The sequence below is a fragment of the Arachis ipaensis genome, chromosome B5 (assembly GCF_059453495.1).
Source record: "Arachis ipaensis isolate K30076 ecotype BB chromosome B5, ASM5945349v1, whole genome shotgun sequence".
Lineage (NCBI taxonomy): Eukaryota > Viridiplantae > Streptophyta > Magnoliopsida > Fabales > Fabaceae > Arachis > Arachis ipaensis.
Genome location: NC_142440.1, coordinates 76,526,071 through 76,598,159, shown reverse-complemented (window position 1 = coordinate 76,598,159; position 72,089 = coordinate 76,526,071).

The window sequence follows — 72,089 nt, the reverse complement described above, 5'->3', positions numbered from 1 at the left end:
GTATGAACCCTCATCCTAAGAATTGGAGCATAACCATGATCAAAGGCTAGATCAAGTGCTCTCAGACATCTATGTGGAAGGAGCACAGTGCAAAAGGGATTCCTAAGGCAAGCCTGTCCAACTAAGAAGGCCTGACCTCAAGCCCAAAGCTAGAGGATGGTTGGAGTTTATCCAACGCTCTATCATTCCTACTAGGAATCGGTCCAAAGTGACCATAGACCGATCCATCATGATCCATTGCATCATGCTCGGAGAGGTGGTGAAAGTACATGAGGTGATACCTCAAGAATTGTACAAAGTGGCAGACAAGCCTTCCACCAAGGCAAGGTTAGCTTTCCCTCGTCTTATATGTCACCTTTGCAATTCAGCTGGAATTGTCATAGAAGGTGACATTCCTATTGAGGAGGATAAGCCCATCACTAAAAGTAGGATGGAGCACACTAGAGAGCCGGCACATGAACCACAACATGAGCATGTGGAGCCGTATCAATATGAGATCCCTGAGATACCTCAAGGGATGTATTTTCCTCCTCATAGCTATTAGGATCAATGGCACACTTCTCTTGGAGAACTAAGCACTAACATGGATCAGTTGAGGATGGAACATCAGGATCATTCCAGCACCCTCCATCAAATAAGAGAGGATCAAAGAGCCTTGAGGGAAGAACAAAGAGTTGGGAGGGAAGAACAACAGAGATAAGGGCGTGACATTGAAGAGATCAAGCACTACATTAGATCCTCAAGGAGGAGTAATAACTGCCATCACTAAGGTGGATTCGTTCTCTTAATTTCCTTTTCTTATGTTACTTTTTTTTTCTGTTTTCTATTATGCTTTATTGTTTGTTCTCTTGTTCTTGTGGCATGATCATCTATGTCTTAAAGTAATAAAATATTCTATATATCCCTCACCTTACTTAAAAGAAAATTTTATTTGAAAATAATTGAGAGATACATGAATTTCGAGTTTTATAATAAGAATAGTTTAATTATTTTGATGTGGTGGCACTACTTTTGCTTTCTAAATATATGAATGAATAGTGCATATTTGAAATTGAAATTAAGAATGTTGGCTATTGAAAGAATGATGATAAAAGTGAAGTATTATTGGTGATCTAAAAAATCTCAAAAATTGATTCTTGAAACAAGAAAAAGTAGCAAAAAGAAAAAGAAAAAGAAAAAGCATGTTGCAACAAAAGAAAAAAGAAAGAAATATATATTCATGCGAAAAAAATAAAAAAATAAAAAATAAAAAGAAAAAAAGCCAATAGCCCTTTAAACCAAAAGGCAAGGGCAAAAGGATCCAAGGCTTTGAGCATTAATGGTTAGGAGGGCCTAAAGGAAATAAAATCCTAGCCTAAGCGACTCAACCAAGCTGTCCCTAACCATGTGCTTGTGGTGTGAAGGTGTCAAGTAAAAAGTTTGAGACTAAACTATTGAATTAAATTGACACTCAACTATTGAATTAAATTGAGAATTAAACCTTCCTCCACGTGAAAATCCTCTACTTGAGCCACGACCACTTCTTCCAAAAGTTCCTCTTTCAAAACCTCTACCAAAGGAAGAGGTTTATGTGAAATTTGATTGAATGATGCCATAGTTTTTCTAAATATTTTTAGCATATCTTCATTTCTAAGAAGAAGTGATTCAACTTCAAGAAGTGTGATAGAATCTGATTTTGTCATAATAGAAGAGAGAAACAAAGCATAATCTTCACTAATCCCTTCAACAATGGCTTCAATGTGATATTCAGCGGAAAGGACATGGCCACTTGAAGCTAAAGAATCTACTACTTGTTGAATTTTCTTCAAATACTCTACTACTGTAAGCCTTTCTTTCTTAATGAGCTTCAGTTGAGATTTCAATTGCTTTACCTGAATTTTGAAACTTTAAGCAAAATGCTGCTAAATTTTTTCCTAGAGTTGATATGCATAAGTTCAATTAAGCATTTGGTTTTAAAAGAAAGATCCATAGAGGTCAGCAACCATGTCATAAGATAATGGTCTTTGACCTTCCAATCTTTATAGGTCTGAGATATTGTTCCAGCAGTTTCTTCAGTTAATAAGTTAAATTTTGTAGGAATTTTTTTTTAGTGAAGAAGATCGTAAAGTCCATTTGCTCCATTTTTGTGTAGTGGCAAGCTGTTGTCAAGCCTTGAATGTGTTCTTGTCAAGTTTGTCAAGAATTGGAGTAGAAAGAAAAGGTTTAGAGGGGGAAGTATTAGTGGAAATTGGAAATTTAGGCCATGGATAAAAAAATAGCTCTGGATACCATGAAAGAATCTTGAAATACAAGATATTAAAGATAGAAGATGATAAACGACAAAAACAAAGAAAGGCAGAGAAGTGAAAGTATAAAAAGAGAAATCGAAAGATAATGTAATGAACTTGTAACAGCTTGTTATTGTGTTGTTACAGTTTTACCTTTGTCAACTTCAAACCGATATATTAAATTGCATAAATTAATTTTTTTCGTAGGGTTTCTTATAAAAAAAAGTATACAGTGATTGTTTCCCTTTTCTTGACGTGGAAAAAGGTTATGTTGGGAAGGAGAATAAAGTCATCAATGCATATACCTCCAAACCAAAGTATGTATGTTTAGAAATAAGAAAAAAATAATTACTCATAAAGCTTTGAATAAGGATGCATATATTCTGGAGATGATTAGCGTTACAAATGATGAATGATAGAATAATTCAAAAACCATAGTATATATAGTACACATAGTACATATACAAAGTTATATTAATATGTTTGTTCATTCCTACCCAAAACATAAAGAGGCCGGGCGTGACGAGGGAGGTTCAACCCCACTTATCTAAATAAATAACTACCTCTCCTAAACCTCTCCTACTATCTATATCCTATCTAGAAGGAAGATCTCAATAACTTCCTAAGATAAAGAGAATAGTTATCCACCAATAAAGGTGGATCTACTTTAAAAGGTGATTAACCTTTCTACTATAAATATTCTGACACCCCTCAGGTATATTCAAGTCCTAATCTACTAAAAACTTACTTAAAACCCTTGCTAACTTAAGCATCGAAGTCTCTTACAGGTACCACCCCTACCTTCTCATGAGGAACTCGGACGACGGCACCTCGGCATCAGAACAATTCGGATGCTACATCAGAAGGAGTCTGGACCTCATGTTCAGGCCCGAATCCCCATTTCATGTAACCCCTGTAAACATTGGCATCGTTGCTGGAGACCTGGAAATCTACATCCGCATATAGCGGACGATCAATACGAAGACAGTCAAACGACGTCTGAGTCAGAACTGGAGTACCATCATGATGACTTGAAGCTAGCATTACCTCCACCTTGAGAAAGAACGAATGCCCCCCACGGGAAAGGAATGTTGGGAAACCCTCAACCACGGCAGATCCATTCAGAGGTTCACCTTCCCGAAGACAAAGAACCTCCTCATCTAACAGAAATACTAGGATTAGTTCATGACCACTTTGAGTGATTAGAAAAATTCGAACTAGAAGCTAAACGACAACGAAAAGTAGAATGGAAATTACGAAGGGAGGTATGACAAAAAGAGCTGGAGAAAAAGCTCTTAAGATTGGAGGTCGACCTCTGAAGACGGAGCAATCAGGCAGATCAAGAGGAGAGCCCATTGGGAGGAAAAAATCCGTTTGTTGAAGAAATCATGTGAGCTAGGGTTTTTAGAAATTTTAAAACATCCGACATGGATCTCTATGATGGAATGACCGATCCGAGGCACCAACTCAGTAATTTCAAGAGTCGAATGTACTTAGCCAATGCCTCTGTTGCGACTCGTTGCAAAGCCTTCTCGACAACTTGGACCAAAGCCGCAATGAAGTGGTTTGATAACTTACCTCCCAGGTCGGTAACTTGCTTTGATGACCTGGCGAGGAAGTTCCTTACCGAATTTTCAATTCAGAAAGACAAAGTAAAGTATGCTCCAAGCTCGCTAGGGGTTAAATAGGAAGTCGGAGAGACATTCCGAGATTATATGGAGAGATTCAATAAAGCCTTCTTGGAATACAAACTTGCCTACTGAAGAAGTGATAATGGGATTAGTTAATGGCCTTAAAGAAGCGCCGTTCTCAAAATCCATATCCAAGCGACACCCGACTTCCTTAGCTTGTATGAAGTACAAGAGCGAACAAAAAAATAAATTAACATAGAGAAAAATCTCTGACTTAGACAACCTCCCCCAAGGCCCAACCTGTCCTACCCAACTCGGGAAAAGGAGAATGAAACTAAGAAAAAATAAGAGTACAACTCGGAAAAATCTTGAAGGTATCATAATTACACCCTACTCCGAGTCTCTTTTGTGGATTTCTATAGAGAGATATGCCAGAGTGAGAAACTTTCTCCCCCTCTCCCAATGAAACATAAAAAGGCTGGAAGTCAGACAGAATACTACGAGTACCATAAGCTTTACAGAAATTCTACCAATGATTGTTATGATTTAAAGAATGTCATAAAAAATTGGCCAGAAAAGGTTGGCTAGACAGATACTTGGCTGAGAGGTCAGACAACCAAAGAAAAAGGAAGAGAGATGAAGATGGGGGTTGGCAAGAACACCCCCCACAAACTTCTGAACGACATATATACATGATTAATGGAGGGTTTGCTGGAGGAGGAATCTCAAAATCCTCATGAAAAAGGCATCTTAAAGAGGTGTACCAAGTCGGAGAAGATAACAGAACTCCTAATTTATCAACCATTTCGTTCACTAAAGAAGATGCTCGTGGAGTGACACCTGGCCACGATGACCCAGTGGTAATAACAATAATCCTCACAAATGTAAATCTTCATAGAACTCTGGTGGATCAAGGGAGTTCGGCAGACGTATTGTTTAGCCTACTTTTGACAAACTCAGGCTAGAAGAAAAGGATCTAAAGGCATACCTAGATAACCTCTTCCGGCTAGAGGACACGCCAATCCAACCTCTTGGATTTATCTCCGTATACACCACCTTTGGAAAGGGCACGAAGTCAAGGACGTTAAACGTCGACTATATCGTGGTCGACATTATGTCAGCATACAATGCCCTAATAGGTTGGACCTCTTTAAACCGCTAGTAGTAGTCGTCTTTACACCTCACTTGTGTATGAAGTTTTCCACTGCAGAAGAAATTGCTACCATAAAGAGAGATCAAAAGTTGGCACGAAAGTGTTATAATGAAAGCCTTAATCTAAAAGGCAACCCGGGTGGAAAAGAAGTCAACACTATCGAGCTCGATGGTGTTCAAACTCGGAAAGAATTATGCCCCCAACCTGGAGGAAGGGTAGAAGAAGTGAAAATCAGAGATCATCCTAAAAAGACAATGAATATAGGGGCTAACCTAGAAAGAGGTCTGAAAGCACAACTCGTTGATCTCCTACGAAGAAACTCTGACCTCTTCGCCTGGAAAGCCTTCGACATGCCTGGTATAGATTTTAACTTAACTAGCGGCTCAACAGGCACTTGCTTTTCTATTGTTTTTAAGAAATTAATTTTATTTTTTTAATATATTATTCGTTCTTCAAATTTATTTGATCACTATTTTTTTATTTTAATATTGATGTGATTTTATTTATATCATAATTTAGTATTAGTGTTAATATATTATTCACCTTTTAAATTTGTCAAATAAGTATTTTTTTTTTCATCATTTCAAAATTAACGTAGCCTTAGTTATATGATTTTATTGAAATTAAAATTACTATAAAAAAACTTTTAAAATGCTAAATTATAAAAGCACACATTAAAGATATGTATATGTTATCGAAAAAAAATATAGTTAAAAAAAACGACAAAAATGTTATCCTAATTTGATATCAATAATTATAAAAAATTATTCAATAATTAAAAAATAAATTATAAAAAAATAAAATATTTTAAGTTATTTAATATTTGTAAGAAATATAAAATAAATAAATTTAAATTAAAAAATAAGGAAAAAGAATTATATTGTTATTATGTGTAACTATCGTGCCTGTTGAGCCGCTTTTCTATTGAGTTTAAGAAATTAATTTTATATTTTTATTTTAAAATTATAAATTATAAATTTAATAATAATTAAAAATAAATTATAAAAAATAAAATATCTTAAATTATTTAACATGTAAAATATTAAAAAAACAAATTTAAATTAAAAAATAAGATTAAAAAAATATTAATTTGCTATCATGTGTAATAAAATTAATATAAAAATTTACTGATATTATTTAAAGATTAGTTATTTATAAATATTATTAAATTTATTTATTTTTTCAATCCTATTTAATTAGAAGCAAATTTAAAAATTTATATCCAAAACATTTTTTATCTCCATCCATAATTCTAATAGATAAAAAATATATTTTTTCAATTTTACCTTGAACTTATTTAATTATCATTAATTTTATTATTTTTTAAGATTATAAATTTTTATTTTAATTATATTATCTCATCATATTATACACTATCGTTTCTCTTATCATTATTATTATGTTGCCTTATTTTTTTTTTCTATTCATCCTAATCGCAATTAATTATCACCATACCATTATTCCAACTCTCATTTTTATTTATCACTCTGATCTATAACTACCGTGGTGTTAACTTTTGAGTTATTACAACTTTGCTAAAGGAATTTTTTTCTTCTTTGATTTAGATATCTAGATGTATACCTATTATATAGATCCTTATTATTTTTCAGACTTACTTGTTAAGTCATATTTTATTGCTTTCAGACAAAATTTAAGATATCAACGATTCAGATTTTTTTGTTTATCAAATTATAAAATTTGTCAACAATTATCAAAAAATAATATCAAATATTTTATATCTTCTTAAAAGAGTAATATTATATGGACACTACTATTTTAGCTACTATTAACATATACAATTGAATATAAAAATATTACATTATTATTGAATATTTTTCCTATTCTTAATACTTATTTGTAATAATTCTTAATCTTTCTCTAAATCTAATATGTCAACTTCTATGTCTCTAACTAAAAAAATTTTTAAAATTTTCTTAAAATTTCATTTAATTTCAAAACAAAATTGTAATTTTTATATTGTTATTTTTTTCTAATATTTTTAGAAAATTAGTTTTTATGCTTTTTAAATTATAAATTTGAGATAAAAAATAAAAATTTTAATAAATAATAAATTATTAATAAATAAAAATAAAAATAAAAATTTTATATGTTATTTATTTTTAATGTATAGAATAATAAAATTTAAATTAATTTAAGTATGATACTAAAATTATTATGTTATTTTTATATGTAACAATTAAGATAAAAATTTATAAATATTTATAAATTTATTTATTTTTTCAATCTTATTTAATTTAAAGCAGATATAAAAATTTAAATTTAAAGAATTTTTTTTCTCGAATAATTTTAATTGCTTTTTTTTTTATTTTATATTCAATATGTTAAATTATCTTTTGTTTCATTATTTTTTTAAAAAATTTTATTTTTATTTTTATTATTTTTTATTATTTTTCATACACATATTTATCATTATTTTTTTTAATTAAGTGAAATAAAGATAGAGAGAAAGTATTACATGTACTCCATAGAATAAAAAAAAAGACAACATGGATAGAAGTTATGTGTAGAATAAAAAAGTAACTGTACAAAAAACAAAGGAAAATTAACTAATAATTATATTTTTGACCAAATTTTAAGACTAAAATTATATTAAACACTATTTGTCACCAAAAAAAAAATATTAAACACTATTTATCAATAAGATTAAGATAGAAAACTGAAAATTGGACACTAAACTCTCATATTCCCTTTATAAATTGTTATAGATATTTAATTTAAAGTACATTAAGATATTATAATAATATCTATAACAATATTATTTAGGACAATTATGGAAGGTTTATCGAATCAAAAGTTAAGAAAAAAATAAATTATTATTAATTAAATAAATATATAGGATTCTTACCTATATTTGGATCATTCCTTCTATTACTTGGACCAACTTCACTGTTATTATTAGTATCTGAATATTTAGAAAATTTATTATTAGCATGAAAATATATTGTAAAAGATAATTCATATTAAATGATATACTAACTACATAAATTTATTAATGGGATGTATAACTTAACTGGCACGCCTTCTGGCAAGGTATTGCTGCCTCTGTTCTTCGCTCATATTTTGTCTTCGTCGCCAGACGTAGTCTTGCTAAGTCGGTCCACCACTTCCATTAGTATTCTGTCAACAACGGTAATTAATCAAAACAAATATATAAACATAGTTTCACACTTTTATTTAATGACGAAAAACAAATTATATTAGATGAAGTGAGAAAGAGGCATGAAAAGATGGATGAGAAATGAAGGAAGTTTTTCTAGTAAAAGCAACGTGAAGTGAGTATAGAAGTTGTGTGGATTTATAAAATAAGAGAGAACGTGAACGAAAATGAGGCAGTGAGAGTATTGTAATGCGGAATAACTGACGTGGGGTAGGTTATTAAGAAGGATAAAAATGGAAAAAAAATTTTGGACACCAAAACAGGTTTTGCCATTATATATTGTTATAGATATCTCATAAGCTCGCTGTCTATCCGGATTCCAGACCTATTAAGTAAAAACGTCGGAAACTCTGGCCCGAAAGACCACAGGTTGTGGAAGAACAGGTGAAAGCGTTATTGGAAGCTGAATTCATAAGAGAGGTAAATTATCCAGTGTGGCTTGCTAACGTGGTTCTGGTAAAGAAGCAAAACAGAAAGTGAAGAATGTGTGTCGATTACACTGACCTCAATAAGGCTTGTCCCAAGGATCCATACCCTCTCCCGAGCATTCATGCTCTGGTTGACTCGGCCTCAGGTTATTGGTATTTGTCCTTCATGGATGCATACTCGAGATACAATCAAATCCCGATGTATAAGCCAGACAAAAAAAACAAGACTTTTTTCATCACTCCAAAGGCTAGCTATTGTTATGTAGTAATGTCTTTTCGATTAAAGAATGCCAGAGCTACCTACCAACAACTGATGAACAAGGTGTTTTTTCCCCACTTAGGAAAACTCATGGAAGTATATGTGGACGACATGCTTGTCAAAAATAAAGATGACTTGTCAAAAATAAAGATGACTTAGCTCTATTATCTGACCTCTCTGAGGTAATCTCCACAATAAAGAGGCATGGCATGAGACTAAACCCCTCAAAATGCACCTTCGCAGTGTAAGCCGAAAAGTTCTTAGGTTTTATGCTCACTCAAAGAGGTATCGAGGCTAACCCAGACATGTGTACAACCATACTAGAGATGAAGACCCTGACTTGCCTCAAAGAAGTCTAACAACTAAATGGAAGGTTGGCAACACTATTCAGGTTCTTAGCAGGGTCAGCATTGAAGTCTCTACCATTATACTCGATACTCAAAAAGAGGAGTTGTTCCGAGGGTTACCTAAAACTGGAGGTCGATCTCGGTTGAGATCCTTTGTACGGATCGGTACCGACGTGTCCGGCTGGTAGGAGACGACCGGAGCTATCGTGTCCGACTTGTTGGATTGGTTGTACTGCTGATCCTTCGTCACCGGAGGGTGGGAGGTACCTGCAAGAGACTCCGATGCATAAGTTAGCATGGGTATTAAACAGGTGTTATGTAGAATCAGAGTATGAGTTATACCTGGGTGTTCCAGTGTATTTATAATGGTGAGATGTGACCTTTGGATAAGATAAGTTAGTTATCTTATCTTATCTTTATCTTTTGGGTTGAGGTCAGCGTCTCTTCAACGGGACCGCCCTTCTCTCTGTAGGCCTGAACGACCTTTGTATTTGGGTCGTATTCCTTGAATTGGGCCCTTTTTGGGCTTTCCTGTCGATTTGGCCGAGTTCTTCGTAAAGAAGTCGGTCCGCTTGACCTAAAGAGGTCGGTCGCTTTATCGTCGATCACCCCGGGTCGGATATCTCGACCCAGGGTATGAACAGTGCCCCTGCTTGAGCTCGGTTTTCTTTGTTGAGGTCGAGTCCTTGACTTCGGTCCTTCTTGTAGCGAAGCCGAACTCAAGCATCTTGTCGACTCCTTTTTGTAGCAGCTCTTGAATGTAGAACGTTTTCCTCTACAAGCGCGCGCTTTTGTATTAGCGCTTTTTTGGGAATGCAAGCGGTTTTAATATCAGCATTTAATTGGGATTTAATTGCCCCGTTTCCCCTAACTTCTCTATTTTTGAATTTTGCATTCAAGAAATGGTTTCTCTCCTTCGCCCTTTTCGTAACTTCTTCGCACTTATTCATTTTCTGCCTTTCACCCACATTTCAACTTTTCTTGCGACGTCGCTTGGTGATTTTTCTGAAGCTTCTGTTTTTGCCTGGAGTTTTGTGGTTTTGCATTTCTCTCTGTGATACTGCTTTTGTTCGTGCTTTTTTGCTCGTGAGAGGGCAATTCCAGATTTCGTCTTCCATCCTCAATTTCCCTGAAGCTTGCTACTTTTTCCAGGTTGGTATTAGCTTTCTTGCTTTTTTCATAGCTTCGTCTTCAGTTTTTTAGTGAAGCTTTGATTTTGCATGTTTGAAAGTTTGAATCTTTTTCGTGGTCTTGTATTTGCTTGTCACTGTAATGTGTTTTCCCTGACTTTCTTTTACGCATTCTCTTAGCATTTCCGTCGAGGCTTTCTAGGGTTTTGTTGTTGCTTCTGGTTGTTTCCTGTCTGATATCGATAGAGAATCTGCATCTGTTCCTCGCTTTGTTTGGAGATTTCTTTTTGATTCTGAAAAAGTTTGCACCTTTGATGATTTCTACTTGGCGTGTTCGATGTTAGTGCTTGCTCTTTGCTGATGATTTTTTGCTTGATTTCGAAAAAGTTTGCGCCTTTGCTGTTTTTCCGCTGATAAACTATAGGAGGGTGGACCTTTTGCATTTTTTGCTTCCTTTGTTTTCTTTCTGGATTTTATTTTGATGAGTGACGGGATGTAGGTTGTAGAAATAACTTAAAGACCTTGCTTTGTTTACTGCCTCCAAGGGATACCCCAAGACCTTTGTCTTGAGTCTTGGGGTTTTTCCTTTTTGTTTATCTGCCCGTTGAGATGTTTTGCCCTCTATCCGAGATGTTTTTAAGTAATCCATTCTTCTTTTCTTTTTGTAGGATTTAGTTGACCTCATGTCTTCCCGAAATAACGTTGTAGAGATGCCTTCCCAGGTTCCCGCGGGTATGGCCGACTGGGTGGACTCCATGGTTCTCATGTGTGTCTCGCTGGTTGATTCTGAATTTTGTACTCAGCTTAGGCAGTTTCATAGTGTCTGTAGTAATTCTGGTGATGAGAAGAACTATGAACTTGTCTCTCCCTCTTCTAACGAGAGAGTCTGCTTTTCAACTCGGGTTGTTGATGGTCGCCCTTTCTTTTATGCTTATGATTTTTTCTTTGGTCAGCTAGGTATCACCCTTCCATTTACTAAATTTGAAACCGACCTGTTATGGTCTTGTAATGTTGCCCCTTCTCAACTTCACCCCAATTCCTGGGGTTTTATTAAAATTTTCCAATTGTTGTGCAATGGTTTTGGTATTCCTGCTTCCCAATCCCTCTTTTTCTATCTTTTTGTCTTGACTAAGCCCGGTGTGGTAAAAAAGAAGTCAGCTTGGGTCTCCTTTCGTTCTACTCAGGGAAAGAAGGTTTTTTCCATGTTTGACGAGTCGTTCTGTGATTTTAAAAACTACTTTTTCAAGGTCCGAGCTGTTGAAGGAGCTCGGCCCTTTTTTCTGGATGAAAATGACGAACCTGCTTTTCCCTTGGAATAGCAAAAAGACGTGAGGGTCTCCAGGTATTCGTGGGAGATGTTGGATGATGCTGAGCGAGCCTTTGTGACTATCTTGGAAGAACGCTGGGGTCAACCTCCCCATTTCGACACAAAGAAATTTCTAACCAATCCTTCTCTTCTTCAAACTGAACTGGGTATCTTTGTGTTTTCTTTATTATACGTGTATGTTGCTTGTAGCTATCTTTCCGACTTGTCTGACTTGTAACTGATTTTCTGTTTTATTTGCAGAAGCAATGAAGAATAGTGAATCCATGAAAGCTTTTAAGAGGGCGCAGAGGGTGACTGCTTCCAGAAATGTTGCATCCAAGGCGGCTGGGGAGGGATCCTCCCAAGTGTGCGAGAAGCCATCAGTGCAGAGTTCCGCCGGGGTGAAGAAGGTGATCCCTACACCCCGAGTTCATTTGGTAGATTCTCACGTCACCTCTGCTGCTCCTTCTGTTGCTCCTCCCAATAAAAAACAAAAGACTGCTGAGCCCTTTGACCTCGATGCTCCTGATTTTAACGCTATTGAATTTGTGGATCAACAAATCGGTCCCTACGGTGCTCTCTCCATGGACGATGTGTCCATCCTCCATCACTTGGAGTTTATGGCCCGAAATCATGTGAAGATGGTGTATATGTCGGCTGCCATATATCAGACTGCTCAGAATCTCCCTCTCCACGCTATTAAGGCGTTTATGGAGGAGGCGAAACAAGAGTTTGATCGGATGAAGGAGTTAAAGGAGGAGCTTGAGACGAAGGTAGCCAAGCTGGAGAAGGACTTGAAGAATGAGGAGGCGAGTTCTCAGTCATTGGTGGTTTCTTTGAGGTTGGCTGAGGACGCAGTCCTGATGCACAAGGAGAGTTACCTTTCATCTTATCGGGAGGTGATGCGCCTGAGGGGGGAGCTTGACAGTGTTCGGGAAGATTATGCTGAGCTCCAAAGTCATCTCGTTGGCAGCGTGACTGCTGCTTATGAGAACTTGAGGGAGCAAGTTCAGGTCATTGCTTCCGAGGCCGACCTCACCCTTTTTAGCCTGGATAATATAGTCAGGGATGGCAAGATTGTCCCTGATGATGAGGGTGATGATGATGATGTTGTTGCTCCCCCTATGTCCTCTACCAAAGTGCCGACCTCTTCGGTTCCTCCTGCTGTGCCCGAATCGGATTGCCAGATCCTGAATCGGGAGGATGGAACTGTGGATGCTTTGCCGATCCAGACTCGCCCTCCTTCTCCTTGTCCTGATGCTGCTAAGAAGGCTCCTGACGCTTGCTGATCTCTTCTTGAAAATTTGTGTAGTTGGCCCGGCTTGTGGGCTCTTTTAGAACTTTTTTATTTATTTGCTGACGCTTCTTAGCAACTTTTTATGAGGAACAAAAAGTAGCTTGTTATCTCTTCGTGGTAGGTTTTGGTGGCCTTCCAGGCCTTATAACTTTATAGAGTAAAAGTAGTTGTTTGACTTGATATCTTTTTTGTTTTTCTATTGATGTTCAAAATCTTGCTGCTCGACCTCCTTGGATTACTTTGAGGCTGTGATTGTATAGATCCAACTTGTTTCTCAGTTTTCTGTATTTGTGACCGATTCCTTTGCGTTGGTCCCCTTCCAAGTTATTTTGGTAATCCTCTTTTTTGGACCTTTGTTAGGTCTCTTTCAGGGATTACTTTGATAACTTTTTCGATAGTAGGAGTCCGACTTGGTTATATCGGTCTCCTTTAAGTTATTTTTTGTAGTCCTCTTTCTTGGATCTTTGTCAGATCTCTTTTAGGGACTACTTTGATAACTTTTCAGTAGTAGGAGTCCGACTTGGTTATATCTGTCTCCTTTAAGTTATTTTTTTTTAGTCCTCTTTCTTGGATCTTTGTCAGATCTCTTTTAGGGACTACTTTGATAACTTTTCAGTAGTAGGAGTCCGACTTGGTTATATCTGTCTCCTTTAAGTTATTTTTTTTTAGTCCTCTTTCTTGGATCTTTGTCAGATATCTTTTAGGGACTACTTTGATAACTTTTCAGTAGTAGGAGTCCGACTTGGTTATATCGGTCTCCTTTGAGTTATTTTTTGTAGTTCTCTTTCTTGGATCTTTGTCAGATCTCTTTTAGGGACTACTTTGATAACTTTTCAGTAGTAGGAGTCCGACTTGGTTATATCGGTCTCCTTTAAGTTATTTTTTGTAGTCCTCTTTCTTGGATCTTTGTCAGATCTCTTTTAGGGACTACTTTGATAACTTTTCAGTAGTAGGAGTCCGACTTGGTTATATCGGTGTCCTTTAAGTTATTTTTTGTAGTCCTCTTTCTTGGATCTTTGTCAGATCTCTTTTAGGGACTACTTTGATAACTTTTCAGTAGTAGGAATCCGACTTGGTTATATCGGTCTCCTTTAAGTTATTTTTTGTAGTCCTCTTTCTTGGATCTTTGTCAGATCTCTTTCAGGGACTACTTTGATAACTTTTCGTTTTGGGCTGACTTTGTTATGTCGGGCCCTTCTAAGTTAAAGTAATCCTCTTTAATAAGGTTGGCCAGACCTCTTTCCAGGGTTTACTTATAACCTGGGTTGACTTGGTTTGACATCTTAACGTTCGACCAGTCTTTAAGTTATTATTTTAGCGATCCGTAAGACCTCGTCAGGTTCTTTTTTAGATCACTTTCGGTAACTTCTTACATTATTCTGTGTTCATCTTTGCTGATTTGTAGAAAGTGGTTGTCATCTCTAGATCGTCCTTTGGGTGAATCGCGTTTTCACCTTTATCGGACGGTTTGTCTTTATCGTGATCGTGCAGTGAAATTGTTTTTCACTTTCTGCCGATCTGTTGCTTTATAATTGGACGATGAATGCTTCAGATTAATGCGTCTTAAAATCTTTGTAGAATATCTAAAATTTATTTTATTTAAAGGAAAAGTGCAAATATATACATATGGGATTGTCTGAGTCTCAACTTGGTGCCTCATTAAAAAACCTTTTCAGGAAAAAGAGTGCATCCAATGATGAGATCTTTTATGTCTTCTAACTGTAATACCTTCTTAGGTTGCAGGCGTGCCATGACCTGGGAAGCTCTCGTCCATCGAGTTCAGACAGTCTATAGTAGCCCTTTCCAAGGACTTCTACAACTCGGTAAGGTCCTTTCTAGTTTGCTGCCAGCTTTCCTTCTCCTGGTCGAGTTGTTCCGATATCATTTCGGATTAGAATGACATCATTCTCTGAAAAGCTTCTCAGCACTACCTTTTGATTATATCTGGAAGCCATTCGGCGCTTTAGAGCTTCTTCCCTGATCCGAGCTCTTTCCTAGATTTTGGGTAGCAAGTCGAGTTCTTCTCTTTGAAGTTGGGAGTTTGCTTCCTCATTGTAGTGAACTACTCTAGGCGAGCCTTCTTCAATCTCTACTGGGATCATTGCCTCTATTCTGTATGCTAATCGGAAGGGAGATTCCTTCGTGGTGGAATGTGGCGTTGTTTGATATGCCCATAGGACCTGTGGAAGCTCTTCTGCCCAGGCTCCTTTTGCATCTTGTAATCTCCATTTTAATCCGGCCAGTATGACTTTGTTAGCGGCTTCGGCCTGTCCGTTGGCTTGTGGGTGTTCAACGGAGGTGTACTGGTGCTTTATATTCAAGTCGGCTACTAGTTTTCTGAAGCCTGCATCTGTGAATTGAGTGCCATTGTCTGTGGTTATTGAATATGGAACCCCGAACCTCGTGACAATGTTTCTATATAAGAATTTCCGGCTTCTTTGAGCGGTGGCATTGGCTAGGGGCTCTGCCTCGATCCACTTTGTAAAGTAATCTACCCCTACTATGAGGAATTTGACTTGTCCTGATCCCTGTGGGAAGGGGCCAAGAAGATCGAGTCCCCATTTTGCAAACGGCCAAGGCGAGGTCATGCTAATGAGCTCTTCTGGCGGAGCGATGTAAAAGTTGGCATGTTTCTGACATGGTGGACATGATTCTGTGACTTCTTTCTGTAGAGTTGGCCAATAAAATCCCGCCCGGAGTACTTTTTTGGCGAGAGCTCGTGCTCCGAGATGATTGCCACAAATGCCGCCGTGTATTTCTTCTAGCACTTCCTTTGTGTTGGAGGTCGGCACGCATTTTAGTAAAGGTATTGAGATTCCTCTTTTGTACAAGATGTTATTTATGATGGTGTAGTACTGTGCCTCCCTTTTTAACCTCTTTGCCTCCTTTTCTTCTGTGGGGAGCGTTCCTGTTTTGAGGTAGTTGGTTATGGGGGTCATCCATCTTTGGTCTTGACTTGTTATAGTCATGACTTTTTTCTCTTCCGAGATTGACGGGTTCTGCAACATTTCCTGGATAAGGCTTCTATTGTTGCCCCCTGGTTTGGTGTATTTTTGTCTCCATTGGATTCTGGGGTGTCTTTTAGTGGGGTGTCCGCATTTTTGTGCGGCGTTCTATTTTCTAGATCTGAATCGTGGTCGTTGTCACGGTTGTCCGCCATGGTGATGGGATGACTTCCAGGTTCCCCGGCAACGGCGCCAATGTTTCGAGGGTTACCTGAAACTGGAGGTCGATCTCGGTTGAGATCCTCTGTACGGATCGGTACCGACGTGTCCGGCTGGTAGGAGACGACCGGAGCTGTCGTGTCCGACTTGTTGGACTGGTTGTACTGCTGATCCTTCGTCACCGGAGGGTGGGGGGTACCTGCAAGAGACTCCGATGCTTAAGTTAGCATGGGTATTAAACAGGTGTTATGTAGAATCAGAGTATGAGTTATACCTGGGTGTTCCAGTGTATTTATAATGGTGAGATGTAACCTTTGGATAAGATAAGTTAGTTATCTTATCTTATCTTTATCTTTTAGGTTGAGGTCAGCGTATCTTCAACGGGACCACCCTTCTCTCTATAGGCCTGAACGACCTTTGGATTTGAGTCGTATTCCTTGAATTGGGCCCTTTTTGGGCTTTCCTGTCGATTTGGCCGAGTTCTTCATAAAGAAGTCGGTCCGCTTGACCTAAAGAGGTCGGTCGCTTTATCGTCGATCACCCCAGGTCAGATATCTCGACCCAGGGTATGAACAGGAGTGTTTCGAGGGTTACTTGAAACTGAAGGTCGATCTCAGACGAGATCTGCTGTTGTGGTTGGAGCTGTTGTATCCGACTTTCTGAGTCTTGAGATGTAATGTTCCGAGGGTTACCTGAAACTGAAGGTGGATCTCGGAGGAGATCTGCTATTATGGTCGGAGTTGTTGTGTCTGACTTGCTGAGTCTTGAGATGTTGCGGATCCTTGATCACCGGAGGGTGGTGGTACCTACAAGAGACTCCGATGCTTAAGTTAGTACGGGCTTTGAGCAGGTTTTTTTATGTAGAATCAGAGTATCAGTTATACCTGGGTTCTCTAGTGTATTTATAGTAGTGTAGAGTGACCTTCCTTTGAGATAAGTTAGTTATCTTATCTTATCTTTTGTGGGTGAGTCCCCTTATCTTTGGCCAGCCGCCTTTAGGTGGGCTGTGATCTTCTGCTTTTGGGCCTACTTGGGCCCTTATAGCAATTTGGCCGAGCTCTTTGGGAAGAGGTTGGTGTCGACCAACCTTTATAAGAGGTCGGTAGTTTTTGTCTTCATCTAACCCGGATCACCTAGCTCAACCCAGGGTATGAACAAGGAGTCAATTTGAATGGACCTTGGAATATGAACAAGCATTTCAAGATTTAAAGCATTTGTGGGCCAACCCTCTATACTCACCTGATCTATTACAGGATAAGAGCTTGTTCTCTATTTGGCAGTGGCAAGCCGAGCTATCGCCTCTGCCCTAATCCGAGAAGATAAGAACGGACAGCAACCCATATAATTTTTTAGCAAAGCTTTACAAGGAGCAGAGCTAAACTACCAAAACATAAAAAAGCTTGCGTACTCTCTTATCCTCACCTCCCAAAGGCTCCGACCTTACTTCCAAGCTCATAATATAAAGTTCCGAACTAATCAACCCGTGAAACACATTCTACAAAAAATGGACCTAGTAGGAAGAATGCTACAATGGGCTGTGGAACTATCCAAGTTTGATTTGAAATATGAAGCTCGGACAACAATCAAGTCACAATACCTCACTGACTTCATAGCTAAATACATTGAAAGTCAGGAAAGTCCAACAACTTGGAGCTTATACGTAGATGGATCATCCAATAAATCCGATAGTGGAGCAGGTGTTATCCTGGAAAGTGAGCAAGGAACTCGGATAGAACTCTTGCTAAGGTTCGAGTTTCCTGTTTCTAATAACCGAACAGAATATGAAGCCTTACTTGCTGGTTTGAAGCTGGCTAAAGAAGTGGGGGCAAAAAGGTTGATAGTGTTTAGTGAGTCCCAAGTGGTAACTTCACAAGTTAATGGCACTTATCAAGCCAAATATCCTAACATGAAGAAGTACCTAGACAAAGCATGGGAACAACTAGCACAGTTCTCTAAAAGAGAGATCCAACACATAACTTGGGAGTCAAATGCCTGAGCAGATGCTCTTTCCAAGCTAGCCAACACCAAGCTAGGGGGCAACAATCGAAGTCTCATCTAGGAAACTCTCCACAAACCATCAGTGTCAAAAGGACATGACAACTCAAATATAATGACCATATCCAAACAAAATTTAAGATAGATTACCCCCATAGTCAACTATCTTCAATTGATATCATTCTTGAAGATGAAAAAGAGGCTCGAAGACTTATAACCAAAGTACAAAATTATACCTTGGTCCACAAAATTCTATACAAAAGAGGGGTATCAACACCTATCCTAAAGTGTGTCCCGACCTCTAATATGAAGGAGCTCCTAGAGGAAGTACAAAATGGCATATGTGGAAACCACTTGGGAGCCCAATCACTACCCAAGAAGGTTATCCGAGCCGACTTCTTTTGGCCAACCTTGCAAAAGGAAGCAGTTGAGTTCGTCAAAAGGTGCCCGCCTTGTCAGAAGCATGCCAACTTCCATGTTGCACCTCCCGAAGAGCATATCAGCGTCACATCACCATGGCCATTCGCAAAACGGGGTCTTGATCTCCTCAGACCATTCCCTAAAGCTCCAGGACAAGTAAAACACCTCATAGTAGGATTGACTATTTTACTAAATGGATTGAAATAGAACCATTAGTGACTATCATGGCCAGCAAAGTCGGAAGTTTCTCTACAAGAACATTGTCACAAGGTTTGAAGTTTCCCACTCTATTGCCACGGACAATGGAACTCAATTGACTGTCTCAACCTTTAGGAACTTGGTGGCTGGCCTGAAGATAAAACACTAATTCACATCGATAGAACACCCTCAGGCTAATGGACAAGCCAAAGCTGAAAACAAGGTCATATTGGCCAAGTTAAAGCACCGACTACAAGAGGCAAAGGTAGCATGGGCAGACAAGCTTCCTCAAGTCTTATGGGCATACTAGACAATCTTTCATTCCACAATAGGGGAGTTACCTTTCCGACTTGCTTACGGAATGGAAGCCATGATTCCTATAGAGATCGCTGAAGAATCTCCAAGGGTTATATTCTACAATAAAGGGGTTAGCATCTAAGCACTAAAGAAAGAGCTCAACCTTCTCCTAGAAGTCCGAGAATAAGCTCGGCTCAAAGAGGAAGCACTAAAGCAAAGGATGGCTCTGAAGGTAATCAAAAGAAGCTTTACCACGAACGACCTTATACTAATCCGAAATAACATCAAAATTTAGAAGTCAGGCGATGGAAAGCTGGCTGTAAACTGGAAAGGACATTACAAGATTGTTAAAGTCTTAGGAAAGGATTATTACCAAGTGTCTGACTTACAAGGGAATGAACTCCCAAGGTCGTGGCATGCGAGTAACTTGAAGAAGTGCTACAATTAGGCAAGCACCTTGTACCCTGGTGCACTATTTTTGTTGACTTCATGATTTTTTTCCGAGAAAGATTTTTTTCCGAGAAAGATTTTTTTTGAAAGGGGTTTTAATGAGGCATCATAACAAAGGCTAAGGGTAGTAAAAAATCCTTAGTAGCAAACTTATGTAAGGCATTTTTTCATTTAATAATGATAAATCCACTTCTTCTTTAAAAGTTTTCTATAAAAACGCATTAATTTAAGCTTAACAAACCACAAAAATCATTGTCCGACCTAGTATGGTCGGCAAGATGAAGCGACGAGGTACAAATTAATGTAAGAAGTTATGTAAACAATTCGTAAGACCGACCTTAAAATTAAGGCGGAACAAAAACAAAGTGTAAAAGTAACTTGGCAAAGTCTGATTACACAAAGTCGGAACTTACAAAAGAATACAAAATATTCTACACCGACCTATTGCCCCAACATCACTATTAAACTTAGCAAAAAAATAATGTTAAAAATTTGTCGAGGTATAATCCCCAACTAAGTAACTGTATAAGCTAATATCTAATTCAACGAGAAACAATCACTTAAGACCAAAAATTGTTATCAAAATAAAGAAAGGTTCTTTAACAAAAAGTTGTTTAACTACAACTAAAGCAAAATAAATTGCTCAAACAAATACAAAAAATGTTCATCAAAGACCCACAAGTCGGACCATACACAACAAAATCACAAGGGCTACAACTCCTCGCCGGTAACAGCGTCCTCTGGCTGGATGGAAGAGGTCAGGACTGAATTAGAAGGGGGAGGCTATTCCTTAGGCGGGGAAGGGGTGGCTTTATCATTGGTTTGAGCAACTCCCTGAGAAGTCTCCTCAGGACGAGGACCCAGCGCCTTGAGGTCGGGCATAGTCATCCTTGGGAGCAGGAACTATCTTCTCGTCCAACACAACATTGTTCACTGAGATTGGGGTAAGGTCAACCTCGGGAGCAAGAACTCGAAATTGGGCCTTCAAATTCTCCACGAGCTCATCTATCCCCTCAGCAATACTATCTTCCAAGTCTTTCTAATTGTCCCTTGCCTTAGCTAACTCATCCACTAAGTCCATCCTTTCTCCAAAAACCCTGGTGTAACTTTCCTTGACTTTCTTTTTCAAGCCCTCGACCATCGCCAAAGCCGCACTAGACTACTTCAATTTTTCTCGAGCTTTGGAAAATTCGGAAACCAGAGTCTCCTTCTCGGCCTCCAACTCCTTCTTTTTCTCCCTCAAAGACTCCACTTTAGCTTACAAATTGACTAGGTTACTCTCAGTGGTGCCTAAAGGGGCCTTCTTCAGCTCTTTTAGTCAGGCCACGCAGAGCCCGGCTGTTCGAACCCCTCCTCGGGCCATAACCTCGAGGTGAGATTCAATAGCCACATCATCCATGCTTATAAAACTATGAGGAATAATGTGCTTCTCACTCTAGGCCAAGGCATTAAAACTTTTGTTCGCAGATGTCCGTGCTCGACGTCTTGTGCTCTTTAGAGGCCGAATTGGGATCTGAAGGAGGTAGTTGATTTACTTGTTTTCGGGAGCGAGTTGCTTGTTCTGAGGTAGAGGAGACTATCTGGGGACCTAGATCAGGTATAGATTTTACCGAGGTAGAAGCGCCCGAGTCCGACTTAGAGGGCGAAGCCAGCCACCAGTCTCTTGAGGCTGTAAATTTCGAGCAACCGCACTCTTTCTCACAGTCCGTAAATTCTTCCTTGCGACCATCGTGGGAGCCATTTTTTCTCCACCACATCAAAAATTTAAAAACAAAGTTAAGCATTAAATGCATAATTAATAGCACCTTAAAAGAAAATAGAGACAAGGCTACCTAGCTCAGACTGGAGTTGGCTGGGGTTCCCTAAAAATATAGATAATGAGCACCACCCCAGAACTCCTGGAACAGGTTAACTACACTCTTTTCAAGATCATCTGAATCCTCCACATTGTACTTAACTATCACCCGTTTCTCCTCCAAGTATAAAGCAAATTGGGGTTCATCATTTTCATCGAAAAAGAAAGGTCGGGTATTATCAATAGCTCATATTTTGAAGAAATAATACTTAAAATCATAAACTGACTCATCAAAGATAGCAAACACTTTCCACCCTTGGACAGCACAAAAAGAGACCCAACCTATTTTTTTAAAAGAACTAAAATTCTTTGTAAGCACAAAGAGATAAAAGATGACCTTTAAAGAAGGTCGGACATCGAGTTTCCGACACAAAAGTTGGTATATCTTTAAAAAACCCCAAGAATTAGGGTCCAGATGGGTAGGAGCAATATTATAAGTCCAAAGGACATCAATCTTGAAATCGGAAAAAGGGAGATGGACATCTGATGAGTGGATATTTTATACACTTTTTAGTACTGTTTTCTTAGTATTTTTGGTTATATTTTGTTAAGTTTTATTAAGTTTTAGTAGGTTTTAGTGCAAAAATCACTTTTAGGATGCTACTTTGAGTCTTTGTGGTTTTTCAATGATTTTAGGTGGTTTTTGGGTGATTCTGGGAAGTTTTGGAAAAGTATGATTCAGAGACAGAGAAAGGACTGCAGATGCTGTTAGATTCTGACCTCCGTGTATTCAAACATAACTTTCTGGAGCTACAAAGGTTTAATTAGTGTGCTCTCAACTTCGTTGGAAAGATAACTTCCAGAGCTTTCCAGAAATATATAATAGTCTATACTTATCTTTGGAAATGATTGCCCAAAACGGGCATTGAACGCCCAAAAACACCCCCTTTCAGGCGTTCAACACCCCAAAGGGAGCAAGCTGGCATTTGGACACCCACAAGGGATCAAACCCGGCGTCCAATGCCCCAAGAGGAGCACTAGGACGTGGATTCATCAAAAGCTCAGGCTAAACACTCACCAAGTGGGCTCAGAAGTGGATTTTCACATCCTTTATCTTAGTTTATCACATTTTTGTAATTTTTAATTATGAGTAACATCTTTTAGGTCTAGTATCTTTTATTATAAATAAGAGACTTCCTTCCTTCTGAGGATTATGCCTCCCAGGCAGGGAGAAGCACAGACACATTACTTCTATTATAAAGCTTCATTCTCCGATCCGAAAGATCCGACCTTGTCTGTGGCATTTTAAGTAGGATCACCAGGGATTGAATTGCTAAGAGCTTCACCCTCGTTCGGATTGGATGACCATTAGCACCGGCGTATGATCTAAAGCAGAGAAGATTAATGACCACTAGCCTCAGCGTTAATCACTTACAGTTTTCCATGGAATGATTTATCCATTGTTAGAGTAGATAGTAAGAAAAGTTGATTCAGAAAAAAGAAGCATCTCCGAAGCCTCAATCGATTTTTTATCACTGTTTTCACACCAATTCAGTAATTCTTTCCTTATTTTGTTTTTATGGGTTTTTCACGACCACTATCTTTTCCATCTGCCTGACTAAGATTTGCAAGATAGTCATTGCTCGCTCAATCCGACAATCTCCGTGGGATTCGACCCTCACTCACCTGAGGTATTACATGGACGACCCGGTGCACTTGCCGGTTCATCTGTGCGGAATTTGCGGAGATCAATTTCACGCACCAACATCTAGCTTAGTGAAAAAGCAATCTTAGGCATAAAAGAAAGGGTGTTCTGACCTATCAAGTCGGGGAAAGCACACCCTCTCCTCAGGATCAGCAACAATAATTTCATAGTTCCTCTCATCCCCTCAGTTTATGCACAACCTATGATGTCTACAAAATTGTGCAACATACTCTCTATTAATTACTGGGACAGGAGTAAGGACAGATATATCTACCCAAGTAAGGTCAGACGAAACTTTGGTTGACATGTTGTGAATAATAGATCGAGACATTAAAGCTATACCTATAAATACAACAATCAAAGAAACTGTCACAAAAGAGCTCGGACACCAAACAAAGGAAATCAGGTTTTCTACAATAAAACAAAAAATACGATTTCAAAAGGTTTTCTCACAAACAAGCTCAAGATATAGAAATTGCATTGCTTCTAAACATGCAAAAGCGATATCATTTGGGGACAATACAATTATAGCCCGTAGCAACAATCTCAAGTAGCGACGGTTTCAATAGTTTCGAGACACAAAGAAGTTAGCGACAGTTTCAAAAGGAGATACAAAAGTCTCCATCACCAACAATATTTCAAATCACCATTCAAAGTATCATTCAAAACAAATACAAGCACTACCCAGAGCAATCGAAATAGAAAAAGAGGAAAATGGATAAACAACACCAAGCTTGATAAAAAGCAAAAATAGAAGGGCATGTCAAATAGCACAAACACGGATGTTCCTCTCCAAAATGCAAATGAAATCTTTAAAAAGATTCAAGATGGAGAAATCTTGAACTGAAACACAGTTATGATGGATGAACGAAGAAAGTGAAAGAATGAGTGAACGTTTCAGAAATGGAAAAAGAAGGAAGAGGGAAGACGTGAAGCTTTTATAAGAAAAAAGGCAAAAAGGACATTTTGCACCCCTCTTTAAAGGTCACGTGCAGATCCCCAGGGAACTGCCGTGTAACGTGTGCCATGTCATTAAAGGGAGCAACAATACAAAATTTTTTGAAACACGTCGGATACCCGACCTCTTGAAGGCGGCGTACCCAATGAAGAAAGTTGAAACCACAAAATGCTTGAAGCCGACCTCATAAAAGCTCTGACTCAAGCAGGGACACTGTTTATACCTTGGCGCAAAACATAAAGTCAGGTCCAACAAAGAAGAAGGGCCACCTAAAAAGATAGCCACTTCTGCCTGCCCGACCTATTAAGAGGTCAGGCATGACGAGAGGTTCGGCCCCACTTATCTAAATAAGAAACTACTTCTCCTAAATCTCTCATACTATTTCTATCCTATCTAGAAGGAAGATTTCAACAACTTTGTAAGATAAAGAGAATGGTTATCCACCAATAAAGGTGGATCTATCTACTTTAAAATTTGGTTATCTTTTCTACTATAAATACATTGACATCCCTCAGGTATATTCAAGTCTCAATTTACTAAAAAACTACTTAAAATCCTTGTTAACTTAAACATTGGAGTCTCTTGCAGGTAGCACCCCCCACCTCCTCACGAGAAACTCGAACGACGGTACCTCGGCATCAGAACAAGTCGGACGCTGTCTCAAAAAGAATCTGAATTTCATATTCAGACCCAAATTTTCGTTTCAGGTAACTCCCGAAACAATGTTGTCTACATCTTTGGATAAACAATAACAAACTAATATTTTACAATTTTACGATCTTAAAAGGTTTGGTCGATTCGAGTTTACGTATGATTTATCGTGATAGAATCAAGTAAATGAGTTTAATAATCTAATATTTACCAAGATTTTGAGAATCAAATTAATAATTGTATTTATGAAACCAAAAAATGTAACATTATTGAATTTATTATAATGAAATAATATATTTTTATATAAAATATATTTTTTTTAAAATATATATTCTTTTAAGCTAGTTGTCTTATTAAAACAAAAAGCAGCGGTTCAACCCTTTGATTTTGACAAATCAACGGATGAACTAGTTAAGTGATTAGTTCCATGTGAACTTAATTGAATCAATTGGTTCATTTTATTCTCAGAATCATGACATTTATACCACCTTAATCCTTTAAATGTCAACCCTTTAGTTGTAGTGGTAGTTCTCTGGTAATATATATTTTAAAATAATGGTAGATTCTTTTAAACTAATTTTTTATTTAAACAAAAAAGCGATTCAATCCATTGACTATCAACGGATGAACTAGACAAGTGATTACAACTGAATCAATTGGTTCGGTTTATTTCTCATAATCATGACATTTACCACCTTAACACTTTAAATTTCAATCTCTTGATAGTAGCGGGAGACTGGTAGTGATAATAGTGGTCTTAGTATAGTATATATTTTAAAAAATAAAAGTAAATTCTTTTAAACTGTTAATTTTCTTATTTAGAGATTTTACCCATTGACTCTAGTCAAAGTGACAACAATTGAATCAATTAGTTCAGTTCATTTCTCACATATAATCATGATATTTACCACCTTAGTTCTGTAAATTTCAATTCCTTAGAAGTAGTAGTAGTGATAATGATAATATTAGTGGTATTAGCGGTCATAATAAGAATAGTAATTAGGGGTGATAATGAAATAAGTAGGAGTGAAATTTTGTCTCATCAAATTTTATCCCATTATTCGATCCTATAATAATTCATATAAAATTTGTTTTGTTTTTATTTGTTGGTAGTAAAAACTTATATTCTAACCTGTTTTGTCCTATCTATTTTTAATAATTATTAAAATTCAACAAACAAAATTAAATTTTAAAACTTATATAATCATAATTATGTATATATAGCATAAATTAAATTAAAAATTTAAAAATACTAAAATAACAAATAATATTATTAATATTTTTTATATATATTAGATATATTATATATTAAAATTATAAATACTTATACATATTGGGGTGTGTATTTTTTAAAACCAACTCCATCCTGCTCTGACTCACCAAAAATTCGCTTTGATCGAGTAGGAGCAGAATGAGTATTTATGAGTTCGAATAATATTACCACCTCTAGTAATAGTATCATATAATTTATGCACATTTTATTTGTAATTCACGTGTATTTTGTATGATAATTTTAGTGAATCAACTTAATTAAACTTCATTAACCAAAATACTTGTTTATACGGATATAATTATATATAAGCGCTTAAAAATATACTTATATCGTTTACTAATGGAATCCGCACGAGAACAAAAATAAAATATTTGAACCCATGTTTTTAGCTATGAAATACTACATTCTATTTATTTATTTATTTATTTATGAAAAAGTATAAGTAGACAATAAAAAGATTAAACAATGTGAAAATTAGATATATTGGATATTTATTTCACTAGGTGTCCGGATGGTTATTTTAATATTAAGATTTAGCTGGTTAATTTGGAGGTGTAGTGCATTTTTATTTTATTGGTGGTTGTTCATATTGTTCAAGATGGTCAATGTTTACCTAGCACTCCCCTTTATTTATTTATTTTATCAGCTAGACCCACTACAAGAAAACGTTTTTTTTCTACGCTGGCGAAAAGTCAAAAAAAGTGTAGCGATAGCTTTTTGCCACGATTTTTGAGCTATCGGCACGTTTTTGAAAGGATCACATCTGCAAGGTTCCGGTTGCTCTATCGCCATGCTTTTGGTGACCTATTGCCACGCTTTATTTTTTGCCACGCTTTTAAATATGGCCACGCTTTAAAAGCATAGCCATATGTGCCGATATGGCTACGCTTTTAAAGTGTGCTAATAGCAAGATATGGCTACGCTTTAAAAGCGTGGCCGTATATGAGAGATATGGCCACTGTAACACCCTACCACACAGAGCTTTACGCTTAAGCCGTAAAACAAGGGTGGTGTGGTATTACGACCTCTAAAATAAAATATATACGTAATAATATTGAAAATGATACAGTATACGAGGAGCCTTGAAAAACAAATAAAATAAAATCGCAAAATAAAAAAATGCAACGCTCAGGAAACGAGATTACTTGTGTGTGAAGAAATCTAAAGCTCATAAGCATAACTATACGGGAAATAGGTATAGAAGGTCAAGAGTACAAAATAACAAGCTCCTAACTCAGCCTGCGAAGCTAAGGATGGCCGGAGGATAATTACATACATATATACATAGCCTATTTCTCCATAAACCTCTAAGGGGTACAAAAGTAAAGCAGTAATATACACAAGAGGAGAGTCTAATGCATATACATATTAAAATATCAGAAATAAGCCCAAAAAAGAAACCACTTCGAGGTAGATCTCCAGACGCCTAGCGAGGTGCCTCTCAACCTGTATCTGGAAAACATAACATAGTATGGGGTGAGAACCGGAGATTCTCAACATGGTAAAGGTGCCACGCATATAAGATATAAGGTCCTGGAAATGCCTGAGGCAATCCTAGAACATTGACACTCATAACCTTTTCCACCTTTCCTCCATAAATGGGCGGCCTTCTAAGGGTTCTTAAGCCTAACTAAACTTATCTTGGACTCTAACCTTTTCCACCTTTCCTCCGTTCCTCCATCTTTGATGAATTCGCATAGACAAACAAGCAGATAAGACAAACACAAGTAATTCACAAGTAATACAGATAACATCTATAGCAAATAGCAGATTATAATCATGTAAGCAATCCCAAATAATTCACACACAAGCAATTCAAACCATATGCATATGATGTATGCCTGTCTTATGACTGATGAGTCTCATCTGTCGGTTATCAAGCCAACCCAACAAGTTCGGCTGCTAAGCCCTGGACTGTCCCCCGACGCGCATCCCCAAGAGCCTATGCATAGCTTTTCTCATATAAAATTACTCAATGGGGGTCACATCCCCGGGAATTTATAAGTGCCCGGTCAAACTTACGTCATAGGGTTAACAGAGTATCGAGTCTCAACTTGGAACACATGGTGGCAAGCCACGGTACTTTACCAGAAAAACTCGTATCTCAGATAGTTATTTCATATTCATTCATAAACATTGCATAATCACTCATCATGGCCATATCATTACTCATTCATCATATATTACACTTTTATACATAACTCATCATAACCCGGAGCAAGTGGGGTGAAACCACAACCCTTGCGTCTACCCAGGAGGTACATTCTCATATGCCCAGGAGGAACAAAGGAGAGGATCCTAACCTTCCACCATCTCGCTGGGGGCGATTTTACAATACCAGGAGGAACAAGGAAGGAGATCATCAACTTCCACCATCTCCTGGGGTCACACTTTCGAGAAAGGGTACTTAGATGTAACATTCATTCTTTTCTTTAGCCAGTTTTATAATTCAAATAGTATATATATACATATACATATGCACCCTTCCTTCTCATACCTAAATCATCACTTCACAAACCTTCTTCATCTCCAAGTTACCACCTATTCCTAGCTTCAACTCATTACTAGCCTGACTAACAAAATCTAGGACCAAAGGAATGAAAATAGAGGTTTAGAGGTTCCAAAATTAAACTTTAAAACACAAAAACACATTTTCGCTGAAACAGGGGTTATGCGTATGCATGGGCCACACGAACGCGTGGGTACGCATTTCCACCAAGACGCATACTAATGGGCGGATATTTTATACGCTTTTTGGCATCATTTTCATATAGTTTTCATTATGTTTTGTTTAAGTTTTATTATATTTTCATAGATTTTAGTGCTAAATTCATATTTTTGGATTCTACTTTGAGTTTGTATGTTTTATGATGATTTCAGGTATATTCTAGCTGAAATGGAGGAGCTTTGGAAAAAGTCTGATTCAGAGACAGAGAAAGCACTGCAGATGCTGTTAGAATCTGACCTCCATGAACTCGAAGGAATATTTCTGGAGCTACAGAAGTCCAAATGGTGCGATCTCAACGGCTATGGAAAGCTAACATCCAGGGATTTCCAGAAGTATATAATAGTCCATACTTTGTTTTGGAAATGAAAGCCCAAAACTGGCATTTAACGCCAGCCACTTACCCATTCCTGGCGTTGGACGCCCAAAAGAAAGCAGCTGGCGTCCAACACCCAAAAGGGAGTCCCAAGCCAGCGTTCAACGCCCCTAAGGAGTCCTAGCAGGTGGAGACTCCCTTGGCTCAGCCCAAACACTTACCAAGTGGGCCCAAAAAGTGGATTTTCGCACTAAAAAACTAGTTTATCTTATTTTCTATAATTCTTTGTTGCTAGACTAGTATATATAGAACAAAGATCACCCTTGTTAGAGATCTTTGCCCACTTTTATTTTTTAACATTATTATGTACAGTATGAGTCACTAACCTCCTAAGGTTAAGGTTAGGAGCTCTGCTGATTCTTATATATTAATAATATCACTATTCTACTTCAATCTACACTTGATTCTATTCTAACATGTATCTTTGTTCTTCAACCTTATGAATTGGATAATCCGTGACAATCATCCTCATTCTACATGAGTTCTTGCGAGTCCTTGACGGGATATTATTGAACCACAAGCTTGATTATACCTCTCTTAGACGGCTAATCCACGGCTTCGTTTGGGACTTCTCGAGACATCAGTTCACCCTCGTTCAGATTGGATGACTGCTGACCCGGCATTTGACCTGAAGCAGAGGAGATTAATGACCACGGACCCGGCATTAATCATATACAGCCTGCCATGGGAAGAATCAATCATAAGCTGGAGTAGATGGTGAGAAAAGTTGATCCAGAAGGAAGAAGAATCTCCGAAGCTTTAACCATTCTCATATCATTGATTTCACACCTATCTAGTAACGTTTTATTTATTTATTCTGTTTTATGCATTTTCTCCTGACAACTATACTTTCTATCTGCCTGAATAAGATCTGCAAGGAAAGCATTGCTTGCTCAAACCAACAATCTCCGTGGAATCGACCTTCACTCACATAAGGTATTACTTGGACGACCTGATATACTTGTCGGTCTATCTGTGCGAAACGTGCGGAGCCAGTTTCGTGCACCAAATTTTTGGCGCCGTTGTCGGGGATCGTTCAAATTTGACAAACTACCGGATTATCTGGTTGCTTAGATTAGGTACTTTTTACTATTTTGTTTGAGTCATTTATTTTTTTTTCAAAAAATCCAAAATTTTTCAAAAATCTTTGCTTTTCTTTATTAATCTTTATCTTTTGTTTGAGTCTTTTTGTTCGTGTTCTTGTTAAAGTTTCAAACTTTCTTGTTTTCTTGTCCAAAAATTTCAAAAATAGTGTCTTTTGTTTGAGTCTAGTGTCAGTTCTTAAGTTTGGTGTCCTTTGTGTGTTCTTTGTGTCCTTTGAATTTTCGAATTGGTTCTTTAGTGTTCTTCTTGGTATTCAAGTTGTTCTTGTTTCTTTTTTTTTTTATCTTAAAATTTTTAAGTTTGGTGTCTTTTGGTTGTTTTTCTCTTTCTTCATTAATTCAAAAAATCAAAAAATATCTTTTCCATCTTTATTCAAATTTTCGAAAATCTTATCTTTCTTTTAAATTTTAAAAATTAAAACTTTTTCAAATCTTTATCTTATCTTGATTCAAATTCAATTTTCAAGCTTCAAGATTTCAAAATTCAAAATTTTATCTTATCTTATTTTAAATTCAAACTTCAAATTCTTATCTTATCTTATTTTCAAATCTTTCTTAATTAGTTACTTGTTTTCTCTTCTATCTTTTTCAAAACTTCCTAACTAATTCTTCTATCTTCTTTTTTCAAGAAAGAGAAAGAAAAAAAGGTAAGAACTTTTTAAATCTTATCACATCTTTTAATTTGATTCTTTCATACTTTATCTTTCTCTTTTAATTTTAAAACTTACTTTCTTTTCTTTTAAATTTAAAACTTTTTCAATTTCAAATCTTTCTCTCTCTTCTTTTTTGAAAATCACCTATTTAATTTTCAAATCTTTTTAATTAAATTAATAAATAAAAATAAAAACAAAAATATTTTAATTCTAGTTTATCTTTTTACTTATTAATATCCAAATTCTCCTACCTTTCTTCACCATGAATCCAAATGGGAATGAACAGTTCAGAAGAACTTTGGGGTCCTACATGGCCCCCACTCCTGAATTCTATGGGAGAAGTATCAGCATACCCCCATTGGAGCGAGTAATTTTGAGCTAAATCATCAGCTCATTACTCTGGTACAGGAAAACTGCCAGTACTCTGGACTTCCACAGGAAGTGCCTACTGAGTTCCTGGAAAACTTTCTACAAATTGCTAACACATTGTACACTGAGGGAGTAGATCAGGATGTCTACAGACTGCTAATCTTTTCCTTTGCTGTAAAGGATCAAGCAAAGAGGTAGTTAGATAACCAACCCAAATTCAGCTTGAAAACCTAGAAGCAGCTAGTAGACAAGTTTCTGAATCAATACTTTGCCCCACGAAAGTTGACCCAGTTAAGGCTGGACATCCAAGGCTTCAAGTAAAAGAATAATGAACCTCTTCATGATTCCTGGGGAGGTATAGAAGAATGCTCCGAAAATGCCCCACTGAAATATTTTCAGAATTGGTGTAGTTAGATATCTTCTATTACGGCCTAACAGACATGGCTAGGATGTCTCTAGACCACTCTGCTGGTGGCTCTATACACATGAGAAAAATAATTGAAGAGGCTCATGAACTTATTGAGACAGTTGCCATGAACCAGCATCTGTACTCGGTTGATGAGACTTCCATAAAAGGAGAGGTCAAGGCAATATCTACTGAATCTAACACTCCAGAACAAAATGGCCCATTGACTCAGCAACTACACGTCCTTGTACACTAGTTGATGGAATTGCAAGAGGCTTTGCGAGAAACTCAGACTTCTAATAGGAATGTAGAAGCACAGCTGAGTCATACTAGGTATTAATTATCTATGCAGATAAAAGATGAATGTCAAGCAATCCAACTGAGGAGTGGGAAAATATTGAACACTCAACCTCAGAACAACAGGAGACCAGGGGAAGAAAAGTTGACAAAGGATAACCAGACTGCTGTCCAAGACACCTCTGAGGACGTTACACGCCGAAAGAGAAATGTCATTGGTGTTCAACGCCAAGAGGGGGTGCTTACTCCTGGCGTTGAACGCCCAAAGAGGGGCAGCACTCTTGGCATTCAACGCCAAGAAGGGATACCCACCCTTAGCATTGAACGCCCACAAGGGAATAATGTTCCTGGCATTGAACGCCAGGAAGGGGCAGCAAGGGCATTGAACGCCCAACCAGGGATGGTCAGACACATGCAAGCGCTGATAAGACCCTTCCTAAGCAAGCTACTGACCCCCCTTCCAATTTTGTAGGCATTCAACCTTCATCAACTAAAGTTGATAAGTACAGGGCCAAGATGCCATTTCCTTAGAAGCTCCGTCAAGCGGAAAAGGATAAACAGTTTGCCCGCTTTGCAGATTATCTCAAGACACTTGAGATTAAGATCCCTTTTATAGAGGTTCTTGAACAGATACCTTCTTATGCTAAGTTCATGAAAGACATCTTAAGTCATAAGAAGGATTTGAGAGAGGCAGAAATAGTTCTCCTCACTGAAGAATGCAGTACAGTAATCCAAAAGAACTTACCAGAGAAACTCAAAGATCCTAGGAGCTTTATGATATCATGCACCTTAGGGGATACCTGCACAAAGACAGTCCTATGTGACCTCAGAGCAAGTATTAACTTAATACCTGCATCATTAATAAAGAGGCTCTGTTTAACTCACGAAGTTAAACCTACCTGCATATGTCTTCAACTTGTTGATGGCTCTGTTAAGCTTCCATCAGGCGTGATTGAGGACATGATTGTTAGGATTGGACGCTTTTCTTTCCCTACAGATTTTATGGTGCTAAAAATGGACGAGCACAAGAGTGCAACCCTCAATCTAGGAAGACCTTTCCTAGCTACAGGACGAACCCTGATTGACGTTCCAAAAGGGGAAGTAACCTTGAGAGTCAATGAGGATGAGTTCGTACTAAATGCTGTTAAGGCCATGTAGCATCTAGACACTCCAGAAGAGTGCATGAGTATTTTCATCATTGATTCCTTGGTGAAAGAAGTGAATATGGCTGAGAGACTCAAAGAAGAACTGGACGATATCTTTATGATGCCCAGCCTGATCTAGAGGAGCCAGAGGAAATAAAGGAGCCTTTGAAAACTCCTAAGGAAAAGGATAAGCCTCCTAAACTTGAGCTCAAGTTATTACCATCCTCTTTGAAATATGTATTTCTAGGAGATGGAGATACTTATCCTGTGATTATAAGCTCTACCTTAGAACTACAAGAAGAAAAAGCACTAATTCAAGTGCTAAAGACACACAAGACAGCTCTTGGGTGGACAATAAGTGACCTTAAGGGCATTAGCCCCCTGGGTGAGCCCTGTCCAAGTTGTTCCCAAAAAAGGAGGCATGACAGTGGTTCATAATGAAAATAATGAATTGATTCCTACAAGAATAGTTACAGGGTGGCGTATGTGCATTGACTATAGAAGGCTCAATAACGCCACCAGAAAAGATCATTTTCCTTTACCATTCATAGATCAAATGCTAGAGAGACTAGCAGGGCATGCATTTTATTGTTTCTTGGATGGTTATTCTAGTTACAATCAAATTGCAGTGGATCCACATGATCAAGAAAAGATAGCATTTACATGCCCATATGGTGTGTTTGCTTATAGGCGGATGCCATTTGGCTTGTGCAATGCACCTGCCACCTTTCAGAGGTGTATGCTCTCCATCTTCTCTTATATGGTGAAGTTCCTTGAAGTATTCATGGATGACTTCTCCGTCTTTGGAGGTTTATTTGAATTCCGCCTTGACCATTTAGCCCTAGTTCTCAAACGATGCCAAGAGACAAACCTGGTTTTAAACTGGGAAAAATGTCACTTCATGGTGATTGAAGGAATTCTTCTTGGGCATTAGATTTCGAACAAGGGAATAGAAGTGGATCAAGATAAGGTGGAGGTAATTGAGTGATTACCACCACCCACTAATGTCAAGGGAATCAAAAGTTTCCTGGGACATACAGGATTCTACAGGAAGTTTATAAAAGATTTTTCCAAAATCACAAAATCCCGGAGCAACTTACTAGCTAATGACACTCCATTTGTCTTTGACCAAGAGTGTCTGTAGGACTTTGAGACTCTAAAAACTAAGCTTATCACTGTGCCTATCATATCTGCACCCAACGGGGACCTACCATTCGAACTAATGTGTGATGCCAGTGACCATGTCATTGGCGCAGTTCTAGGGCAGAGACATGACAAGCTTCTGCATGTCATTTATTATGTCAGTCGTGTTCTAAATGACGCGTAGAAGAACTACACTACCACAGAGAAGGAGTTACTTGCAGTGGTTTATGCCATTAACAAGTTCAAATCCTATCTAATAGGATCTAAGGTCATTATCTACACTGACCATGTTGCTCTCAAATATCTACTCACTAAGCAGGATTCTAAACCCAGACTAATAAGATGAGTATTACTCCTGCAAGAGTTTGATATAGAAATCAGAGACAGAAAAAGGTCAGAAAATCGAGTGGCTGACCACTTGTCTCGGATTGAACTAGTAGAAGGGGCACCTCCTCCCTCTACTGAAGTGTCTGAGACCTTCCTGGATGAGCAACTCTTTGCCATCCAGATGACACCTTAGTTACAAATATTACAAATTACAAGGCTATAATATTCATCCCCAAGGAATACAGTAGGCAGCAAGCCCGAAAGTTCATTCATGATGCTAGATACTACTTGTGGAATGAACCATATCTCTTTAAGAGATGCTCGGATGGTATAATCCGCCGCTATGTGCCTGAAGAAGAGGCACATAAATTCCTATGGCATTGCCATGGCTCCAATTATGCAGGACACTTTGGAGGTGAGCGAACAACCATTAAAGTCCTCAAAAGTGGTTTTTAATGGCCCACACTCTTTAAAGATTCCCAAGAGTTTGTCTGTCGATGTGACAGTTGCCAAAGGGCTGGCAATCTTCCTCATGGTCACGACATGCCTCAGCAAGGAATCCTAGAGATTGAGCTGTTTGATGTATGGGGTATAGACTTTATGGGTCTTTTTCTACCTTCATACTCAAACACCTATATCCTTGTGGCAGTACATTATGTGTCTAAATGGGTTGAGGTAGTCACATCACCCACACATGACACTAGAGTAGTGATGAAGCTCCTCCAGAAGAACATCTTCAGTAGGTTTGGTATCCCTCGAACACTGATTAGTGATGGAGGAACTCATTTTTGCAACATACAGCTTGACTCTGTGCTGAACTAATATGGAGTTCGCCATAAAGTGGCCACCCCATATCATCCACAGACAAATATGCCAGCTGAAGTCTCAAATAGAGAACTAAAGATAATCCTGGAAAGAACGGTGAATACCTCTAGAAAGGATCGGGCAAGAAAGTTTGATGATGCTCTCTGGGCATATAGAACAGCCTTCAAGACCCCTATAAGAACATCACCATATTAATTGGTGATTGGGAAGGCATGCCACCTGCCAGTAGAGCTGGAACACAAGGCCTACTAGGCAACCAAACTCCTAAACCTTAATGCAAAGGCAGCAGGAGAGAAACGGTTACTCCAGCTAAATGAGTTGGATGAATTCCAATTTGCTACATTTGAAAATGAAAATACCTATAAAGAAAGGGCCAAGAAGGGGTATGACAGAAAGATTTCTTCTAGAGTCTTTGAACCTGGATAGAAAGTTCTGCTCTTTAATTCTAGACTAAAGCTCTTCCCTGGAAAGCTTAAGTCACGTTGGACAGTACCTTTCCAGATCACTAAAGTATCACCTATGGTCATATAGAACTCCAGAGTAATTACTTAGGTGGTGAAGTTGAGAAAGAAAAATCCAACCTTTTGTTGACTTGAGCGCAGTACCGTCAAGATAATGACGTTAAAGAAGCACTTATTGGGAGGCAACCAAACCATAATCAAAGTTGTTTCTGTTTTCATATTTCAATTATATTAGTTAATTTTCATATTTGTTTCTTTAGGCTTGTGATCATGTGCAGTAGTTAAAACAGAAGCAAAGACAGTCAGAACACCCTGGGGAAAGCCCCTTGCTGGCGTAGAATGCCAGACAAGAAGGAAGGAGTGGTGTTGAACTCCCCCAATAGGCCGCAAGACTGGAATTCAATGCCAGCCAGGGGATACTGGTTGGGCATTGAACGCCCTCAAGGTACAACAAACCTGGTGTTGAACGCCACCCAGGGAGCAATGGCTGGGCATTCAACGCCCTGAAGGGAGGAAGCAAGGCTGGCGTTGAATGCAAGCCAAGGAGCACTGGCTGGGCATTCAACGCCCCGAGAAGAGTAGCAGACTGGAGTTGAACGCCAGCCAGGAGGCATTGGCAGGGCAATCAACGCCCAGAAGGGGCAGCAGGATGGCATTGAATGCTAGAATCAAGGCATTCTGGGCGTTCAAACGCCCAACAAATGTTACTGGTGCGCGGAATTTAACTTTGCACAACTGAACCAGCAAGTACACTGGGTTGTCCAAGTAATACCTGAGGTGAGTCAGGGTCAATTCCATGAGGATTGTCGGCTTGGATCAAACAGTGATTATCTTGTAAATCTTAGTTAGGCGGATAGAAGAGTTATTTAGTTGTTTAAGTGCATAAAAGTAAAATAAAGATACGTTACTTAGAAACTATGAATTCAATGATAAGAAGATGGTTAAGGCTTCGAAGATGCTTTATTCTTCTGGATCAATACTTTCTTCTTGTCTACTCCAACTGTGAATGACTTCTTCTATAGTAGGCTGTATGTGATCAATGCTGAACTGATGTCTCGAGAAGTCCCCAACGAAGTCGTGGATTAGCCGTCTAAGAGATGTATCCTCAAGCTAGTGGTTCATAAATATCCGATGAAAGACGCTCACTGAGCCCATGTAGAATAGAGATAACTTGTGATGGTTCAACTCATTCATAAGGTTGGAGAACGAAGATATATCTTAGGAGAGAATCAAACACGAATTGAAATAGTACAGTAGTACTTTTATTAATCCATAAAACTCAACAGAGCTCCTAACCTTAACCTAGGAGGTTGAGTGGCTCATACTGTACAAAATAACTCAAAAATCTGAAAATAATGTTCTATGGTGGTCGAAGATCCTAAAACAAGAGTGATCTTCTCCTATATATACTAATCTAATAACTAAGGATTACAGAAATATGATAGGCTTGGGCTTGTAGTGCGAAAATCCACTTCCGGGGGCCCACTTGATGAGTGTTTGGGCTGAGCTAAGGGTCTCTCCACGTGCTAGTAGGCTCCATGGGTGTTGAACGCCTACTTGGAACACCTCTTTGGGCGTTGGACGCCAGCTGCTCCCTTTTGGGCGTCTAACGCCAGAAAGGGGGTAGATGGCTGGCGTTGAATGCCAGTTTTGGGCCTTCATATCCAAAGACAAGCATAGACTATTATATATTGCTGGAAAGCCCTAGATGTTAGGGTTTCATAGCCGTTGAGAACGTTCTATTTAAGTTTTTTAGCTCCATAAATACTTGTTTGAATGCACGGAGGTCAAATCTTAACAGCATCTGCTATGCTTTCCTTGCCTCTGAATTAGACTTTGTCAAAACTCTCAAATTTTAGCCAGAAAATACCTGAAATCACCATAAAACACAAATACTCATAGTAGAATCTAAAAATATGAATTTTACACCAAAACCTATGAAAACATAATAAAATTTAAACAAAACATGCTAAAAACTGTATGAAAATGATGTCAAAAGGCGTATAAAATATCAGCTCGTCACAACACCAAACTTAAACTGTTGCTTGTCCCCAAGCAACTAAAAACAAAGTAGGATAAAAAGAAAAGTAAGATACATTAAATCTCAGAGTTTTCAATGAAGCTTAGTTTCAATTAGATAAGCGGGACTTAGTAGCTTTTTGCTTCTATATAGTTTTGGCATCTCACTATCCTTTGAAGCTCAGAAGTTTTGGCATCTTTAGGAACTCAGAATCCAGATGATATTATTGACTCTCCTAGTTTAGTTCTTTTTTATTCTTGAACATAGATTTTTGAGTCTTGGTCGTGGCCCTAAGCACTTTGTTCTTCAGTATTACCACCGGATACATAAATGCCACAGACACTTAACTGGGTGAACCCCTTAGGATTGTGATTCAGCTTTGCTAGAATCCCCAGATAGAGGTGTCCAGAGTTTTTAAGCACACTCTTTTTTTGCTTTGGATTACGACTTTAACTGCTCAGTCTCAAGCTTTTTCACTTGACACCTTCACACCACAAGCATATAGTTAGGGACAACTTGGTTGAGCCGCTTAGGCCAAGATTTTTGTTTCTTTTAGGCCCTCCTAACCATTGATGCTCAAAGCCTTAGACCCATGCTCTTGCCTTTTGGTTTAAAAAGCTATTGGCTTTTTGCTCATGCCTTTTGGTTTAAAGAGCTTATTGGCTTTTTCTTAAAAATTCTTTTTTTTCTTTTTCTGCTTTATATATAAAAAAAATTTCGCATTTTTTTCGCATATATTGCTTTTTTGCTGGTTTTTCTTGCTTCAAAAATCAATTTTTGGATTTTTCAGATCACCAATAATACTTCTCCTTTTTCATCATTCTTTCAAGAGCCAACATTCTTAAACTCCAATTTCAAATATCCATTGTTCATTCATACATTCAGAAAATAAAAGTAATGCCACCACATTAAGATAATTGGACTATTCTTAAGATAAAACTGGAAATTGATGCATCTTAATTTTCTTTTTCAAATAAAATTTTCTTTTAAGTAAGGTGAGAGATATATGGAACATTTTATAACTTTAAGACATATATAGAAATGATCATGCAGTAAGAACATGAGAACAGACAATAAAATATGATGGAAAACAGAAAAATGACATAAAAGCAAGGGGTGATGGAACGGGACCACCTTAGTGATGGCGACTACCACTTTCTCTAGAGAATCCAATAGAGCACTTGATGTCTTCAATGCCACGCCCTTGTCTCTGTTGTTCTTCCCTCATAGCTCTTTGATCTTCTCTAATTTCATTGAGGATGGTGGAATACTCTTGATGCTCCATCCTCAGCTGATTCATGTTAGAGCTTAATTCTCCCATAGAAGTATGCCATTGATCCCAATAGATTTAAGGAGGAAAATACATCCCTTGAAGCATCTTAGGGATCTCATGTTGATGTGACTCCACATGCTCATGTTGTGGTTGATGTGCCGGTTTTCTAGTATGCTCCATCCTTCTTTTAGTGATGGGCTTATCTTCCTCAATTAGAATGTCACCTTCTATGACAATCCCAGCTGAATTGAATAGGTGACATATAAGATGAGGGAAAGCTAACCTTGCTTGGGTGGAGTCTGGCTTGTCTGCCACTTTGTACAACTCTTGAGGTATCACTTCATGTACTTCCACCTCAGTTCTGAGCATGATGCAATGGATCATGATGGCTCGGTCTATCGTCACTTCGGACCGGTTGCTAGTAGGGATGATAGAGCGTTGGATAAATTCCAACCATCCTCTAGCTTTGGGCTTGAGGTCAGGCTTTCTTAGTTGGATAGGCTTGCCTTGGGAATCTCTTTTCCACTATGCTCCTTTCATACAGATGTTTGAGAGCACTTGATCCAGCTTTTGATCAAAATTGACTCTTCTAGTGTAAGGATGTAGGTCTCCTTGTATCAAAGTCAAGTTGAATGCCAACCTCACACTTTCTGGACGAAAGTCCAAGATTCTCCCTCGGACCATGGTGCTCTAATTTTTAGGATGTGGGTTTCACATTTGTATCATGATTTTTCGTGACCCATGCATTAGCCTAGAATTCCTGCACTATTGATATCCCAACCTCTTGGATGGAATTGGTTAGGACTTCCCAACCTCTTCTCTAGATTTCATGTCGGATCTCCGGATATTCATTCTTCTTAAGCTTAAAAGGGACCTCAGGGATCACCTTTTTCTTTGCCACTACTTCATAGAAGTGGTGTTGGTGGGCTTTGGTGATGAATCTCTCCATCTCCCAAGATTCGGAGATAGTGGCTATGGCCTTTCCTTTCCTCTTTCTAGAGGGTTCTCCGACCTTGGGTGCATAAGATGGAATGGAAAGTAAAAAGCAAGGATTTTCCACACCAAACTTAAAACTTTGCTTGTCCTCGAGCAAAAACAATGAACAAAAGAGAAGAATGGAGTAGAAGAAGAAGAAAATAGATGGAGATGGAAGAATTTAACTTCGCCCAACAAAGGTTACTAGTACGCGGAATTTAACTTTGCACAACTGAACCAGCAAGTGCACTGGGTCGTCCAAGTAATACCTGAGGTAAGTCAGGGTCAATACCACGAGAATTGTCAGGTTAGATCAAACAGTGGTTATCTTATAAATCTTAGTTAGGCGGATAGAAGAGTTGTTTATTTGTTTAAGCCCATAAAAGTAAAATAAAGATACGTTACTCAGTAATTGTGAATTCAATGATAAGAAGATGGTTAAGGCTTCGGAGTGCTTTGTTCTTCTGGATCAATACTTTCTTACTGTCTACTCCAAATGTGAATGATTTCTTCTATAGCAGGCTGTATGTGATCAACGCTGGTTGAGAGCCCGCCAATCTTCCTCTAGGAAAGTGGATTTTTGCACTACAAGACTAGTTTATCTTATTTTCTGTAATTCTTAGTTGCAAGACTAGTATATATAGAACAAAGATCACCCTTGTTAGATATCTTTGCACACTTTTATTTTCAAACATTATTATGTACAGTATGAGTCACTAACCTCCTAAGGATAAGGTTAGTAGCTCTGCTGATTCTTATGAATTAATAATATCACTATTCTACTTCAATCTATGCTTGATTCTATTCTAAGATGTATCTTCGTTCTTCAACCTTATGAATCGGATGACCCGTGACAATCATCCTCATTCTACATGGGTTCGTGCGAGTCCTTGACAGGATAGTATTGAACCACAAGCTTGATTATACATCTCTTAGACGACTAATCCACGGCTTCGTTGGGGACTTCACGAGACATCAGTTCAGCTGAGGTGCGGGGCGATTAGAGCCTTTGTGGTATAGGCTAGAACCAATGGAATAATGTTCTCTAATCTGGAAGATCTGACCTTGTCTGTGGTGTTTTGAGTAGGATCACCATGGGAATGGACTGCTAGAGCGTCACCCTCGTTCAGATTGGATAACCGCTGACCCGGCGTTTGACCTGAAGCAGAGGAGATGAATGACCGCTGACCCAGCATTAATCATATATAGCCTACCATGGGAAGAATTAATCAGAAGTTGGAGTAGATGGTGAGAAAAGTTAATTCAGAAGTAAGAAGCATCTCTGAAGCCTCAACCATTCTCATACCATTGATTTCACACCTATCTAGTAACGTTTTATTTATTTATTCTATTTTATGCATTTTCTCATGACAACTATACTTTCTATCCGCCTGACTAAGATCGGCAAGGTAACCATTGCTTGTTCAAACCAACAATCTCCGTGGGATCGACCCTCACTCACCTGAGCTATTACCTGGACGACCCGGTATACTTGCCGGTCTATTTGTATGAAACGTGAGGAGCCAGTTTCGTGCACCACGTACACATACCCCCATCTTGCGTACACATGTGAACTAGGCAAAATTGACTGGTCACGTACAAGGAGTTTCGCGTACGCAGAAAACCCGGGTCATGCGTACGTGTGGACGTAAATTTTGGACCATTTCGCGTACGCAGCGCCCTTTACGCGTACACATGTATATGAAATAGAAACGCATGGTCATGTAAGGGAGGTTTGAATACGCAAAATTTCCAGGTCACGCGTATGCGTGGGCCACGTGTACGCATTAGTGTACGTTTTATAAAAAAATTGGCTAACTCTGAAAACCTGCAGAATTTCCATTTCGAACTCTAAATTTCTGAGGCACATAACTTTTTTGTTTTAAATAATTTTTCTTCCGTTCTTTGAACGGCATAAACTTAACCGACCCAATCTTCATATAAAATAAGTTTGAAATCAATCGGGGGTTCGGAAGCCAAGTTATGGCTTGCCAAAATTTGGCCGAAAACTAACTTTACAGAAAAACCCTCAAACCTCAATTTTCACCAAAACAAGATTTTCATCCACAACTCCAAGGTTCTTGGTGGGTGTGTACGTACAGCAGCAGTACTAGCAAGTGCACTAGGTCGTCGAAGTAATACCTGAGTGAGTCAGGGTCAATCCCACGAGGATTGTGGCTTGAAGCAAGCTATGGTTATCTTGCAGGTCTTAGTCAGGCAGATCAGAAGGTTCTTGGATTGATGCAAGGGCAATTAATAATAATGTTGTATATGAAAGAAATAGAGCAAAAATGGTAGAAAATACTGACGAGAATTATATGATGGGAATTTAGTTGAGAGTCGGAGTTGCTTTGTCTTTCTGAATTAACTCTGGTACTGCTGTCTTCTTTGCTTGTGAATAATCTTCTTCTATGGCAGGCTGTAAGTGATCAAAGCCATTGCTCGTGGTCATTGATCTCGTCTACTACAGAATGAATGCCAGGGCCCGTGGTCATTCAATCTAACGGAGGGTGAAGCTCTAGCAAGTCATTCTCCTGGTGATCCTACTCAAAATACCACAGACAAGGTCGAATCTTCCGGATCAGAGAACGCTGCTTCTTTAGATTTAAACCTATACCACGGAGACCCTAATCTCCCCAGAAATCAGCTAAACTGGTGTCGCGAGAAGTCCCCAACGAAGTCGTGGATTAACCGTCTGAGAGATGTATAAACACAACTGTTGACTCGTGCTTTCCGGCCACGTATTCACACAAACCCAAGTAGACGCGGGTGTTTGTCAGGCACGTTCGTCTTAATGTGATGAAAAGAGATAATTTGTTAGATTATCCTATTCACCATGATGAAGATCGGATATACATCTTAGAAGTAAATTAAACACTGATCGAAGAAGAAATAGTAATACTTTTTTTAATTCATATGGCTCAGCAGGGCTCCTCCCCTCAACCTAGGAGGTTTAGAAACTCATACTGAGATGTAAAACAATAATAAAATGTGTATGATGGTAAAAGTGATGTAAGTTGTTCGAATGACATGAATAAATCCCTTAAATACTAAGCTAATGACTAGTAAGGATACAACAGTCTTTTTAGTTCTGAAATCCACTTCTGGGGCCCACTTGGTGAATGTTTGGGCTGAGATTGATGAGATCCATGTGCTATGAGGTCTCTTAGATGTGGAACACCAGCTAGGGAGTCCTCTCTGGGCGTTTGGACATTGGGCTTTGCTCCTTGGGCGCTGGACGCCAGAAAGGGGTCAGGAAGCTGGCGTTGGATGCCAGTTTTGGGCCTTCTAATCAAAAACAATGTATGTACTATTATACATTGCTGGAAAGCTCTGGAAGTCAGATTTCCATAGCTATTGAGAACGCTATATTTGGACTTCTATAGCTCCAGAAAATCTCTTCCGAGTGCAGGGAGGTCAAATCTGGACAGCATCTGCAGTGCTTTCTCTGTCTCTGAATCAGACTTCTGCTCCAGCTCCTCGAATTTAGCCAGAAAATACATGAAATGGTACAAAAACACACAAACTCAAAGCAAAATCCAAAAATGTGAATTTAACACTAAAACCTGTAAAAACTTAATAAAAACTAAGTAAAACCTATTAAAAACTACATGAAAACTATGCCAAAAAGCGTATAGAATATCCGCTTATCGCAACACCAAACTTAAACTGTTGCTTGTTCCCAAGCAACTAAAAATAAAATAGGATGAAAAGAAGATTAGGATGCAACAAATCTCTGAGTTTCCAATTAAGCTCAGTTTCAATTAGATGAGCGGGACTTAGTAGCTTTTTGTTTTTGAATAGTCTTGGCATCTCACTATCCATTAAAAATTAGAATGGCTGGCATCTTTAGGAACTTAGAATCCAGATATTATTATTGATTCTCCTAGTTTAGCTCTTTTTGATTCTTGAACACAGCTTTCAGAGTCTTGGCCGTGACCCTAAGCACTATGTTTTCTAGTATTACCATTAGACACTTTAACTGGGTGAACCTTTTTAGATTGTGACTCAGCTTTACTAGAGTCCCCAGATAGAGGTGTCCAGAGTTCTTAAGCACACTCTTTTTGCTTTGGACTACGAATTTAACTGCTCAGTCTCAAGCTTTTTCACTTTACACCTTCACGCCACAAGCACATGGTTAAGGACAGCTTGATTTAGCCGCTTAGGCCAGGATTTTATTCCTTTGGGCCCTCCTATCCACTGATGCTCAAAGCCTTGGGTCCTTTTTACCCTTGCCTTTTGGTTTAAAGGGGTTATTGGCATTTTCAATCTGCCCTCCTTTTCCTGCATTTTTGGGCAGTAATGGATTTTGCTGCTTTATTTTTCTTTTTCTTTTTGCCTTTTTTTTGCTGCTTTTTCTTGCTTCAAGAATCATTTTTTAGATTTTTTAGATTATCAATAATATTTTTGTTTTTTTCCTTATTCTTTCAAGAGCCAGCATCATAAAATTCAACTTCAAATATGTACTGTTTATTCTTTCATTCAGAAAACTAAAGCAATGTAACCCAATCAAATTAATGTAACTATTCTTTATTGGAAAGCTAAAAAATCTATGCATCTTTATTTCTTCTAAAAAAATCTACTATTTTATTCATGTTTAATGATGATAAAAGGAATAATTTATAGCTAATTGGAAAAGTAAAAATTAATTAATTACTACTAATGCTTATGTAATCCTAAAAATTAAAATACATAAAATAAAAATAAAAATAAAGACTTAATTACTACTAGTGATCATGCAACTCTAAATTAGGATGGAAATACGTGAGACAGAAAAATAGGAATTAGAATAGCCACAGAGTTGAAACTCAACAACCTTCAGCCTGTGGGATGTTGTTTTCTTCATGCTATGGGACACATGGCTCTTCAACTTGAGGGATGCTTGGTTCTTCAGCTTGATGGGCCCATGGCTCTTCAGGAGAGAGCTTCTGGCGCTTCTGCTCCTCAAGCTCACGCCCTTGCTTCTCCTGCTATTTAATCAGTTTGCAAATCATCCTAATCTGATCTTTCTGCTCCTCTCTGAGCTGATCCAGCGTGTTCTATAAGTGAATTACAGATGCCTTCAACTGTTCTCAATACTCCATTAGAGGGATCTCTTGGGAATGTTTGGGTTCCTTCCTCTTTAGGTTATTATCTTCTATCTTGGAACTCTCCATCACCTGCTTGGTGATTGATTTTTTCACTAGGATAAAGTGGTCTGATGGAATCATAACCTTAGCCTCTTGGCATAGGCGAAAAATGAGATTTGGATAAGCCAGCATGGCCCTAGTGGAATCTATTTGATAGCTTGTAAATCTCACAGGGAATTAATTGGTGGACTTCCACCTCATTCCCTATCATAATGCAGTGAATCATTACTGCTCTATCAATATTGACTTCAGAGCGGTTACTTGTGGGTATTATAGAACACCCAATGAAGTCTAGCCATCCTCTAGCAACAGGATTGAGGTTCACCCATTTCAGCTGGCATGGCTCCCCTTTGGTTTTTCAATCCATTGTGTTCCAGGCAGGCATATGTCCTCTAGGATTTGATCCAGCTTTTGGTTGCTACAACCCTCCGGTTGTATGACTCACGGTCATCTCTTTGCATAGGTAGTTTGAAGACCTCTCTCACCCTGTCTAGGTGAAAGTATATGATCTTCCCTCTAACCATGGTACAAAAAGTATGGATGGTTGTTCCATCTTTATTTTGCTTATCTGTTATCCACAGATTTGCATAGAATTCCTGAATCATGTTGTATCCAACATTTAATTATGGATTACTTAGAGTCTCACAGCCTCTCCTTCGAATCTGCTCTTGGATCTCTGGGTATTCTTCTTCTCCAAGGTTGAATCCCACTTCAGGGATTACTGGCCTTTTGCTCATTATCTTATGATAATGTTCCTCATGTTGCTTGCTGAAGAATCGAACAGGTTTGAAAACAACTATTGAGTTGTCTTCTTTCTTGTTCTTTGGGACGGTCTTGCCACTTCTTGGAGCCATGGGATTGAATTCCTGATGAGAGAACAGGGCTCCTGCTATACCAAACTTAAAAATTTGCTCGTCCTCGAGCAAAAAGTAAGAAAGGAAGAAGTAGAAAAGAGAATAGAAGAGGAAAAGAGAGGGGAGAATTTGAATGAGAGGTGATGAGTGATGGGCATGATCACTCATATAAATAGGGAGGGGGGAGGGATTTTTGAAAAAATAAAGACAAGATATGAAAAGGATTTGAAAAGATATGAACAAGATAAAAAATTTTTTTGAAAGATTTTGAAAACAAGTTGTAAAAGTTATGCAATTTTGAAAAGGATTTGAAAAAAATAAATGTTTTAATTTTGAAATTAAATTGAAATTGAGGTATTTGAATAAGATTTGATATAAAAATTAAAGAATTTTTAAAATTAAATTGAATGAATATGAGTTGAATCAAGATAAGATTGAAAAATTGAAGCTACCTCCATGCTGCCATGCTGGCGTTTAAAAGCCCAGAATGCTAGCATTCTGGCGTTTAACGACAGAGTAGTCCCCCTGTGGGGCGTTAAACGCCCAGCCGGTGCCTCCTGGCTGGCGTTTAAACGCCAGGCTTGTGCTCCGTTCAGGGCGTTAAACGCCCAGCCAGGGCCTCCTGGCTGGCGTTTAACTCTAGGCCTGCTGTCTCCATGGGTGTTTAAACGCCCAACATCCTACCCTTACTGGCGTTTAAACGCCAGAAAGCTCCTTACTCCAGGGTATTCTATTTTCTGTTTTGCATCATTCTGTCTCTATTTAAGCACTGTACAAGATCAATAACACTAAAAATAACTTAAAACATAATTAAAAACTAATTAAAAAAAGAAAAAGAAAATTAATTAAAACGAAAACAACTAGAAAATCAATAAAGTATGAGTGATTATTAGGTTGCCTCCCAACAAGCGCTTCTTTAATGTCTTTAGCTGGACTTCACTGTACTTAACATAGTAGTAGTGTTGAGCCTCCTGGATCTATATCTCCTTCAAGGTAATGCTTAACCCTCTGTCCATTGACAGCGAAGTTGGTTTCTTTACCTTGAAGTTCTATGTGTCCGTAAGGTGATACCTTGGTAATCACAAACGGTCCCATCCAACGAGATTTAAGTTTCCCAGGGAATAGTTTGAGTCTTGAGTTGAAAAGCAGGACTTTCTGTCCTGGTTCAAAGATTATGGAAGCTAGCTTCCTGTCATGCCACCTCTTTGCCTTTTCCTTATAGATTTTTGATTTTTGAATGCTTCTAAGTGGAATTCATCCAACTCATTTAGTTGGAGCAGCCGTTTCTCCCCTGCTACTTTAGCATAAAGGTTGAGGAATCTAGTAGCCCAATAGGCCTTGTGTTCTAGTTCCACTGACAAATGACAGGACTTTCCATATACTAATTGATATGGTGAAGTTCCAATGGGGGTTTTGAAAGCTGTTTTGCATGCCTACAGAGCATCATCAAGCTTTCTAGTCCAATCCTTTCTAGAGGCACTTACTGTCCTCTCTAGGATTCGCTTTAGCTCTCTATTTGAGACTTCAACTTGCCCATTCGTTTGGGGATGATACGGTGTTGCCACTTTATGGCAAACTCCGTAATGGCTTAAGACAGAATCCAGCTGTCTGTTGCAGAAATGAGTTACTCCATCACTGATTAGTGTCTTAGGGACACCAAATCTGCTGAAGATGTTCTTTTGGAGAAACTTTATTACTACTTTGTTGTCATTAGTGGGTGTTGCTATTGCTTCAACCCATTTAGACACAAAATCTACTGCCACAAGGATGTAGATATTTGAGTATGAAGGCGGGAATGGTCCCATGAAATCTATACCTCATACATCAAACAACTCAATCTCTAAGATCCCTTGATGAGGCATGTTGTGACCATGAGGAAGATTGCCAGCCCTCTGGCAACTGTCACAGTTATGGACGAACTCTCTAGAATCCTTAAAGAGAGTCGGCCAGTAAAAGCCACTTTGGAGTACCTTAGTGGCTGTCCGCTCACCTCCAAAGTGTCCTCCATAGTCAGATCTATGGTAGTGCCATAGAATCTTTTGCGCCTCTTTTTCAGACACAAAGCGTCGGATTATTCCATCCGAGCATCCCTTAAAGAGATATGGCTCATCCCATAGGTAGTATTTTGCATCATGCATGAGTTTCCGGGCTTGCTGCCTGGAAAACTCCTTGGGAATGAACCGTATAGCCTTGTAGTTTGCAATGTCTGCAAACAAAGGTATTGTCCGGATGGCATAAAGTTTCTCATCTGGAAAGAATTCGGATATGTCAGTAGATGGAGAAGAAGTCCCTGCTACTGGCTCAATCCGGGATAAGTGGTCAGCTACCTGATTTTCTGTTCCTTTTCTGTCTCTAATTTCTATATCAAACTCTTGCAGGAGTAATACCTATCTCATAAGTCTGGGTTTAGAATCCTACTTAGTGAGTAGATACTTTAGAGCAGCATGGTCAGTATAAATAGTGATCTTAGATCCTACTCGGTAGGATCTGAACTTGTCAATGGCATAAACCACTGCAAGTAGCTCCTTTTCTGTAGTAGTGTAATTTTTCTGTGCATAATTTAATACGCGACTAGCATAATAAATGACATGAAAAAGCTTGTCATGTCTCTGACCAAGGACTGCGCCTATTGCATGATCACTTGCATCATACATTAGCTCAAATGGCAAGTCCCAGCTGGGTACAGAGATGATAGGAGCAGTGACAAGCTTGGCTTTCAGAGTTTCAAAAGTATGCAGGCATTTTTGATCAAAGACGAATGGAACATCAGTGGCCAAGAGATTACACAGGGTTTTGGCAATTTTAGAAAAATATTTTATGAACCGCCTGTAAAATCCTGCATGTCCTAGAAAGCTTCTGATAGCCTTAACACTAGTAGGTGGAGGCAAGCGTTCGATCACTTCCACCTTAGCTTGATCCACATCTATCCCCTTATTTGAGATCCGATGCCCAAGAACAATGCCTTCAGTTACCATGAAGTGGCATTTCTCCCAGTTTAGAACTAGGTTTGTTTCTTGGCATCTTTTCAGGACCAGGGTCAAATGATCAAGATAGGATTCAAATGAGTCTCCATAAACAGAAAAGTCATCCATGAATACTTCAAGAAACTTCTCTGATGGAGGGATTTTTGATGGTATAGAATTTCACAAATGAAATCTTGTTGCAAGTATAGTTCTAAACCAACAAACAATTCCTCAATCAAAAATTTTGTTTGTCCCAAATTCAAACCCCAATAAAAATAACCAAAGTATTCAAATCTCAGGTCGTCTCTCAAATAAATTGCAGGGAAGTATTCTTGTTATTGGTTATAAGATGCATATTTTGGGGTTTTGGAATAAGGAACATGAAAGATAAATGGCAAGAAATTAAATGAACTTAAATGATAAAAAGGTCTTGGCAAGGGTTGATGGTCAAGGATCTATATCCTTGTTACTAACCACAACATGATAATTGTAAAGATTAATCTCATTAAGTCATCCTCTAACGAATGGAGGAAAGTCAAATGAGCTACACCAATCCTAATCCACAAGTCCTAGCCACTCATTAATTAACTTAGTGAAAGCTAGTGTCAATGGATACCAATTATCAACATTTGGACATTAGCAACTCAATTTCACCTAAGCTACCATCCCAAGCCAAGAACACAAAAATCTACTCTAACATCCTTCCAAGCATTTAATCAAACACTTGGAAGACACAAAAGAAAAGCAAAATAAGATTGCAAGAAATGTAAATCTACAACTACCAATTGCAAGGAAATTAACAACAACAACTCAAATCAACAATAAAAGAAATCACACATAAATTGCATTAAAGAAAAATAGAAGAAACAAGAGTGCATCAATAACAAAGTAAAAAAGTACAAGGAGTAAAGTACAAAACTAGAGAAGCAAAGGTAGAAGAACAAGAAATTAGAAAGGAAAAGTAAATTAAAGCATGAATTAAACCTAGATCTAAGAAATTCTAATCTACATCTAACCTAATTCTAGAGAGAAGAGAGAGCTTCTCTCTCTAGAAACTAACTAAAGCATGATGAAAACTCCACTATGTGCTCTCCCCATTAACTCTTCCCCAATTCTGCAGGTAATAGGCTCAGAAAATGAGTTGGATCTGGGCCTGGGAAGCTCTGAAATCGCCCCCAGTGTTTTCACTTTAATGAGGTCATGCGCGAGCATCGACGCATACGCGTGGGTCACGCGTATGCGTCGATTGGCATTTTTACTATCCATGCGTACGCGTTGCCATGCGACTCCATATCCACGCGTGCGAGTCATTCCACGTGTGCGCGTCGATGAATGCATCCCAAATCCTTGATTTTCTATGATTTCTCCACTTTGCATGCTTTTCTCTTTGCTTCTTTGATCCATTCCTATCCTTTTCAACCTGAATTCACTAACAAACATATCAAGGCATCTAGTGGAATCAAAGCTGAATTAAAATTAACCAATTAAGGGCCTAAAAAAAATATGTTTTCACTCTTAAGCATAAATTAAGAGAAATTTATGAAACCATGCTATTTCATTGAATAAATGTGAGAAAAGTTAATAAAATCTACTCAATTCAGCATAAAATGTGCCAGGAAATAGTGGTGCATCATTCTCTACCAGGTCAAAGAAGATGGACAACATGCATCTTTGAAAAGTGGCAGGTGCATTGCACAGGCCGAATGGCATTCGTCTATAGGCGAATACGCCCGAAGGACAGGTGAATGCCGTCTTCTCTTAATCCTGTGGATCTACTACTATTTGATTGTACCCGGAATATCCATCCAGGAAATAATAAAAAGCGTGACCTGCTAGTCTTTCTAGCATTTGGTCAATGAAGGGTAAAGGAAAGTGATCTTTCCTGGTGGCATCATTGAGTTTTCTGTAATCAATGCACATACTCCACCCTGTAACTGTCCTTTTCGGGATCAACTCATTCTTTTCATTGTGAACCACTGTCATTCCTCCCTTCTTAGGAACAACCTAGACAGGGCTCACCCATGGGCTGTCAGAAATGGGATAAGTAGTCCCAGCCTCATAGAGTTTAGTTACCTCCTTCTGCACTACTTCCTTCATGGCTGGATTCAATCGCCTCTGTGGTTGCACCACTGGTTTGGCATTATCCTCCAGCAGGATTTTATGCATGTATCGGGCAGGGCTAATGCCCTTAAGGTCACTTATAGTCCATCCAAGGGTGGTCCTAAGTGTTTTAAGCACCTGAATTAGTGCTTCTTCTTCCTGTGGCTCTACTGTGGAGCTTATGATTACAAGATAGGTATCTCCTTTTCCCAAAAAAGCATATTTTAGGGAGGAAGGTAATGGCTTAAGCTCAAACTTGGGAGGCTTCTCCTTTTCCTTAGAGGTTTCCAGAAGTTCCTCTGAATCAGGCTGAGTATCATCAAGGATATCATCAAGCCTGTCCTTGAAGTTTTTGGCCACGTTGACTTCTTCCACCAGGTAGTCAATGAAGTCAATGCTCATGCATTCCTCAGGAATATCTGGATGGTATCTTAATAGAACCATCAGCTAGTTGAAGGCACATACGGGTTGGTTTGACTTCATTAGTCAAACTAAGCTTCGTTATTAGTGAAGCAGGTATTAGGTTGATGCTTGCTCTAAGGTCACATAGAGCTGTCCTTGTACAAGTATCACCTAGAGTGCATGGTATCATAAAGCTTCCAGGATCTTTAAGCTTTTTTGGTAAGCTATTCTGAATGATTGCACTGCATTCCTTAATGAGGAGGACTGTTTGTGTCTCTCTCCAGTCCCTCTTATGACTTAGAATATCCTTCATGAACTTTATATAAGAAGGTATCTGTTCAAGAGCTTCTGCAAAAGTGATCTTTATCTCTAATGTTCTGAAATACTCCGCAAAGTGGGCAAACCATTTATCCCTTTCCTCTTGAGAGAGTTTCTGAGGAAATGGCGTAGCCTTGTAATCATCAACCTTGGTTGATGGAGGCCGAATGCCATGTGTGATGGAAGGGGGGTTACTACCTTGTTTAGCAGGGTTGTTGTCATTATGTGACTGACTTCCCTTGAACGCCCAAGCTGCTGGCCCCTAGGGCATTTGAACACCCATTCTCTGCCCTTTCCTGTCGTTCAACGCCAAGAGGGATACCTCTCTGGGCGTTTGAACGCCTAGAGTTATCTTGTGCAGAGACCTGGTTATCCTCTATGGGCTTTTCTTTTTTATTATACTGAGGTTTGTTGCTTATGGTTTTCCCAATCCTTAAGAAATCTGCAAAGAATTCTGTAGGTTCTTCCTGAGGAAGCCTAGAATATTGGCAGTTCTGCTGCACTAGAGTAATAAGTTGAGAGTTTAATTCAAAGCTACTAGCTCTGATTTGAGGTATGCTAATACTTCTTCTATAGAAGTCAGCATTGGGATTTGTATAAGATCCTAGAGTTCTTCTGAACTCTTCATTCCCACTTGGGTTCATTCCCATACTAGCTCTTTATTTTATTTAATTAATTAAACCAAAATTAAAATCAATTAATTAAAAATAATTTAAAGTTTAATTATTAAAATTCGAAAATAGAGAATAAGAGGGGAATTTTTCGAAAGTTAATTAAAAAGAGTTACTTAGGAAGTTTTGAAGAAGAGGAGAGAAAAGATATGCAATTTATTAAAAAGAGATTTGAAATTAAGATTTAAAATTTGAAAATTAAAGTTTAAATTTTGAAATTTGAAATTGAAAATTTGAATTTTTGAAATTTGAAATTTGAATTTTGAAAAGATTTAATTTTGAAAACTGAATTTTGAAAATTTGAATTTTTAATTTTGAATTTGAAAATTAAAATTTAAAATTTGAATTTTAAATTTTTTTGAAAGTTGAAATTTGAATTTTGAAATGAGATAAGATAAGATTTTGAAAAAGATATGATTTTTTTGAAAAAGATAAGATTTTTAAATTTGAAAAAGATTTGATTTTTGAAAACTTGACAACTAAGATATGATAAGATAAAATTTTGAAATTAAAATCTGAATTTTTATTTATGATTTTCGAAAATTAAGATAAAATAGAAATAGAAAAGATATTTTTTTGATTTTTTGAATTTTATGATGAAAAAGAAAAACACACAAAAGACATAAAACTTAAAATTTTTAAATCTAGCACCCCTTATTTTTAAAAAATTTGTAGGGAAATACAAGGGGACACCAAACTTAAAAATTTTAAAATTAAAACACATACAAGACTCAAGTACACTTTCAAGACTCACAAGAACACAAAGAACAAAATTTAAAGATCTCAAAGAACTCAAGAACGTAAAAAGAACACCAAACCTAAAATTTTTATTAAACCAAGAAGAAATTTTCGAAAATTTAAAGAAAGTTAAAGAGAGAACACCAAACTTAAAAGTTGAAACAAGATTTAAACAAAGAAAAATTATTTTTGAAAGATCTTTAAAGGAAGATACCAAAAGATCGAAAATTGCTGTAATTAATAAATATTGAAACTCAAAGAAGCAAAAAGTTACCAAGAACATAAACACAAGACTCTAACCAATTAAACAAATAAAATATAAAATAAAAGACTCAAATCAAAATTATACTCTTGCAAAAATCAAAGACTGAACAAGAACATAAATTGTACAAAGAAAAGAAAAAAAATATTTTTGAAAAAGTCTTTTATTTTTTCGAAAATTAAGAAGAAGAAAAATAAAAATAAAAGACTCAATTAAAATAAAAATTACCTAATCTAGGGAGCAAGGCAATCCTTCAGTTTGTCCAAGCTCAACAATCCCCAGCAATGGCACCAAAAACTTGGTGCACGTGTACGCAAACCCCACACTTTTCGTACAGCAGCAGTACCAGCAAGTACACTGGGTCGTCCAAGTAATGCCTGAGCCAGTCAGGATCGATCCCATGAGGATTGTGGCTTGAAGCAAGCTATGGTTATCTTGCAGGTCATAGTCAGGCAGATTAGAAGGTTGTTGAATTGATGCAAGGGCAATTAATAATAATGTTGTATATGAATGAAATAAAGCAAAAGAGGTAGAAAATACTGGTAGGAATTATATGATGGGAATAGAGTTCAGAATCGGAGTTGCTTTGTCTTTCTGAATTAACTCTGGTACTACTGTCTTCTTTGCTTGTGAATGATCTTCTTCTATGGCAGGCTGTAAGTGATCAAAGCCATTGCCCGTGGTCATTGATCTCCTCTGCTACAGAATGAATGCCAGGGCCCGTGGTCATTCAATCTAATGGAGGGTGAAGCTCTAGCAAGTCATTCTCTTGGCGATTCTACTCAAAACGCCACAGACAAGGTCAAATCTTCTGGATCAGAGAATGCTGCTTCTTTAGATTCTAGCCACCATGGAGACCCTAATCTCCCCAGAAATTGGCTGAACAGGTGTCTCGAGAAGTTCCAACGAAGTCGTGGATTAACCGTCTGAGAGGTGTATAAACACAGTTGTTGGCTCGTGCTTTCTGGCCACGTATTCACACGAACCCAAGTAGACACGGGTGTTTGTCAGGCACGTTCATCTTAATGTGATGAATAGAGATAATTTGTCAGATCATCCTATTCACCACGATGAAGATCGGATATACATCTTAGAAGTAAATCAAACACTGATTGAAGAAGAAACAGTAATACTTTTATTAATTCAAAGGGCTCAGCAGGGCTCCTCCCCTCAACCTAGGAGGTTTAGAAACTCATACGGAGATGTAAAACAATAATAAAACATGTATGATGGTAAAAGTGATGTAAGTTATTTGAATGACATGAATAAAATCCCTTAAATACTAAGCTAATGACTAGTAAGGATACAACAGTCTTTTTAGTGCTAAAATTCACTTCTGGGCCCACTTGGTGAGTGTTTGGGCTGAGCTTGATGAGATCTACGTGCTATGAGGTCTCTTGGATGTGGAACGCCAGCTAGGGAGTCCTCTCTAGGCGTTTGGACATTGGGCTCTGCTCATTGGGCGCTGGACGCCAGAAAGAGGGCAGGAAGCTGGCGTTGAACGCCAGTTTTAGGCCTTCTAATCCGAAACAACATATGCACTTTTATATATTTCTGGAAAGCTCTGAAAGTCAGCTTTCCATAGCCATTAAGAACACTTCATTTGGACTTCTGTAGCTCCAGAAAATCTCTTCTGAGTGTAGGGAAGTCAAATTTGGACAGCATCTGTAGTGCTTTCTCTATCTCTGAATCAGACTTCTGCTCCATCTCCTCAAATTCAGTCAAAAAAATCTGAAATGGTACAAAAAAACACAAACTCAAAGTGGAATCCAAAAATGTAAATTTAACACTAAAACCTGTAAAAACTTAATAAAAACTAAGTAAAACCTATTAAAAACTACATGGAAACTATGCCAAAAAGCGTATAAAATATCTGCTCATCAGTTCTACACAACATTACGTAATCTAAATTACCTTCTCCATATCCTCATTCTTTCCAGAATATACAATACATCATTCAACTACTCAAATCCAACAATCCATATCCAAAAATAACAAGATATATCAATGAAACAACAATAATAATTTCATATTCATAAATCCTCACTACATCATCATCAACCACAAACAATAGCCATCATTCCATTCTCATACTCATTCAACATCCCTCATAAGTTTTACTAATCATTAAGCACAATCATGCATCCAACCTATCCTATGGTCATCTAGCCTAAGTTTTCACAGAACATTATATATTAAATACGTGAAACATAAATCATACCTTAGCCAATTTCCATGTATTACCCAAGACAACCCACACAAAACAAGCTCACAAGTGCAACCACCAAAATTCAATCTCCAAAGTTTCACCAAGCATCCATCATTTGCAATTAAGCTCCAATTCACATATATACCCACCTAATTCACATTACCACATCCATATACTAAATTTCAATACCCAAACATATATAATCAAGAAAATCCCATAGAGTTAGGGTTCTTACCTCACCAACGGAGAATTGGAACAAGACTTGGCAAGTCCACCAAGTTAATTTGATTCTAAACACCGCAATTACACAAAATCTCAATACCAAATCCCAAGAATTTTGAAACTGGAAATGGAGAAATTGAGGAAGAAATTATGACTACCTTACCTTATAATATACTAGACTTTGTAGAGCTTGACACCGCAGATGCGTGGCTGCAAACGGTGCGGCGATCGGAGCTCGGAGCAGAAAGTTATGGAAGTTTGATTGAATGCTAGGGTTGGAACCCTTCTCTTATCCCTCCTTGGTGTTGCTTCTGTGTTTTTAGACTGAAGGGAAGAAGAGATTGGCTCTTCTAAGGTGTAATTGGGCTGATGGGTTGGGCCTTGGGCCCATTTTGGACCCAGTTCAACCGGTTCGGTCTATTCGGCCCAATCTTGGACCAAATTCTTTGAAATTAGTGTCAAAATTCTTGTTTTAATGATCTCTTTTCTATTTTAATATAAAATTCACATTTCTAATTTTTTTTATTAAAATTTAATTTATTGACTAATTATTTGCTAATTTTACGGGATTTACAGCCATGCTTTTGAAGCGTGCCAATAGAGAGATATATGGCCACGCTTTAAAAGCGTGGCAATAGGGAGATACGGCCACACTTTAAAAGCATGTCAATAGCCTTGTCAAATTTAAAAAAAAAATCCTATTTCTAGCTAACGAAGATTTGCATAGAAAACCTGGAGATCAATTAACAATGACCAATGTAACTAACAAATTTCCCCAATAAAATTAGCACTTAAACTTGAATATAATTTAGTAAAAGGGGAAGGAAATAACTATACATATTAAGGGAATGATATCAAGAACTAATAATGCAACTATACAATAGAAGTACAACAGCACCATGATTGCACCAGAAATCAACATAAGGACCATTGGGGCATTGACTAAGAAATTAGAAGCACGTTTATAAAGTACATATTAACATAAAATTTCAATGGCTGAGGCACAAACATCAGCACAAGCTCATTAGAAATCAACAATGAAGAACATTTACAGATAAGAATAGTGCAAGAAATCATGCCTCTTTAGTTCTCCTTTGCCATCATGCTGCTATAGCTGGCCCAGTCTTTCCTGCAGAAGAAAAGAAACCAATTTGAATGCTAATAAATAATTTTAGTTTAATTGCATTTTGCCCCCATTATTATAAGACATGTGTAATTCAACCCCCCTCCCCAAATCTTTAAAAAAAGTGCAACTTGTAACACCCTAATTACCCTAAGCCTTACCTCATGCCGTAAAGCAAAGGTTAAGCAAAGGTTACGACAAATCTAAGGCTTATACATAAGTATATATAGAAGGAATAATAATTCTAAAAGCCCGATGAAGAAAATAAGCTTAAATACGGAATTACAAAACGTTCACACGAAGCTACAAGCATAAAAGTCAAGATCCACTATGTAAGATGACAAGATATATGTAGATATATAAGAGTAATAATCGTAAGATACTAGTCTAAGCCTGCGGAGTTTAGGCTGAATAGTTAAATACTGACATACAGAGTTTTGATAGTTAAAACAGCATATAAAAAATATATCTATCAAAGTAAGCCTCTAAGGAAAAAGTAAATACAAAAGTGAGAGAATCTAAACAAAAGAGTTCAAAAGACTTTAAAAGATAAACAAGGTCCTCCGCTCTGTCACCATCTCGCAACTCACCAAGGTGGGTTACGACCTGCATTTGAAAATCAACAACAAAGTATGGAATGAGAACCAGAGGTTTTCGGTATGGTAACAGTGCCCACTATATAAGTTGTAAGGTTCTGGGACGCCAAAGGCAATCCTAGAACTTCACACCAATACAAATATTTAAGCTTAACATAAATAAATAACTTAAGCCATAAACCATAAACCATAGACAGGGTTATCTAAACTTAGGGGATTTCTAACTAATATCAAATCATACCGCTGTATCCCACAGCCGTCACCAACCTACTCTCCACACGATCCCATCGCTGCCGCCTACCTAACTTCCTCAATACCAGACAATCACAAATAATACAAGCAAGTAAAACACAAGTAATATACATGTACAGCAAGTAAAACAACTAGCAAATAAGCATATTATTCATTTAGGCAAGAGATGCAATTAGGCAAAGCAAACAAAACACATAGAAGATGCAGATGATGAATGCCTGTCCTATTGGCTCATGATATCACTTGTCGGTCTATAAAAGCCAACCCGACACATCCTTTCGGATGTCACCTTTCTGCCACGTCTAAGGATATAGCGCCTGGCATGCTTTTGTTCCAAGTATATAGTGTCTGGCACACTATTGTTCCGAGGATATAGTTCCTGGCACACTCTTGTGACAGAGAAAGAAAACAACAACAACATCTATTTCATGATAAATCATTCCAGTGATATAGTGCATGGCACACTATCATTCCAAGGATATCGTCCCTGGAACACTTTCCACATCCAACAAGTTCATCTACCTCAAATCATCACCAGTCATCACAATTTCTCATCTCAATCCACTTTCAATTATCAATTCTCAACATTCCAAGGATATAGTGCCTGGTACACTCTCCTTCAATATCCCTCAAGCTCATCATAACCGTCATCAGTTCTTAATTTCACAAGTTATCATCCACTCACAAGTTCTTCACGCTATTGCCAATAAAGCACTTCACTAGTTCACCCACAATTTCAGAAACTTAAGTCTTTGTCTTTTAAACTCATAACCAAAAAGAATACCCCTTTCATTCACTTAATGTACCCTACTTTGATTCAAAGTCTACAAACTAACAAAAAGGATTTTAAACAAGTGTTACGGAAGTTCGCAATCTTGCCGAGATGGTAAAACAGTTAAAAACAAGGTTTTTGTTGAGAAACAGGGTAGTGTGTGAACGAAAAGGGTTGTGCGTATGCACGCCCAAGAGGAATTTCAAGACTTGTGCGTACACATAGGGGTGTGCATATGCACAGAAAGTAAATATTTCCATTCTGCATACACGCACAGGTACGTGTGATCACCCTCAACAGAATGCTCCTTCCAGCCTGTGCATGCACACGGGGCTGTGCGTACGCACACCTTACAAAATTCGTAAGGTGACCGTGCGCACCAGTGTGTGCGTGCGCACACAAACTAGAAATCACAAATTCTGCAACATCCCAGAATTCATATTTCTGGCACCAACTTCTGACGATCACATCTTTCTCTACAAAATTCCGATTTCTACAAAATCTATACCATTTTAAATCTCTTTAAATTATCTTTAATTTGATTAAAAAATTCATTCAATTTCAAAAATTGTAGCTCAAGATATGATCTATCAAAGTTCACCAAAAATCTATTTTCACCAAAAATCTCTAAACCTCAATTTTATCAAAACTCCCAATTCAAAACCAAACTAATCACAACCCAAACAATACCAAAAAAACATAAAACTCCATACCATTCCTCTCCCAACTCAACCATCCATAATATTCCAATTACACCATTCAACACCATCAAAATCCTTAATCATCAACATCCAAAACCATCATAAACACTCAAAATCATCATCAACCAACAACAACATCAACAACCACTACAAAATCCTCATCAATTTTAATAATCATGACCAAAAAATATCTAACATTATCCAAATCCATCAAAATGTTTATTCCTCACATTATCCTCATAAAACTCACATCTTCTCCAGTTGTCATCAACATCAATATTCATAATCCTCCTCAATTAATCTCAACATTAGCAATCATTATCAATATTCACTTTTCCATAATCAATTATCAACTTCAACCAACATCATCCACAACAAACTCAACAATTATCAATCCATACACTAATTTTACCACATTCTCACCATTCCAGACCATCACATTCATTGATTTTCTCATTTATCATTAACAATTCATAGTCCAACCTCCAAAGCAATTCCACTCCACATAATACACATACACACATTCAACCAGCTAATACATTCAATTCAATCTTAGGGCCACTAGCCTAAGTGTCCATAAACATTACATATTATATAAAAAAAATCAAAATCATACCTTGGCCGATTTCCAATATGCTCAAACACCAAACTTGATTCTAACAAGCTTCCACCAAGCTCTAAACTACCAAAGCCAAACCAAAAGCCACCACCAACTCCAAAAACAAACTTTATACATACAACATAACCATGCATTAACAACTAAAGCTCACACTTCACCAAACCACAAGGATATAGAGGTTCCTTACCTTATCCAATGGTGATTGGGGTAAAGCGCAACAAATACCCATTACCAAAGATCCCTTAAACAAGCAAAACCACAAAATCTACTCAAAAACTATAACCCAAAAATACAGAAATATAGGGCTGAAAACTGGAGTGCGAGCTGAGAGATCTTACCAATAATTCCTAGCTATAATCGAAGAGCTCGACGAGAGCTTCACGTGGCCACAAACGGCTCGTCAATCAGAGCTCCATAGCTCAAGTTATGGCTCCCGGAAGGTGATGATGAATAGTATCACCAAGCCCTTACCTCTCTTCTCTCTCAATCCGAGCTCTCTCTCATATTTGGATGAAAAATGAGCTGATTTGACTCATTAACCCACTTATAGATATTGGACCTTGGTCTTGGTTTGGTCCCAATCCAATCCATTAGCGTTTTAGGTCCGTTTAGCCCACTTTGGGCCAAAACCTTTAAGATTAGTGCCCGGTTTTCAATTCTAAATTATTTTTGTCCTTTCAAAACAATAAATCAATTTTCAAAATCTTATTTTCCAAAATACATGGTACTAGACAGACTAGAGTCGGTACTACTGGCTTAAGCGCCAGTATGCATTTTTACAAAAACTTTTTGAAAAGGATACATTTTTCAACTCAAAAATTTATTGAAATCAAATTTCACCTTTAAATTTTTAAATTAAAACTTCTAAATTTTAAATCTATTCCGGGCATTTAAAAATTATCATTTTATTAAAATGGTTGTTCCGTTTCTTACACAACTCGCATCGGGAACACATACTTAAGGTTTATGGATGTTATAGTGCTAATATGGTAACACCCAATAAAGGACTAAATCTTGTTACCTGTAGCATCTGCATTAACTTTGGATGTTACTCCAAAAGTTGGCAAAGTTTGTCGCGGTCACACAACAAAGACTGCCAAGTCAAAAGAGTAAGATGGTAAGAATAAAAAGGTAAATCAAGTTTGTATATCAGCATCATCAATAGAAAGTAGTGTGTGACGTGTGCTCGAAAACAAGAACAATAGTAAGAAAGAACACCATGCATAGTAAATACCTGAATTGCTTCGGGCGATTTGAAATACTCGTGTAATGACATTCCAGGATCTGACTGCTGCTGTACCTGAGCATCGCATTGTTATGTAAATTCGGCTGGCTGATGCTGCTGCTGTTGCATGTGGAAACTCTTGGTGCTGGTTTTGATAATAAGTCTGCATCGACAAAACCTGAGACTGCTGCAGCATCTGTAATTGATTCATTTGAACATTTGAATGGAGATGAATAATCCGTCTGAACCTACAAAGAATCATAACAATGATATGATAAACATTATGGGTGAAAGAAAGAAAAATTCAAACACCAAAGCAGATGCCAGAAATAGACAAAATTAAGGGAGGCAAAGTTCCTCACTTGTTATAACTATGCTTAATAGATATGAATCCATAGAATTTTAGCAACAAATTAAAGTTGAAAGAAACAAAGAATGAATAATCCGTAGCTTCTAACCTCATCAAATAATTGAGTGAGCCAAGAGGGAAACTCCACACTTTTTCTCCCTTGAGCAAGAAAACAACAAAGCAAAATTATTGTGAAATAGTTTTCTTTCAAAATATCACCGCAATTTAATATAATTAATAAGCAATCAGATAGACATATGATTTTAAGGTTTAAAAAGATGCATATGATTTTAAACTAATCAAATTTTTACAAAATAACACTAAAATTATCTTCCCTAATATAATGTCAAAAAATCAATGAAAATATTTGCCATACCCTGTGTTGTGAGGTGCCTTCCATAAATGTTTAAGCTGTGCAGGTTTCGCTGCTGAAGGTACAATCCCACAATTTGTTCTAATCTTTCCAATTCTATCCTCTTCAAGCTCTTCTTCTCCAAGGCCTTCACCTCCGCCATGGTGGGGTGTAGTCCCCGCTTCCGTCCTGCGCCACCACCACATGTGTCTCCGTCTCATTTACTTTCCCTGCCAAAAGCCTCCCATCCGGCGCTGTCACTCACTCTTGAAACCCGAATGATCAAAATAAAATAAAATAAGGATGGGTAACACTAAACCATAATTGAAATGAGAACACCAAACAATAAATTAAAATTAAATAATTAAAAAACCGCAACCACAAAAGTTAAAGAACGAATTCAAAATAAACAAAGATCAAGAATCAAGAATAGAACAGAAACTGGCAGTGAAAAATAGATGCAGACAAAATACAAGAACAAAAATTAAGAACAAAATCGAGCAATGAAAAATAGATGCAGTGAAAAATCAAGAACCAAAAATTAATAACAGAATCAGCTCAAGTATAGAATAGGAAAAAATAGAAGCATTAAAAAATCATAACAAAAATCAAGAATAAAAAATAGCAACCAAGAGAATATTATCATGAAATCATTATAGTAGTGGAAACTTGCAGTCAGTAAGTGCATTTCTCTATCTAACAATTAAAAATTACACTCAAAGAGGATAAGATTCAGCTATTCCCAACAAAGAACACTGGTGTGCAAAATTGACTCCGCAATATTCGCACAGATAGACCAGCAAGTGTACCGGATCGTCCAAGAAATAACTCAGGTGAGTGAGGGTCGATCCCACGGAGATTGTTGGATTGAACAAGCAATGACTATCTTGTAGATCTTAGTCAGGCGGATAGAAAATATAGTTGTGAAAAAATGCATAAAAATAGACTAAATAAAGTTTTACGGGATTGGTGTGAATTCAATGTAAGAGAACGGTTGAGGCTTCAGAGAAGCTTCCTCCTTCTGGATTAACTTTTCTCACTGTCTACTTCAACTTCTGATGATTCATTCCATGGCAGGATGTAAGTGATTAACGCCAGGTTAGTGATCATTAATCTCCTCTGCTTCAGATCAACCGCTAGGTCAGTGGTAGTCCAATATGAACGGGGGTGAAGCTCCTGCAGTCCATTCCCTTGGTGATCCTACTCAAAACGCCACAGACAAGGTCGGATCTTCCGGATCAGAGAATGCTGCTTTACGATTCTAGCCTATACAACAAAGGCCCTAATCGCCCCGTACCTCTGCTGAACTGACGTCTCTAAGTCCCCAACGAAGTCGTGAATTAGCTGTCTAAGATTTGTATAATTAAGCTTGTGGTTCAGTACTATCCCGTCAAGGACTCGCAAGAACCCATGTAGAATAGGGATGACGGTCAAGTTACACTCCCAATTCATTTGGATGAAGAACGAAGATACATCTTAGAATGGAATCAAGTATAGATTGAAATAGAACAATAATATTATTAATCCATAGAAATCAGCAGAGCTCCTAACCTTAACCTAGGAGGTTAGTGGCTTATACTGTACAATAACGTTCGAAAGTAAAAATGGGAGAAGAAGATCCTTAACAAGGGTGATCTTCTCCTATATATAAATACCTAGTCACTAAGAAGTACAAAATTATGATAGAATAGACCTGAGGTGCGAAAATCCACTTGTGGGCCCACTTGAGTTAAGTTCTTGGGCTTAGCTTGGCATCCAATTGGAGGAATGGGCATTGAACACCCATTAGGGAGTGATTGGCGCTGCGTTGTACTCTTGGTGGGTGTTGAACTCCCACTAGGGGTTGGTTGGCGTTGAACGCCAGATTTGGGTCTCCTTTGTGGCATTTGTAGCTCCTTAGCGTTCAACATCCAGAATGGGTAGGCTCCTTTGAAAAAAAATATAAAGCTTTATATATTGCTAGAAAGCTCTGGAAGTTAGCTTTCCAACATCGTTAAGAACGCATCATTTAGACCTCTGTAGCTCCAAAAATGTCCGTTTGAGTGCACGGAGGTCAGAATCTGACAAAATCTGCTACGCCTTACCTCTGAATCGGACTTTGCCAAGACTCCTCGATTTCAGTCAGAAAGTACCTAGAATCATCATAAAACACAAAAACTCAAAGTAGAATCTAAAAATGTGGATTTTGCACTAAAACCTATGAAAATATAATAAAACTTAAACAAAACATAACTAAAACAATATGAAAATGATGCCAAAAAGTGTATAAAATATCCACTCATCAGAACACCAAACTTAAATTGTTGCTTGTCTCCAAGCAACCAAAAACAAAGTATGATTAAAAAGAAGAGAAGGATACAATAAATCTCAGAGTTTTCAATGAAGCTCAGTTTCAATTAAATGAGCGGGACTAGTGGCTATTCACTTCTGAATAGTTTTGGCATCTCACTATCCGTTGAAGCTCAAAATAATTGGCATCTTTAGGAGCTCAGAATCCAGATGATATTATTGACTCTCCTAGTTTAGTTTTTTACTCTTGAAAACAGCTTCTTTTGAGTCTTGGTCGTGACCCTAAGCGCTTTGTTTCCCCGTATTACCACCGAATACATATATGCCACAGACACTTAATTGGGTGGACCCTTTCGGATTGTGATTAAGCTTTGCTAGAATCCCCAGCCAGTGGTGTCCAGAGTTCTTAAGCACACTCTTTTGCTTTGGATCACGATTTTAACTGCTCAGTCTCAAGCTTTTCACTTGACACCTTCACACCACAAGAATTTAGTTAGGGGAATTAGCTCTTTTGAACTTTTAGGCCAAGATTTTGTTTCTTTTAGGCCCTCCTAACCATTGATGCTCAAAGCCTTAGACCCTTGCTCTTGCCTTTTGGTTTAAAGAGCTATTGGTTTTTTTCTTTTTCTTTTGCTTTTTTTTCGCATTTTTCTTTATCTTTTTCTTTCTTTTTCTTTTGGCTACTTTCTCTTGCTTCAAGAATCAATTTTTGGATTTTTCAGATTACCAATAATACTTCTCCTTTTTCATCATTCTTTCAAGAGCCAACATTCTTAACTCCAACATCAAATATGCACTATTTATTTCATGCATTCAGAGAGTAAAAGCAATGCCACCACATCAAAATAACTGAACTATTCTTATTATATAACTCGAAATTCAAGTATCTTTACTGCTTCTAAAAAATATCGAAATTCAACTATTCTTATTATATAACTCGAAATTCATGTATCTTTTTGCTCCTCTCTTAATTGATCCAAGGTGGTTTGCAATTGTGCAACAGATGCTTCGAGTTGAGTCCAATATTCAATTAGAGGGACCTCCTGTGTTTGAGGTGGCTCAGGTGTCTTCCTTTTGGGATGATCATCTGGTATTCTGGAGCTTTCCATCACTTGCTTGGTGATTGGGTTGTCTGTTGGGATACATGAGTCTCTATTAATCAGGACTCCAGCCTCCTTATACAAGGGAGAGATAAGGTTTGGATAAGCCAATTTGGCTTGAGTTGACATCCTGGTCACAAACTTGTACAACTCAATAGGGATTAATTGGTGGACTTCCACCTCATTCCCCACAATGATGCAGTGAATCATCACAGCCCTTCTAATGGTGACTTCAGAGCGGTTGTTAGTAGGGAGTATGGAATGCCTAATAAACCCCATTTTTAGGGTTTATCTTGTGTTGAATTTAGAGCATTTTATTAACCTTTCCTTATATTTACTCAATGAAATAGCATAGTTTTGTGATTGTCTCCGTATTTGTGCTTAAGTGTGGTAACATGCTTTTTAGACCTTTAGTTTGATGATTTTTATCTCCCTTTGATTATACTAGATGCCTTGATTTGTTTGTTAAGTGATTTCAGGTTGAAAAGGGCTAGGAATGGATCAAAGAAGTGAAGAGGAAAGCATGCAAAGTGGAGAACACATGAAAAAGCCAAAGATTTGGATATATTCATCCACGCGCACACGCACTGGACGCGCATGCGTGGATCGCAGAAACCGCAAGGGACGCGCACGCGTGCTGTACGTGTACGCGTCGGTGGCTGCACATGATTTTTAAATAGAAAACGTGACCAGCGAATTCTAAGAGCTGTGGGGCCCAGTTTACAACCAACTTTGGCACCAAAATGCATAAAAGGACCAAACATTGAAGGGGAATGGATAATTCATACTTCTTTTGCTCATGTTTACAGATTAGGATTAGTTTTAGTTAGTTTTAGAGAGAGAAGCTCTCACTTCTCTCTAGAATTAGGATTATGTTTAGTTCAATAATCTTAGATCTAGGTTTTAGTTCATGCTTTCATCTTCTTCTACTTCTCAATTCTTTGTTGTTACATTCATCATTCTTCTACTCTTTTGTTGTAATTTCCTTTATGTTATTTCTATGCTTTGTTGTAGATTTACTCTTGTCCCTTCTATTTTCTTCCAATTCAATTTGAAGTAATTCATAATAATTGTGTTTCTTTTTATTGTTGTTGTTAATTCCTTGCAATAATTGTTGTTAGATTATATTCTTGTTGTCAATTTACTATGCTTTTCTTTTGTTCCTTCCAAGTGTTTGATGAAATGCTTGGTTGGATTTTAGTATAGATTTTTCCTCTATTGGCTTTGGTAGAGTAATTAGTGACTCTTGAGTTATCTAATGCCTTTGTTGATTGACAATTAGAAGTTGCTAATTAGCTTGAATGCCACTAAAGCTAGTCTTTCATCAAGATTTGGCTAGGACTTGTGGACTCAAGTTAATCCATCCACTTGACTTTCCTCCATAGTTAGAGGTTAACTAAATGGGAGCAAGGGAAAATTGTGGTCACAATTGAGGAGGATAATTAGAATAGGACTTCTAGTTCTTACACCTTGTCAAGAGCCTTGTTGGTTGTAGTCTGTTTCCTTTGCCATTTACATTTCTTGTCTATTATCTCAAAAACCCCAAAATACAACTCATAACCAATGACAAGAACATTCTATGAAAGGATTATTTGTTGGTTTAGAAACTATACTTTACAACGAGAATTTATTGTGAATTCTAAACCGTCAACATTCTATTCATCAATGCCCAATGAAATCCAGCCAACCCCTAGCAACTGGTTTGAGATCCAATCTTCTCAGTTGGTTTGGTTTACCTTTTGCGTTATTGATCCACTGAGTTCTAGCTAGACAGATGTTTTCTAGAATCTGATCCAGCTTGGGATTAGCTACCACCCTCCTATTAAAGAATTCCGGATCATCCCTTTGTGGAGGTAATTTAAAGATCTCTCTCACCTTGTCAAGATGAAAATAGAGAGTCTTTCCCCGGACCATGGGATTAGTTGCCAAACGTCCCTCATCAAGGTCACTAAAAGCCACTTTCAACTTGCTTCAACAAAGGCCAAAGGCCAATCCAAGGACTTAAAGACTAAATGAGAAAACTGTATAAATAGCATAGAATTTGAGTTAGAAGGAGGAGGCCGGGAAGCATGGGATCCTAATTGGGCAACCCTGAAATCATTTTCTTTGTTCTTTTCTTTTAGTTTACGTACTTCCTTTTCCTTTTCCTTTTCTATTTGGATTGAGCAATGATGAAGTAAACCCTCATTTCATTGGGGTAGGGAGCTCTTTTTTAATTCAATGGATCATTAATAGTTCTTATTCTTCTTCTTCTTTCCTTTCTCTTTAATTTTCTTGAAAGCTTTCGATCTTTATCCAATTGAGTCACTGTCTCGGAAGAAAAGTTGCTCATACTTGGATTTCCTCTGAACCTTGGAAGAGGAATGAGGAAATCATGCTAGAAATGCTTTCCCATGTTGGACCGGATTGGGGATTGGATGGATATAGTGACATATAATCCTATGAATACTTTGATTTGGAAAAACATGTGGTATAATCAGTGATCGTCCTTCATCTCTTTCCATGAGCAATTGGATCAAAGAATTCAGCAATTGTTCAAGCTTAGAGAGATTGAATTGTCAAGAAATTGGGATTCAATCACCTAAGATTTCCAAGAGATCAACGAGTTGCATGGATTGAGGAAGAGATGAGAATGAGCTTGATCCGGAGAATACAATATCTCCTGAACCCAATGAATCTCCCATTTCTGATCTCCTCATTCTTTATATTCTGCTATTTACATTTATGTTTAATCATCCCCATTCCCATTTAAATTCCTGCAATTTACTTTTTGCACTTTACATTTTGCCATTTACTTTCCATTATTTACATTCCTTGCTATTTACGTTTCCCGTAATTTAAATTCCTACAAATCTTAAATTCAAATATATTTAGTTCAGCTAGAACATTCTTTTAATTAAAATTGCTCAACCAATCAATCTCTGTGAGATTCGACCTCACTGTACTGTGAGTTTTTACTTGACGACAATTTGGTATACTTGCCGAAGGAAAATTTGTAGCAATACAGATTTTCGTGCATCAAGTTTATAGCGCCGTTGCCGGGGATTGATTTTGCATTGACAATGGTTAAAATGGAGGATAACTAGATTGAACACTTTTCTTTTCTTTTGTTGATTAGTTTTATTTCAGTTTGCTTACTGCTATTCTCTGCAAATTAAGTGGTTTTTCCTTGTTTATTTACTTTTTAACACACTAATCCACTAACTGTTTGATCAATTACACTAACCACTCTAACTATAATTTTCAGCAAGAATGAATCCTTCACTTGCCTTTGCTTGTTTGTTTGCTGAGTGTATGACAGGTAGAAGAAGAGAAACTTTAACCTCTTTTGATAGTGAACCTGAGAGGACCTTCCTTAGACTAAGGAGGGAAGCAAGAGGTAAAGGAATAATTGGTGAAGAAGGGCTGGAAGAAGTTCACAACCATGTTGGAGAGGGTGCTGGATCATGCTGGGTAGGTGTTCCGAGGGTTACCTGAAACTGGAGGTCGATCTCGGACGAGATCTTCCGTATTGGTCAGAGATAATGTGTCCGGCTGGCTGATGACTGCCGGAGCTGTTGTATCCGACTTGTTGGACTTGTCGCACTGCTGATCCTTGGCCACCGGAGGGTGGGGGGTACCTGCAAGAGACTCCGATGCTTAAGTTAGCACGGGTATTAAGCAGGTTTTTATGTAGAATCAGAGTATGAGTTATACCTGGGTGCTCCAGTGTATTTATAGTGGTTGTAGAGTGACCTTTCTAGATAAGATAAGTTAGTTATCTTATCTTATCTTTATCTTTAAGTTGAGGTCAGCTTATCTTCAAGGGAACAGCCCTTATCTCTATAGGCTTGGACGGTCTTTGGATTTGGGTCGTGTTCCTCTATTTGGGCCCTTTATTGGGCTCTCCTGTTGATTTGGCCGACCTCCTTGAGAAGAGGTTGGGTAGCTTGACCTGAAGAGGTCCATCGCTTTGTCGCCAGTCATCCCAGGTCGGGTAGCTCGACCCAGAGTATGAACAGTGCCCCTGCTTGAGCTCGGTCTTTTTGCTGAGGTCGAGTCTTTGACTTCGATCCTTCTCTGGCGAAGCCGAACTCAAGCATTTTGTCAATTCCTTTCTTTGTAGAGTCTTTTTGAATGTGGAACGTTTTCCTTTAAAAGCGCGCGCCTTTATATCGGCGCTTTGGAAACGTGCGAGGGTTTAATACCCTCATTAATTGACTTCAAATGCCCTGTTTCCCTTGGTTTTATTTTGAAATTTGCCATCGGAAACGGTTTCTCTTCTTCGTTCCTCTTCGTAACTTCTCCCTTTACTCTCTCATTTTCTATTTTAGAGTTTCACAGTTTCTTCCTGCGACGCCTGCTCTTCTACTGCTTTCTGTGGAAAAGGAGTGATTCTGGGTTTCTCCTTTTGTCTTCTTCCAGCAAATTTTTTTCGTTCGAAGGGTGGCTCTATCGCTTCTTGCTCTTTAGCTTTCTTTTGAGGTTTTCTTCTATTTTCCAGGTTCGGTTTTTTCCTCCTCTGTCATTTTTATGCCTATTTTGAGAAAGTTTTTATCTTAGTTGGGAAAAGTTTGGATCTTTCTTCTTTTCGCTGTGCCTGATCACTGTGCGTCTCATAATTTCTTCATCTTTTGCATGGTCTTTTTCGCTTTTCCTGTTTTTTGATACCTTTAGGGCTTTTGCATGTTGTGAAATGCTTTTGATTTTGAAGCTTTGGAATGAAAATTTTGTTTGATTCTGAAAAAAGGTTGCATCTTTGGTGATTTTTGCCGGTATGTTTGCTGTTGTTTCTTGCTGATAGACTGTAGGAAGATGATTTTCTATTTTGGTTGTCTTTTGTCTTTCTCCTATGAAAAATGCTTGCTGTTTTTGAGATTTTCTATTCTTGTTTGCGGGATGCCGGGAAGTAAGTAGGTTTTTCTTGATACCTCGCTTTGTTACTGCCTCCAAAGGATGCCCCAGAAGTTTTAGTTTGGGTCTTGGGGCTTCCTTTTTCTGTGTATTCGCCCGCCGATATGTTTTTGAGTTATCCGTTCTTCTTTTCTTTTGTAGGGTTTAGTTGGCCTCATGTCTTCCCGAAATAACGTTGTAGAGATGCCTTCCCGGGTTCCTGAGGGTATAGCTGATTGGGTGGACTCGATGGTTCTTATGTGTGTCTCTCTGGTTGATTCTGAATTTTGTGCACAGCTTAGACAGTTTCATAGTGTTTGTAGTAATTCTAGTGATGAGAAGAACTATGAGCTTGTCCCTCCCTCTTCTGATGAAAGAGTCTGCTTTTCTACTCGGGTTGTTGATGATCGCCCCTTCTTTTATGTTTATGATTTTTTCTTCGGTCCGCTGGGTATCACCCTTCCTTTTACTCCATTTGAAACCGATCTGTTATGGTCCTGTAATGTTGCCCCCTCTCAACTTCACCCCAATTCTTGGGGTTTCATAAAAATTTTCCAATTGTTGTGCAATGGTTTTGGTATTCCTGCTTTCCAATCTCTCTTTTTCTATCTGTTTGTCTTGACTAAGCCCGGTGTGGTAAAAAAGAAGTCAGCTTCGGTCTCCTTCCATTCCACCCAGGGATAGAAGGTCTTTTCCATGTTTGACGAGTCATTCCGTGATTTTAAAAACTACTTTTTCAAAGTCCGAGCTATTGAAGGAGCTCGGCCATTTTTTCTGGATGAAAATGACGAACCTGCTTTTCCCTTGGAATGGCAAAAAGATGTGAGGGTCTCCAGATATGAGTGGGAAATGCTGGATGAGGCTGAACGAGCCTTCGTGACTGTCTTGGAAGATCGCTGGGGTCATCCTCCCCATCTCGACACAAAGAAATTTCTAACCAATCCTTCTCTTCTTCAAACTGAACTGGGTATCTTGTGTTTATCTGTTTATGTTGCTTGTAGCTGTCTTTCCGACTTATCCGACTTGTAGCTTAACTTCTGTTTTGTTTGCAGAGGCAATGAAGAATAATGAAGCTATGAAAGCTTTTAAGAGGGCACAGAGGGCTACTGCTGCCAGGAATATTGCGGCCAAGGCGGCTGGGGAGGGGTCCTCCCAAATGCGCGAGAAGCCATCAGTGCCGAGTTCTCCTGGGGTGAAGAAGGTGGTCCCTACACCCCGAGTCCGTTTGGTGGATCCTCATCCCACTTCTGCCGCTCTATCTGTTGCTCCTCCCAATAAAAAACAAAAAACAGCCGAGCCCTTTGACCTCGATGCTCCTGATTTCAATGCCATTGAGTTTGTGGATCAGCAAATCGGTCCCTATGGCTCCCTCTCTACAGATGATGTGTCCATCCTCCATCACCTGGAATTTATGGCCCGAAATTACGTAAAGATGGCGTATATGGCGGTCGCCATATATCGGACTGCTCAGAATCTCCCTCTCCATGCCACTAAAGCGTTTATGGAGGAGGCAAAACAATAGTTTGATCGAATGAGGGAGTTGAAGGAGGAACTTGAGGTAAAGGTAGCCAAGCTGGAGAAGGACTTAGAGAACGAGAAGGCGAGTTCTCAATCACTGGCAGCTTCTTTGAGGTTGTCTGAGGACACAGCCATGATGCACAAGGATAGTTATGTTACATCCTATCGGAAGATGTTGCGTCTGAGGGGGGAACTCGACAATGTCCGGGAAGATTATTCTGAGCTCCAAAGTCATCTTGTTGGCAGCGTGACTACTGCTTACAAGAACTTAAAAGAGCAAGTTCGGGTTATTGCTCCCGAGGCCGATCTCACTCCCTTTAGCTTGGACAACATTGTCAGGGATGGCAAGATTGTTCCTGATGATGGGGATGATGATGATGAGGTCGATCCCCTCCCTGTGTCTTCTGCCAAGGTATCCGCGCCTATTGTTCCTCCTGCCAAGGTCGACCCTCC